We start from the raw sequence: 72,089 nt of genomic DNA, 5'->3' as shown, positions 1-72,089 counted from the left end.
CTGTCTGATATAAACCAGACGCACAGTCACTGACACCAATCTTCCCCTGTCTGATAAAAAAAAGCCCCATAGTCCCGGACACCAATCTCCCCCTGTCTGATAGAAACCAGTCCAACAGTCACTGACACCAATCTCCCCCTGTCTGATAGAAACCAGACCCACAGTCACTGACACCAATCTCCCCCTGTCTGATATAATCCAGCCCAACAGACCCTGACACCAATCTGCCCCTGTCTGATACAAACCAGACTCTCAGACCCTGACGCACATCTCCCCCGTCTAATATAATACAGCCCCACAGACATTGACCGCAATCTCCTCCTGTCTGATATAATCCAGCCCCACAATCACTGACGTCAATCTCCCCCTGTCTGATATAAACCAGCCCCACAGTTACTGATGCCAATCTCCCCCTGTCTGATATAAACCAGGCCAACAGTCCCTGACACCAATCTCCCCCTGTCAGATATAATCCAGGCCCACAATTCCTGACAACAATCTCCACCTGTCTGATATAAACCAGCCCCACAGTCACTGACACCAATCTCCCCCGGTTTGATATAAATCACATCCACAATCACTGACAGCAATTCTCCCGTCTGATATAAACCAGACCCACAGTCACTGACACCAATCTCTCCCTGTCTGATATAAAACAGACCCACAGTCACTGACACCCATCTCCCCCTGTCTGATATGAACCAGCCCCACAGTCACTGATGCCAATCTCCCCCTGTCTCATTTAAACCAGGCCCACAGTCACTGACACCAATCTCCCCTTGTCTGATATAAACCAACCCTCGAGTCACTGACACCAATCTCTTCCTGTCTGATATAAACCAACCCCACAGTCACTGACACCAATCTCCCCCTGTCTGATATAATCCAACCCCACAGTCACTGACACCAATCTCCCCATGTCTGATGTAAACCGGACCCACAGTCACTGACACCAATCTCCCCCTGTCTGATATAAACCAACCCCACAGTCCCTGACACCAATCTCCCCCTGTCTAATATAAACCAGACCCACAGTCCCTGACATCAATCTTCCCCTCGTCTGACATAAACCAGGCCCACAGACACAGACACCAAACTCCTCCTGTCTGACTTAAACCAGCCCCACAGTCCCTGACACCAATCTCCCCCTGTCTGATATAAACCAGCTGCAAAGTCACTGATACCAATCTCCCCCTGTCTGATATAGTCCAGCCCCACAGACACTGACACCAAACTCGTCCTGTCTAATATGAACCAGTCCCACAGTGCCTGACACCAATCTCTCCCTGAATGATATACACCAGCTCCACAGTCAGTGACAAATATCTCCCCTTCTCTAATATAAACCAGACCCACAGTCACTGACCCCAATCTGCCCTGTCTGATATAAACCAGCACCACAGTCACTGACACCAACCTCACCCTGTCTGATATAAACCAGACCAACAGGCCCTGACACCAATCTCCCCCTGTCTGATATAAACCAGCCCCACAGACACTGACACCAATCTCCCCTTGTTTGATTTGAACCAGCCCCACAGTCCCTGACACCAATCTCCCCCTGTCTCATTTAAACCAGGCCCACAGTCACTGACACCAATCTCCCCTTGTCTGATATAAACCAACCCTCGAGTCACTGACACCAATCTCTTCCTGTCTGATATAAACCAGCACCACAGTCACTAACACCAATCTCCCCTTGTCTGATATAAACCAACCCTCGAGTCACTGACACCAATCTCTTCCTGTCTAATATAAACCAGACCCACAGTCACTGACACCAATCTCCTCTTGTCTGATATAAACAAGACCGACAGTCACTGATGCCAATCTCCCCCTGTCTGATATAAACCAGGCCCACAGGCCCTGACACCAATCTCCCCCTGTCTGACATTAACCAGTGCCACAGTCACTGACACCAATCTCCCCCTGTCTGATGTAAACCAGCCCCACAGTCACTGACACCAATCTTCCCCTGTCTGATATAATCCAGCCCCATAGTCCCTGACACCAATCTCCCCCTGTCTGATATAAACCACCTCCACTGTCACTAATACCTAATCTCACCCTGTCTAATATAAACGAGACACACAGTCACTGATTTATATCAGACAGGAGGAGACTGGCATCAGTGACTGTGGAGTTAGTTTATATCAACGCTACCTGTGCTTTTCCAGCAGCACTCTAATCTAGACTGTGGTTTCCAGCATCTGCAGTCCTTGTTTTTATCTAGTTGGTTTATATCAGACAGGCAGACATTGGTGTCACTGACTCTGGGTTTGGTTTATATCAGACAGGGGGAGATTGGGGTCAGTGACTGTGGGTCTGGTTTATATCAGACAGGGGGAGATTGGTGTCAGTGACTGTGGAGTTAGTTGATATCAACGCTACCTGTGCTTTTCCAGCAGCACTCTAATCTAGACTCTGGTTTCCAGCATCTGCAGTCCTTGTTTCTACCTAGTTGGTTTATATCAGACAGGCAGAGATTGGTGTCAGTGTGTGTGGGGCTGGATTATATCAGACAGGAAGAGATTGGTGTCACTGACTCTGGGTCTGGTTTATATCAGACAGGGGGAGATTGGTGTCAGTGATTGTGCAGGTGGTTTTTCTCAGACGGGGAGATTGGTGTCAGTGACTGTGGGGCTGGTTTATATCCGACAAGGGGAGATTGGTGTCAGGGACTGTGGGACTGGTTTATATCAGACAGGGGGAGATTGGTGTCAGTGACTGTGGGGCTGTTTTATATCAGACAGGGGAGAATTGGTGTCAGTGATTGTGGAGGTGGTGTATATCATACGGGGAGATTGGTGTCAGTGACTGTGGGTCTGGTTTATATCAGACAGGGGGAGATTGGTTTCAGGGACTTTGGGCCTGGTTTATATCAGACAGGGGGAGATTGGTGTCAGTGTGTGTGGGACTGGATTATATCAGACAGGAAGAGATTGGTGTCACTGACTCTAGGGTTGGTTTATATCAGACAAGGGGAGATTGCGGTCACCAATCTCCCCCTATCTGATATAAACCAGTCCCACAGTCCCTGACACCAATCTCTGCCTGTCTGATATAAACCAGTCCCACAGTCCCTGACACCAATCTCTGCCTGTTTGATTTAATCCAGCCCCACAGTCCCTGACACCAATCGCCTCAGGTCTGACATAAACTTTGATTCCCATTCTTCCTGGTAGGAAAGTATGGCCATGTGTGGAATGTTCAAGTCAGTAAGAATCGTCAGCAAGGATTCAGTAAGAATTGTCAGCAAGGATTCAGTAAGATTTGTCAGGAAGGATTCAGTCAGAATTGTCAGGAAGGATTCAGTAAGAATTGTCAGCAAGGATTCAGTAAGATTTGTCAGGAAGGATTCAGTAAGAATTGTCAGCAAGGATTCAGTAAGAATTGTCAGGAAGGATTCAGTACGAATTGTCAGGAAGGATTCAGTAAGAATTGTCAGCAAGGATTCATCAACACTGGAGATTTTAATGCCGGGAACCTTTCAGATATCAAATTTCAGTTCTTATCACAGGGAGCAAGTTCCATTTGAAGCAGAAATTCAATATTAGTTGCACACTAATTGCTTGTGAAATTTTCTGAATTTTACAGAATAATCACAGAGAGCTGGTTTTAAAGGGTCACTATACCCCGATGAACGCTGTCAGCTACAATGACAAGAATCTCCAACTCTACTCTCGTGATAAGGAAGTAACTTCAGCAGAAACAAACCCTAACTGTCAGGACATACCTGATTCAGTGCTGGATGTCACGAGCAACAGGAGTAATGGAATATTCCAACCTCTGCAGTCACATGCAGACTTGCTGGTGTATGCGCTGACTAAATCCACTTGCACTGGTTGAACAGGTCACTCCCAGGTGTGAATCTGCTGATGTGTCAGAAGTTGGATGAAGTTGTGAATCCTTTCTCTCACACAGAGGCAGGAGAATGGCCTTGACACAGTGTGAACTCACTGATGGGTCAGAAGGTTAGATGGATTCGGGAACCCTTTCTCCCACACGGCAGATGAATATTCTTTCCGCAGTTTGAACATGCTGATGGATCAGTCGCTGTGACAGTTGAGTCAATCCCTCTCTCAAATGGAGCAGGGGAATGAATAGCTTCTCCCCAGTATGAACCTGATCTACCAGTCACTCTGAGTGAATCCTTTCTCACAGAGACAACAGTTGAATGGTCTCTCACTTGTGTGAATTAGCTGGTGTGTCAGCAGAGCTGTTGACTGAGTGAATCTTTTCCCAAACTGAGTGCAGAAGAATGGCTTCTCTCCAGTGTGATTGTGCGGATGAATTCCCAACAGGAATGAGTATTTGAATGCCTTTCCACAATCCCCATGTTTACATTGTTTCCCTGTGGTACTGGTGTTATTGCTTGTCTCCAGGTTGGGTGATCAGTTCAAGCCTTGCCCACACACAAGCAGGGCGGTGGGAAATGGGAACTTACTGTCTGTAAGGGTGACAGAAGGAGAAAATCTCCAAATATTGAAGATGCTTTTATGAAGTTGAAGGTGTCTACTGTAACTTTAAGGGAGAGTGAAGGCTGTTTTGGAAGTGAGAGCAACTGCTGTGTGACTGACTAGCAGTCTCAGAGTGTTCTGGAAAATTGAAAATATGCAACATTTGGTTGTAAATTAGATACCTCAGTATTTTGACCACAATTTGAATTCAGCCAATCTGTTTAAATTATGCCCCAGTATACTAAAACCCAAAGAGAGAGAGAGAGAGAGACTGCCATCCAAAACACTCTTGATCAACAGTACTTTTTTTACCCTTGCAGCAGAAGTCCAAAGACGACCCAGGGAGATCTACAATCAGGTCTCCTCTCTTCCCCCTTCTCTCCAGAGAGAAAAGTCTGAGCTTCGTCAATCTCTCTTCATAAGGCAAGCCCTTCAGTCCAGGCAGCATCCCAGCAAACCTTCTTTCCACCCTCCCCAAAGCCTCTGTATCTTTCCTACAGTAGGGCAACCAGAACTGGACACAATATTCCAAGTGTGGTCTCACCAGGGACTTGTAGAGTTGTAGCAAAACCTCACGGCTCTTAAACTTGATCCCCCTGTTAATGAAAGCCAAAACACCATATGCTTTCTTAATAACCCTATCCACTTGGATGGAAAATCTGCGGGAACTATGTACTTGAACACCAAGATCCCTCTGCTCCTCCACATTGCCAATAATCCTGTCTTTAATCCTATATTCAGCATTCGAGTTCGACCTTTCAAATTGCATCATTTCGCATTTATCCAGGTTGAATTCCATCTGCCATTTCACAGCCCAGCTCTGCACCCTGCCTATGTTGCGCTGCAGCCTGTAATAGCTCTCGATACTATCAACGGTACCTCCAACCTTTGTGTCATCTTCAAATTTACTAACCCACCCCTCATCCAAGTCATTTATAAAAACTACAAAGAGCAGAGACCCAAGAACAGAGCCCTGTGGGACACCACTTAAGACTGATCTCCAGGCAGAACTTTCCATCTCGCCTTCTGTCAGCTAACCAATTCTGAATCCAAATAGCCAAATCTCCCTGTAACCCATACCTCCTGACTTTATGGATGAGACCACCTTATCAAATGCCTTGATGAAGTCCTCATACACCACATCCTCTTCATCAATCTGTCCTGTCACCTCCTCAAAGAACTCAATAAGATTTATGAGGCATGACCTTCCCCTCACAAAGCCATGCTGACTGCCTTTAATCACGCTATGCTTTATCAAATAGTCATAAATCCTATCCCTCAGAATTCTTTCCAAAACCTTGCTGACCACAAACATAAGACTGACTGGTCTGTAATTGCCAGGGATTTCCCTATTACCCTTCTTGAAATGGGGAACAACATTGGCCTCCTCGCAATCCTTCTGTATGACTCCCGTGGAGAGTGAGGATGCAAAAATCTTCACCAGCGGCTTTGCAACCTCCTTTCTTGCTTCCCGGAGTAGCCTAGGATAAATCTGGTCTGGTCCTGGGGACTTATCGATCTTAATGTTTGCCAAAATTTCCAGCACATCAAACTTATCAATCTTGATCGGTTCCAGCCTGTATCCCAGCTCCTCAAAGTTCTCATTCACAACAACGTTCCTTTCCTTCGTGAAAACAAAAGCAAAAAAACTCATTTAGGGCTTCCCCTATCTGCTCAGATTCCAAGCACAAGTTCCCTACGCTATCCCTGATTGGCCCTACCTTCTCCCTGATCATTCTCTATTCCTCATGTAGGAGTAAAATGCCTTTGGATTCTCCCTAATCCTTCTTGCCAAGCCTTTTTCGTGCCCCCTCCTGGCTCTCCTCAGTCCATTTACTGAGCTCCTTTCTAACAAGCCTGTAATCCTCTAAAGCTGTGCTATATCCTTGCTTCCTCCCCCTAACGTAAGCTGCCCTCTACCTTTTGCCGAGACGTTCCTCTGTTCTCGTCATCCAAGGTTCCTTAATCTTACCCCTTCGTACCTGTCTCACAGGAACAACTTCGTGCATCACTTGCAACAACTGCTCCTTAAATAGCCTCCACATGTCTGCTGTGCCCTATCTGTGGAACAATTGCTCTCAATTTGTACTTCCCAACTCCTGTCTGATCGCATCATAATTTCATTTTCCCCAATTAAAACGTTCATTTAAATGTTCATTTTTGTTTAATGTTTCATATTCACTTTTAGGGCTAAAGAATGAAATTGATAATTTTCTTTAAATAGTGGAATTTGGGAGTCCTCTGTCACTCATACTTTAACATATTACGAGGCAAGGTGAGTTTTTCTGTGTTTGGTTTAAATTGCAGAAGGGCTCAAGGATCTTATTCTGTTCTGTAGATCTCTGTAACTCTATGCTGTCCAGGTCCTGTCTGCTGCGAATGGTGCAAAGCTTTTTCTAGTGCTGAGCATCTGTTTGTAACACTCCTGCTTTCAAGTTCAAAGACCGATAGCATTCAGTTCCTGATTAATTGTGTTGTATCAGATTTTGACTGTTTTTGGTTTGGTTTGAGTTTCCTTTCTCTAGCTCTCTCCTGATGCCTGTAAAAGAAGTTTTTAAAGTGATCACTGTCAATACAGGAGAGAAGTTCAGACCATTCCAGTATTGGTGAATTATTTGTTCCTGTCCTGTTCCCCCACCCCCAGAGCTGTGAATGCGTATCACCCCCCTCCACCAGAGCTGTGAATGCCTGTCCCCCCACCCCCCGAGCTGTGAATGCCTGTTCCCCCCCAACCCCAGAGCTGTGAATGCCTGTCACCCCCCCCAGAGCTGTGAATGCCTGTTCCCCCCTCCCCCAGAGCTGTGAATGCCTGTTCCCCCCTCCCCCAGAGCTGTGAATGCCTGTTCCCCCCCAGATTTGTGAATGCCTGTCCCCCCCAGAGCTGTGAATGCCTGTCCCCCCCTCCCCCAGATGTGAATGCCTGTCCCCGCCCCTCCCCCAGAGCTGTGAATGCCTGTCCGCCCCCCCCAGAGCTGTGAATGCCTGTCCCACCTCCCCCAGATTTGTGAATGCCTCTCCCCCCCAGATCTGTGAATGCCTGTCCCCACCTCCCCCAGAGCTGTGAATGCCTGTCCCCCAACCCCTCCCCCAGATCTGTGAATGCCTGTCCCCCACCCCCTCACCCAGATCTGTGAATGCCTGTCTCCCACCCCTCCCCCACATCTGTGAATGCCTGTCCCCCCATCCCCCAAAGCTGTGAATGCCTGTCCCCCACCCCCTCACCCAGATCTGTGAATGCCTGTCCCCCACCCCCAGATCTGTGAATGCCTGTCCCCCCTCCCCCACAGCTGTGAATGCCTGTCCCCCACCCCCTCCCCCAGATCTGTGAATGCCTGTCCCCCCCACCCCAGGCTCTCCCTCCTCCCTGGGTCAGTCCCACAGGCCCCTCCCCGTCTCCATTGTCTCCATTGTCTCCGTCACTGGGCCTGTAGGCCCCGCCCACCCCCTTGCGTCACCAATATAACCGCGCATGCGCCTCGCCCCAAACAAAATGGTGGCCACGGCACAGGTCGCGCGCCCTCTTCAGGAATGTTCTAGAACTTCATCCTGCAGCCAGGTCTCAGGGATGACCATTCAGTCAGATTGTGGCCTTCTCACTCACTTTCCTTCTCTTTAATTAGCTTCATAGATTATGTGAAGGGGACACTCTGTGGTCAGGAAACAGAACCAGGTATCATATTAGAATTGGAAAGATTGATTTTTATTTTATGTTTGGAATATTGTTCAATTCTGAATTTGGAAGGAGAAAACACCAAGTGAGGAGAAACTGTGCACTTGTCCTGTGTGTGGATGAAATCATCTGAACTCTCGAGATATAATCACAGTCAAGCTGGGGAGAAAGTATGGAAATATGAGGACAGTGAAGGAGGATTCAAATCCCCACCTCAACTGGAAATTCAGCAATGCACTCACACTGAGGAAAGGCCATTCATCTGCTCCAAGTGTGGGAAGGGATTCACTCAGTCTTCTCAACTGCAGGCAGACCATAGAGTACACCCAGATAAAAGACCTTTTTAAATCACAAGACTGTGGAAAATGCCATAGAAATTCTGGGCAACTGATGTGCCATTGATGTATTCGAACAGAGGAGAGACCATTCAGGAGTTCTCACTGCGGCATTAAGTTCAGACAATTATTTCAACTCATTACACACTAGCGAGATCACACTGGGTAGAGGCTGAGAACCTGCTCTGACTGTAGCAAGGAGTTCATTCAGTCATCCAGCTGCAGATATATCGGCAAACTCAGACTGAGCCGAATGAGAAGGCATCGTGTACCATATCCTATGTGCAAAAACACTGGTGAGTTCACACAAGCGTGAGACCATTTCATTGCGACGTGTTTAGGGAGGGATTTACTCACTCTTCTGCCCTACTGGGAGGCCAGTGAGTTCACACTGAGACTAGGCCTTTTAAATGTCCAGACTGTGGGAAGTGCTTTAAAGGTTCCAGGAAACTGATGTTCCATCAACATGTTTACAATGATGAGAAACCTTTCTGGGGCTCTCACTGCAGGACCAGGTTCAGTCAATCATCTGACATCAAACATCAGTGAGTTCACACCAGGGAGAGGCCATTCACCTGCTCTGTGTGTAAGAAGGGTTTGCTCGCTCATTCAACCTGCTGAGACACCGATGTGTTCATAAGGAACTGCAGCAATGAGATTGTGCTGTTAACCACATCCAGGCCCAAACCATGTTCACTGAGTCTGTTTATGCTCAGGTTAATTAACCTGTGTGAGACAGGTTAAATATTTTGGATAAAAGTCAAATAAATTAGTTTTGCATTAGCTATATTGAGCCATTTTAGCATCTCTGACACAAGTTAGTTCATTTTTGAAGGCATCACCCCCACTGTGGTATTTCACCATTGGCCCTATTGAAGGTTGAAGGTTCATGGATTAAGAACTCCAGAAATGGACTGGAGGACAGCCAAGTTTCAGTATCTTAAGGAATAGCTGGTGAGAAACAAGAGAAAACCTGACTGAAGTCTGGGCTTTCCTTGTCAGTGTAAGTCTGGGGTGAATGATGCCTAACTCCCTGATCTGTCTGACATTCAACCAGTTTGGTACAAGATGAGCTCAGTTTCTACGAGAATAGGGACAAATATTCTTCACAACTGAAGGCAATAAATATAGCCATTAGAGAAGTGGAAAGGACTTTAAAAAGAAGATAGTGAATTATTGTAATAGAACTGAACAAAACCAAAATGTTGCGAAAAGAAAAACAAAATTGATCATTTCTGCCCTACACTGGTCAGGATTAGAAGACAAGTAAGCAAACTGAAACAGGGAGAACCAATTAATGAGTGATAAGGATTGACATGGAGATGGAGCAAAAGCTATCAGGATTTGGGTAATCCAAGATGGAGGATGGGAAAAGTTTTGGCTGTAAGAACTGCTCGCTTTTGGAGTATTTTACGTGTTGGAAGTGAGTTCCTCGAATTCCACAAGCAGTAATTACTGTTTTTAAGCTGTTGCATTGTTTTGGAAGTTTGGGAGAAAAGATCAAAACAATGGCTCTTTAAAAAGGAGGAAGTGAAGAAAGGTAGTGACCACATGGTCAGGGAGAGAAACAGAGAGGGAGAGAGACAGAGACAGAGACAGAGAGAAAGAAACTTACACTGCTAACTGACTCAGCAGTGAATCTGCACAGTTACTGCCTTTGCTGTTTGAGTTCAAGTGTTTCCGGATATTGGAGTGTGTTGAAGAAAAATTGACAAACAGCGAAATTCACAGCTGACATTTGAGGAACCTATGTTGGAGAGCACACAGCACAGGAGCAGATAAGTACATGGTTTTTAAGTGTAATATTGCTGTCATTTTTAATGGTCAGTGTTTTTTTTGAGATCTGTCCTTTGATTAAAATTTAAAAATATGAAACATAGATACTAAGTTAGACTGGATTACTTTTTTTTTAGTGCATATGACTATGCTATTTTCTGTAGGTTGTTAAGGTACAAAGATGGCCTTGAGTAGAGTGATGTGCTCTTCCTGTCAGCTGTTGGAGATTAGGGACAGTTTCCTTAATACTGATGATTATGTCAGCAGTAAGTGTGTTTGGTTCTGAATCCTATCAGATCGCATCGATCAGTTGGAGCGGCAGTTTGAGGCAAGGAGGAATTTACAGGAACTAGGGGCATCTGACGGATGGTAGTTTTAAGAAAGGGAGAAAAACCAGGAAAAGTAGGAGAGGGAGGCAGGTAGTGCAGGATCTCCTGTGGTTAACCTCATCTCAAACAAGTATGTTGTTTTGGAAAATGTAGGGGGTGATTGCCTTTCAGGAGAACGCAACATGAACAGCCAAGTTTCTGGGACCGAGACAGGCTGTAATGTAACAAGGGGTATGTCAGGTACCAAGCGATCGATTGTGAGAGGGGACTCTCTAGTCAGAGGCACAGACAGATGTTTCTGCGGTCGACAGTGAGAAATCAGAATGGTGTGTTGTCTCCCTGTTTCCAGGATCAAGGCAGAATATTCTCAAAGGGCAGTGGGACCAGCAGCAGGTCACTGTGCACACTGGAACGAATGACACAGGAAGGAAAAAGGATGAAATGCTGAAGAGAGGAGATAGAAAGTTAGGCAGGAATTTTAAAAGGAGGTCCTCGAGGGTAGTAATATCTGGATTACTCCCGATGCTGTGAGCTGGTGAGGCTCGGAATAGGAGGATCAAGCAGATGAACGTCTAGGAAAAAGTGAAGACCGCAGATGTTGGAGATCAGAGTCGAGAACGTGGTGCTGGAAAAGCACAACAGGTCAGGCAGCATTTGAGCAGCAGGAGAATCGACATTTTAGGAAAAGGCCCTTCATCAGGAATGAGGCTGTGAGCCAAGGGGGTGGAGAGATAACTGAGAGGAGGGGGTGGGCCTGGGGAAAGGTAGATGAGAGTGCATTAGATGGATGGATTTGGGGGTAAAGGTGAAAGGTCGGGGGGAGGGTGGCGTGGATAGGTGGGAAGGAAGATTGACAGATAGGATAGGTCATGATGGTGGTGCTGATTTGGAAGGTTGGGGCTGGGATTGGGGGGATGGTGAGGGGGAGGAGAAAAGAGGAAACTGGTGAAATCCACATTGATAGTGTATGGTTGCTATGTCCCAAGTTAGAATGTGAGGCATTCTTTCTCCACGAGACGAATGGTTAGGGTTTAGTGATAGAGGAGGACCAGGAACTGCATGTCCTCAGCGGAGTGGGAGGGGTGGGGGGTGTTGAGAGGTTTTCAGCCACAGTGGTGGGGTTGGTTGGTGCGGGTGTCCTGGAGATGTTCTCTGAAGCACTCAGCAAGTAGGCGACCTGTATCCCCAATGTAAAGGAGACTGCATCGGGAGCATCGGATACAGTAAATGACGTGTGTGGAAGTGCAGCAAAAGCTCTGTTGACGTGGAAGGCTGCTTTGGGGCATTTGAGAAGTGAGAGGGAGATCGGGGCACAGGTCTTACAATTCCTGTGGTGACAGAGGAAGGTGCCAGGAGGGGAGGGTGGGTCGGTGGGGTGTGGGGTGTGGACTTGACAAGGGAGTGGCGGAGGGAATGGTCTTTTCAAAACGCAAATAAGTGTGTGGAGGGAAATATATCTGTGGTGCTGGGGTCCATTTGTAGGTGGCGGAGGATGATGAAATGTATCCGGAAATTGGTGGGGTGGAACGTGAAGATCGGGGGATTCTGTCCTTGTTTAGCTGTGGGAGCCGGTGGGTTTGTAGAAGATCTTGTGTTGAGTTGGACACTGTTGATGGAGATGGAGCGGTCTAGGAAGGAGAGGGAAGGTGGTGTCAGAGATTAATATGTAGCCAAGGAGCTTGTGTGTGGGAGAAAGATTCACATTTTAGATCATTGGAAGCTCTTCTAGGGCTGAAGTGACCCATATAAGAGGGATGAATTGCACCTGAATTCGAAAGGGACTAATATACTGGCAGGGAGATTGCTGCAACTGCTTGGGAGGAATTAAATGAATAAGGTGGGCAAGGGGATGGGACCCAGGGCGATAGTGAGGAAAGAGATCAATCTGACACTGGTACAGTTGGGAAAAGGAGCAAGTCAAACAGTCAGGGCAGGCAGGAACAAAGCAGAGAACAACGTAGGACTGATAAATCAAAGTGCATTTTCATCAATGCAAGCGACCTAGCAGGGAAGGCAGATGAACTCAGGACATGGTTAGGAACATGGGTCTGGGATATCAGAGCAATTGCAGAAACGTCGCTCAAGGATGGGCAGGCCTGGCAGCTTCATGTTCCAAGATACAAATGCTACAGGAAGGAGAGAAAGGGAGGCAGGTGAGGAGGAGGAGTGTCATTTTTGATAAGGGATAACATTATGACTGTAATTAGGGAGGATATTCCTGGGAATACATCCGGGAATTCATTTGGGTGGAAGTGAGAAATAAGAAAGGGACTATTACCTTTTTGGGATTGTACTATAGAGCTCCACATAATCAGTGGGGAATTGAGTAACAAATTTGTAAGGAGATCGCAGTTATCTATAAGAATAATAGTGTGTTATGGTAAGGATTTTTAACATTCTAAATGTAGACTGGAACTGGCATAGTGCTCAGGGTTTAGATTCGATTAGATAAAGTTAGATTAGATTTGATTAGATTACTTACACTGTGGAATACAGGACATTCGGCCCAACGAGTCCACACCGATCCTCCGAAGACCAACCCACCCAGACCCATTCCCTTACATTTACCCCTTCACCTAACACTACAGGCAACTTTGCTTTGCCAATTCACCTAACCTGCATACTTTTGGACTGTGGGAGGAAACCGGAGCACCCAAGGAGCGGAATTTGTTAAGTGTGTACAAGAAGATTTTCTGATTCAGTATGTGGATGTACCTACTAGAGAAGGTGCAAAGCTTGACCTACCCTTGGGAAATAAGGCAGAGCAGGTGTCAGTGGGGGAGCACTTTGGTGCCAGTGACCATAATTCGATTAGTTTTAAAATAGTACTGGCAAAGGATAGACAGGATCTAACTGTTAAATTTCGAAATTGGATAAAGGACAATTTTGGCAGTATGAGGGAAGAACTTTGAAAATGTGATTATATGCGGATTTTTGCAGGTAAAGGGATGGTTGGAAAATTAGTAGCCTTCGAAAATGAGATAATGAGACAGTATGTTCCTATTGGGGTGAAAGGCAAGGGTGGGAGGTGTGGGGAATGCTGGATGACTCGAGAACTTGAAGGTTTGCGCAAGAAAGAGAAGGAAGCATACGTCAGGTATAGACAGTAGAGATTGAGTGAATTCTTCAAGTATAAGGGCAGTAGGAGTATACTTAAGAGGGGAAATCAGGAGGGCAAAAAGGGGGCATGAGATACATTTGGCAAACTGGGTTAAGGAGAATCCAAAATGATTCTACGAAAAAAGCATTAAGGACAAAAGGGTAACTCGGGAGAGGATCGGGCACTTCAAAGATCAGCAAAGCAGCCATTTGTATCAAACTGCAAGAGATGGGAGGGGGATATTAAAGGAGTATTTGCGTCAGTGCTTACTGTGGAGAAGGGCATGGAAGAAATAGAATGTGGGGAAATAAACAGTGACATCTTGAAAAATGTCCACATACAGAGGAGAAGGTGCTGGATGTCTTAAAACACAAATGTGGGTAAATCCCCAGGACCTGATCAGGTGTACGCTTGAACTCTGTGGGAAGCTCGAAGTGATTGCTGGACCCATTGCTGAGATATTTTTATCATCGAGAGTTACGATGAGGTGCTGGAAGGCAGCAGGTTGGCTAACATGGTGCCACTATTAAGGAAAGGTGGTATGGAAAGCCAGGGAGCTATAGCCCAGTGAGCCTGATATCATTGGGGGCGGGGTGCATTGCAGTTGAAGGGAATCCTGAAGGACAGAATGTATTTGGAAAGGCAAAGACTGATTAGGGATAGTCAACATGGCTTTGTGCATGGGAAATCATGTCTCTCAAACTTGATTGAGTTTTTTGAATAAGGAGCAAAGAGATTTGATGAGGGCAGAGCAGTAGACGTGATTTATATGCACCTCAGTAAGGCGTATGACAAGGTTCTCCATGGGAGACTGGTTAGCAAGGTTAGATCTCATGGAATACAGGGAGAACTAGCCACTTGGATACAGAACTGGGTTGAAGGTAGAAGACAGAGGATGGTGGTAGATGTTTGATTTTCAGACTGGAGGCCTGTGACCTGTGATGTGCCACAAGGATCAATGCTGGATCCACTGCTTTTCATCACTTACATTTAAGATTTGGATGTGAACATAGAAGGTATATGTAGTAAGTTTGCAGATGACACCAACATTGTACGTGTAATGGACAGCGAAGAAGGTTACCTCAAAGTATAACGGGATCTTGATCAGATGGGCCAATAGAGCAAAGGTTGGTAGATGGAGTTTAATTTAGATAAACGCAAGGTGCTGCATTTTGGAAAGGCAAGTCAGGGCTGGGCTTACACACTTAATGGTAATGTCCTGGGGAGTGTTGGTGATCAAAGAAACCTTGGAGTTCCTAGTTCCGTGGAAGTGGATTCCCAGGAAGACAGCATAGTGAAGAAGGCATTGAGTATGCTTCCCTTTGTTGGTCAGAACATTGAGTATAGGAGTTGGGAGGTCATGTTGCGGCTATACAGGGCAATGGTTAGGCCACTGTTAGAATATTACGTGCAATTTCCCTCATAAAGGAAGGGTGCTGTGAAACTTGAAAGGGTTCAGAAAAGATATACAAGGATGTTTCCAGGGTTGGAGGGTTTGAGCGACAAGGAAAGGCTGAAGAAGCTGCAGCTAATTTCCCTGGAGTGTCGGTGGCTGAGGCGTGACCATATAGAGGTTTGTAAAATCATTGAGGCATGGATAGGGTAAATAAGGTTTTCTTTGTTTAAAGGCAAATGTGACATTGATGTTCCAGATGTGATGCAACTGGTGAAACCACTCGGCATTAAGCCAAACAGAATTGACTTAAACACTACGGTTGAAACACAAACAAAAGAAAGTGGCATTAAACGATTGGAAAACATAACCGACTACTTGATACAGTAACTCACTAATTTCCTGATCCAATGTTGTAACATCTCATAAACACACCCCTTGGCAAAAAGGTAAATTCAAACTCGTATTCGAACAGGCAGGAGGGAACAACATCCAGAGAAATGTCCACGTGCTCAGTTAGGAATCATTTACTGAAGCTTGCAACCTTCTGTAACTCAAAACATCTTGGGAATGCTGCAGCGAGACCAAAACTTGAAGAACTTGAACTGGCCACTCCTTTTCCATTGTTAAACATTTTTAAAGAAAAAGCTACAAACACTCTGGATTCTTCAGCACCTCTGCCCTTCCAATCTCTCTTCAAAAAACACAGGACAAAAATAACCTTTTTAAGATAACAGTATCCTCACATCACCACACCCTCACTCCCCCTGCCCCCGACAAACAAACACACGCACACACACACACACACACACACACACACACACACACACACACACACAGAGTCTTTTGCTATCTCTCTCTCACGCACACACACAGAGGCATGGTCTCTCTCTCTCTCTCGCTCTCTCTGACTCACTCGCTTACACACACACGCTCAGGCACAGTGTTTTTCTCTCTCTCTTACACAGATTCCACATTGTCGAAGCTAATGTCCTAAAAAGAGATGAACAAAAATACGTGACCAGGAATTGAGATATTTTTGCTCAAATATTGATCTTGGTTTGCTGCTAATTAGCCTTGTCGACTTTCAATGAGTTGCTTCGTAAAATCTGGGACCGCCAGCAGAAGGTGAGGAGCGAGAACATTTGTGGAATTGCTTACTCAGTAAATGAACATAGATACATTTTGTTGAGATTTTCACAGTAGATGCAATGACAGTGCTTCTCCAGCAGTTGGAAGTGAGGGCTGATAGTAGATCCTTCACCCAACACCTTTACTCATAAAAAGTTAAGGCACACAAAAGATTGACTGATGTTAGTTTAACATCATTGATTGAAAAAAAAATGGTGGAGTCTTTAAAAAAGGATGTTCTCGCAGAAAACTGAGAATGGCTTTACAAAATGGAAATCTTGCCTGAGAAAAGTATTGGAATTCTTGGAGAAAATGGAGGAAACCATGATTGTAATATGTTTTGATTTTCTGAAGGTGTTTGATAGCACCCATGCATAAGATTACTGAATAAGATAGGAGCCTTGGCTTTGGAGGTACTGTATTAACATGGAGAGAGGATTTTTGAAATCCCAATCAGAAAAGTTTGACTAAGGGTTTTATTTTACAGGATGTGAATCTGTGGAGTACCACATAAATCTGTTCTGGGGACAAAAAAAATTACAAAGTATTTTGATGACTTCGATGAGGAAAGTGAATATATTGTAGGCAAGTTTGCGAATGACTCAAAAATTGGAGCAGAGACAAGTGGTGAATATGACACAAAAAGAAGTTTGCGGAGGCATACAGATAGGACAAGAGAGTGAACAAGGAGCTTTGCATAATAATGTAATGTGGATGAAATAAATGAGAACAGACATAAACCGTGAATTTATGCATTTTAACAGGCAAGATAGAGATTGAATTCAAAAATCTACAGGGAGTCTGCATCTCCGAACCACAAAAAGTTAGCTTTTCATTTCAACTGACAATAAGAATGGCAAATGTCATGTTGGGGTTAGTTTAAAAACTAATGGAATATTGAGATTAGGAACAATCAGATAGAGCAGCTAATGTGTAGCTGAGGAGCTGGTGCAGGGGTTAGGATTCCCATTTTTCAATCATTGGGATCTCTTCAGGGATAGAAATGACCTGTATAAGAGGGATCTGAATTGGAAGGGGACAGATATTCTTGTGGGGAAATTTGCTACCAGTATGCTGAAGGTTTTAAACTAGTAAGGGGGATGGTGGGAACTAACAAGATAGTGAGAAAAGAGAAATGTTTGAGGTGAGATGCGGTGAGCAATTCTAGGGGTCAAGGCAGATAACAGTTTGGCAAGAGCGAGGGAAGACTGCTAAACTGCATTTACTTTGATGCAATAGGCCTGACATGTGAGACAGATGAAAGTAGGGCATAGATGGGAATGTGGGACAAGGATATCATTACCATTACAGAAATGTGGCTCAGGGATGAACAGGACTGGCAGCTTAATGTTCCAGGATATAGATGCTATAGAATGTATAGACAGAGGAGCAAGAGAGGAGATGGAGTGGTGTTTTTGGTTAGAAAGAACATTACAGCTGGATGTAGAGAGGTATTTTCTTGGAGACTGCCCAGTGAAGTTATATGGATGAAACATAAAAATAAGAAAGAGGTGATGAACTTGCTGGGATTGTAAAATGGGCCTCCTAATAGCTAGTGGGAAATTTACAAGCGATTACGCTATCTGTAAGAAAAAAACGGATAATGATAGTGAATTTTAACTTTCGAAACAGAGTTTGGGGTAGTGTTAAGATCTTGGAATGTGGAGAAATTGGTTAAGTGTGCACAAGAAAATGTTGTTATTCAATATGTAGATGCACCTACAAGACAGTTCGCAATACTTGACCTTCTGTTGGGAACCAAGGCAGGGCAAGTGACTGAGGTGTCCATAGGGGCACGCTTCAGGGAAAGTGATCATAATTCTATTGGTTTAATAATAATGATGAGAAAGGATAGAATTGATTTAAAAATGAAAGTTTCAAATTAGAGTGTGGCCAGTTTTGATGGTATTAGACTTTGAGAAGTCGGTTGGGGGAGGTTATTCACAGGTAAAGGGACGGCTGACAAGTGGGAGGTCTTTAAGAATGAGACAATGAGAGTTCAGTGATGGTATGTTTCTGTTTGTGTGAAGGGCAAGGCATGGGAAAAGCACATTGATGAGGGAAATTGTAACTCCTGTCCAGAAAAAGAAGGGGGCATTCATCCGATATAGACAGCTGGGATTGAGTGAATCCTGAGAAGGGTATAAGGGCAGTCGGAGTATACTTAAACAGGAAATCATGAGGGAAAAAAGAGGACATAAAATAGAATTAAGGAGAATCCGAAAAGATTCCAAAATTATTTGAAGGTTAAAAGAATAACTAAGGAGAGAATACAGCCCTTAAAGATCAACATGGCTTTCCATGCATGGAACCACAGGGGATGGCAGAGACACTAAGCAAATATTTTGCATCAATATTTACAGTAGACAGGAGCATGGAAGCGAAGAAACTTGGGAAATAAATAATGTGATCTAAAAATGAGTTCATTTTACAGAAAAGGAGATGTTGGAGGTCTAAAGTAGAAAAATGGAAATAAATCCTGGAGACCTGATTAGGTATTTCCCAGAACTTTGTGGGAAGCTAGGGAAGAGATTCCTGGACCCCTTGCTGAGATATTTGTATCGTTGATAATCATAGATGAGATGCCAGAAGACTGGAGAGTGACTAATGTGGCAGCATTATTGAAGAAAGTTGGATGGAAAAGCCAGGGAACCATAAACTGGTGAGCCTTTCACCCCAGAGATGCTGCCAGACCTTCTGAGCATTTCCAGCAGTTTCTGCTTTTGTTTCTGATACACAGCATCCACAGTTCTTTCAGTTTTTATTTAGTAGTCAGAGAGCATTACTTTTTGAATTGGAGGCCTGTTAGAACATAACAACATCCGAACATAAGAAATACAATCAGGAGGAGGCCATCTGACTCCATGAGTCAGCTCTGCTTTTCAATAATATCGTGGATCATCTTTCAATGGACTGAGACTCCACTTACCCACCCCTCACGATAACCCTTCATTCCTTTACTGTTCACAAATCTATCTTCACCTTTAAAACATTCAACAGGTTAACCTCAGCTGCTTCACTAGGCAGGGGATTCCAGAGATTCACAACCCTTTGGGTGAAGACTTTGGCTTGACCAGCTATCCTTAGTAGCCACACATGCAGATGACAAGCACCATGAGTTCGACTGGGACAACACGACTATTATAGGACAAGCTAAACAGAGAACAGCCAGGGAATTCCTAGAGGCATGGCACTCATCCACAGATTCTATCAACAAACACATCGACCTGGACCCAATATAGCGACCACTGCAACGAAAAGCTGGAACTGACCACCGGAAGCGGCAGATACCAATCAATATAAATACCGGAGGAAACGTCACAGAAGCGCTTCACAGGAGGCTCCCAAGCACTGAGGATGTCACCAAGACAGGCGATGAAATGTTTGCAACACAAATTCCCAGCTCGGCAAACACAACCACAACGAGCACCCGAGCTTCAAATCTTCTCCCAAACTTCGAGCCTCCCTGCTTCTGTCTTATCTATCCCATTTATAATTTTACAAACCCGGTCCCCCATTCTTCTGAATTCCAATGAGTATAATCCCAGTCTGATCAATCTCTCCTCGTAAGCCCACCCCCTCATATCCAGAATCAACACAGTCAACCTCCTCAGCAAACCCCACCCCCAGTGCCATCTCATGTAAGGCGATGAAGAGTGTACAGAGTACTCCAGGTGTGGCCACACCAGCGCCCTATACAGCTGCAGCTCCTAATTTTAAACTCTATCCACTGGCAATGAAGGACATTATTCCTTTTTTCTTCCTAATTAGCTGCTGTACTCGCAAACCATGCTTTTGTGTTTCATGCACAAGAACACCCAGGTCCCCCTGCACAGCAGCATTCTGTAATTTTTCACCATTTTAAAGTAGTCCACTTTGTTATTGTTCCTACCAAAATGGATGACCTCACATTTACTAACATTGTACTCCATCTGCCAGACCCTTGCCCACTCACTTAGCCTGTCGAAATCCTTCTGCACACTTTGCCCTATCACTCATTTAAGTGGCTTCTGTGAATTACAACACTCTACACTTGGTTCTCTAACTTGAAGCAATCTATCTGAATTGTAAACAATTGCAGTCCCAACAATTGTAAATAATTGCTGTCTCAACACTGATCCCTGAGACACATCACTAGCCACTGATTGTCAACCAGAAAAACACCCATTGATCCCCAATATTTGCATTCTGTTAGTTAACCATTCTTCTGTCCATGCTAATGCATTGCCCGTAACACTATGCATCTTTATCTTATGCAGCAGCCTTTTGTGCAGCACCTTGCTGAATGCCTTTTGGAAATCCAGATACACCACGTTCACCAGTTCCCCATTGTCTACCACGCTCGTTATAACCTTAAAGAATTCCAATAAATCAGTTCAAGATGACTTGCCTTTCATGAACCCATGCTTCATTAAATAAATGTAGGTGTTGCGTTTTTGTAAGGCAAACCAGGGCAGGACTTACACAATTAATGGCTGGGCCTTGGGGAGTGTTGCTGAGCAAAGAAACCAAAGCGTGCAGATGCATCATTCCTTGAAAGTGGAGTTGCAGGGAGACAGAGTGGGGAAGATGGTGTTTGGCATGCTTTCCTTCATCGGTCATAACATTAAGTGGAGGAGTCGAGATATCATGTCTCAGCTCTACAGAACGTTTGTGAGGCCACATTTAGAATTATTACAGACAAATCTGGCTGACCATTCCTATGAAGGATTTTGTGAAACTTGAGAGGGTGTAGAAAAGATTTCCAAGAATGATGCTGGAACTGGAGTGTTTAAGGTATAAGGTGAGGCTGAATAGGTTGGGACTTTTCTTTTCCCTGCAGTGAGAGGAAAGGAGGCTGAGGAGTGGCCTGAACAAGACCTATAAAATCATGGGGGGCATTGATATGGTGAATAGCCAAGGCCTTTTTCCTCGAGTGGGAGAGTCCAAAACTAGAGGACAGCGGATTAAGGTGAGAGGAGAAACGTTTGAAAAGAACCTGAGGGGTAACCTTTTCATGGTTGTCTGTATGGTTAAAGCTGCCAGTGGTAGTGGTGGAGGCGGGTTCAATTACTGCATTTAAAAGGCAGCTGGATGGGTGTATGAACAGGTAACATTTAGAGGAAGATGGGCCAAATGTTTGGCAAATGGTACTCAGTCAGATTGGGATATCTGGTCAGTGCAGTTGGTCCGAAGGGTCTGTTTCTTTGCTGGATGTCTGTATGATTATAATCTTTGTTAAAACTGAAAAAAACCTCTATTCTTACCACAGCTGGAATACTGTGAATTGTTCTTTGGATTCATATCACAAAGGAAATGTACACTGGAATGTGAGACAATCCACACGAGGTTTAGTCGACTGATCCTGAGGATGCAGGGACTGTCTTGAGAGTAGAGATTGAGTCATTTGGGAACATAGAAGATTCAGTACTGACTTTCTGAAACATCTATTATTTTCAGGAAACTTGATGGTGTAAATGCAGAAATGTTGTTTCTCCTTGTGGGAGAGTTTCGGACCAGGGAGTAGAATCTCTGAATTAGAGGTCACAAATTTCAGGCAGAAGAGAATTTGTCTTCCAGAATGTAGTGAATCTGTGGAATTCATTTCCACCGAAGACTGTCGAGGTTGGGTCATTCAGTATTTCGAAGGCTGAAATGGACAGAATTTGATTTGGTAATTGAATCAATGCTTACAGTTAAAACGCTGGAAATTGGAGGTGAGGATTATCAGTTCAGCCCTGATGTCATTGTTTGGAAGACCAAACTCCATTGGCTGAACAAGCTGCTTCTGGTTCCCTATCATTGACCTTTGCTCTAAGTTACTCTTTTCAGAATTATATAGGCCTCATTTAAATTTCATGTTTGAAGCCCAGCTGCTTCAATCTCTCCTCATCATGAAAAAAGACAGGGATCATCTTTCTCCCTGTTTGATGGCATTGCATTCTTCCTCGAATGCAGTGACTGCATTTATAGTCATAGAGTCCTCCAGTTCTGTTGGATATTTGTCAAACACAACCACGACTGTCAAAGAAAAGGTTAAAGACAAATCAAAACTACATTTAAACTACCATATCAAGCACACTGTCGGCATATGTTGCATGGAATAGACACGTATTGCATATTAAAGCTCTCTCAGCACTCATCCATTAAACACTGCAAGGGTTGTTCATAGATGATTTGCGTATGTGCCTGTAGATGATAATCTGCACGTATAACAACGTTTCGGTGCATAGTGTTGTTCCCTTTTTATTCTGGTATCAAGCATTTCAAAACCAGAAAGACAGTGGGTAGGAGTCCAAGCCCCTTTACACGGCTACATCAAATGTTTTCTGTGATTGTACAGCTCATGTAATGTGCTGGGTAAATCTCCCTCTATATTGTGCTGTCCAATGCAATCATGTCAAATATATTTTAGTTTAGACATAGAGTAGAGCTGCATCCAGGGTTCCCTAAAAAAAAACCCTCCCAGAGAAGGTACAACACAGAGTTGATACAGAATAAATCGACCTCTACAATATTAAACATTCCATGAGATGTGCAGTAAAGGTTAATTATAGTCTAAATAAGCATTGCCCTGAACCATTAAACATTCCTCAGCCAAGAATAATACTGCTGAGATACAATGAAAACGCTATCACAGTCTTGCAGCCTCATTCCTATCAAGTATTTCCAGATCACTCAATACTCAGACAGATTTTTGAGAAAATCTTGACTCAAATCCCTCTAATGAAATGGATGAATTTGGCTGAGAGGATATGTTGGTGAGGTGTTGGCTTCAGGTTATTAAGGAAAACATCTTCCGATTGTGGAGAGGCAAAACACGGCATCAGATATAAAGAAAAAAGGGGAGAAGGCAGGAGGGGAAGAGAGAAAAATAGAGACAGAAATATTAGCTGTGCCAATGTATCTCTGAATTATAGACTTTTGACGAAACATGACAACTGATACCTCTGTCATTCAACAGTCATACAACTTATGTGTTAAAAAGTCCTAACATCAATTAGTATTGGAATCCATTGAGTTATTTGCATTTTTTCCACAATTCGTGTGCTGTGCTTGTGGGGAAATATAAATTAGGGTTTTGTGGTTCTGTAATCTATTCTGAGAATTCTATTTCTGTGTTTATTTACATAAATGCTTAATTGGCTTCAAAGAAGTGATGATGACAGCAAAACCAGATGAACAAAGTGATTTGTTGGTAAGATTCAAATCGAAACAAGTATGTTTTAAGAATATTGACCATTTGTAGAAGTGAATACAAATTTATGAAGACGAATTGCAACAGATTTTATTGATTGAAAACTTTTATTTAGGTTAAAAATTCAGTGCTGAAAATTCTGCAATTAAACTTAAATGTTAAACTGATCTACTCTGAATGACCAATGATTTATATTGTAGTCCGTTTAGACGGTGCAGCATCACTCAAACTGTGTGTTAGAACATTCACATGAAATACTTGAAATGACATCAGGAACTGCCGCAACAATTGCATTTAATTGATATAGTTGTTGTGAGGTTTTGTTACACGTACTACTTTCTGGTTAGGGTCAGCGATGAGTCCCTATCCCCAATTGTCCATTGAATAACTTGCTAAAGCCACTTCAGAACACAGTCGGTTACTTCCCAGTGGGTCTGGAATCTCATGTCGGCCAGACCATGGAAAGGTGACAGATGCCTTGGCATTCGTGCAGCAGCTGTTTTTGTATTTTTCCATTGACTCGGGCTACATGGTCTCCATTTGGCTTTCTTTCCGATTCCAGGATTTCTTTAAATTTAAATTTCACCCTGGGCAAACGATGGTATTCCAAACCCTGGCCATTCAACATCAAACTGGAGTTCGAGAATCCTGGTCTCATGATATCACCACTGTGATCCTAATGTGGGAAATGCACAGAAAGCACAGAAATGCAATAAATCTGACACTTTACTTCATGAACAATTATTGGAGTGCAATACTGGCAAGAACTCTCTTGCTGTTCACAGCAACACCACAGGAGACTTTGCATCCAATCATCAATCTTAAATGTGTACCGGACTCTGAACAGCCTGACTCACCATAATTTGCATTTTTGAATTCTGCACTGACTTATGAAAAAGTTAGTCACATATCCCAAGAAGGTGGTCATCAGCTACCTTTTTGAAGGACTGCCAACTTGCTTGGCTAATTATGGTTGATCTTTCTTAAGCTTTATTACAACCAAATGGCTTCTCAGTCGAGACTGTAGTGCTGGAAAAGTACAGCAGGTCAGGCAGCATCCGGAACAGGAGAATCGGCGTTTCGGGCATGAGGTCTTCATTAAGATACCTGATGAAGTTGTTATGCCTGGAACGTTGATTCTCCTGCTCCTTGGATGCTGCCTGACCTGCCGTGCTTTTCCAGCACTACACTCTCAACTCTGATCTCCAGCACCTGCAGTCCTCACTTTCTTAGTCAGGTTCGTCGCAGGAAAGGAACCATCGCCTTCTTGTTGAACAGGTAGGAAAGTCACACATCCTCCTCTGAAGGACAATACTGAACCATGTAACGTGTTTCAAAACTTTAGTAGGTCTGTGATTATCATTCATTACCCCAGCATTTTCATTTCATACTCTTTCATTAATTGAAGCTACCATGGTAGAGATTGATTCTGGAACTTTGCTCCAAACCTTTTGATTGCTTATTACATACCCATAATGCCTCCTCAACCACTTTCTCAAACTGTCATGTTAGCTTGAATGATTTTTTTTATTGACTCATGGAACACGGTGGTTGCTTTCAGTTGTCTGTAGGTGTCCTTCAGAAGATGGCAGTAAGCTGCCTTTCTGAAATAACATGTTCCAAAATTGCCTGAGGAAGGGAGTTCCAGATTTTGACCCAATTACAGTAAAGGATCGATGATATATTTCCATGTCAGGAGTGGATTAGAGAGGACCTTACAGTGATGCTGTTCCCATGTATCTGCTGTTCTTGTCCATCGAGATGCAAGTGGTAGTGGGAAGGTACTTTCTAAGGAAGTGGCTAAGTTTCTGCAGTGCAGTATTTTAGATCGTGCATATGGCAGGTATGCCTGAAGAAGGGCTTATGCCTGAAACGTTGATTTTCCTGCTCCTTGGATGCTGCCTAACCTGCTGCACTTTTCCAGCAACTCATTTTTCAGCATACGGCTGGTACTAAGCGTCAGATATGGAGGCAATGGACGCTTGTGGATGTGCTGCTGATCAAGTGGGATGCTTTGTCCTGGACAATGCCTAACTTCTTGAGTGCAGTTGAAGGTGCTCCTATCCAGCCAAGGGGCGAGCTGTGCTATTACTCTCCTGACTTCTGTCTCTTAAATAGTCAATTGATTTTGCAAGTCAGAAGGGTGAGTTACTCGCTGCAGTATTCCTCACCTCTGTCCTGTTGTAACAACCATTGTATTTATATGGAGTGTCCAGCTCAATTTCTAATGAACAATAAAACCCAGGATGTCGATAGTGAGGGATTCACTGATGGTAACAATATTGAATGTCAAGGGGTTTTGGTTAGATTCACTCCTATTGTCAATGGTCTTCGTCTCGCAGTTTTGTGGTGTGAATGCTATTTGTCAGTTGTCAGCTGAAGTCTGGATATTGTCCAGATTTTGTTGCGTTTGAATGTGGACTGAGGAGTCACAGAAAAAGTGCTAGATAAATGCAGATTTCACTTCTGACCTTCTGATGGAGGGAAGGTCATTGCTGAAGCAGCGGAACATGATTGGGCCAAGAACACTTTCTTTAGGAACTCCAACAGAGATTTGCTTTGGCTGAGACGACTGACCTCTAACCAGCAGAGCCATCTTCCAATGTGGGAGGTCTGACTGCAGGCAGCAGGGAGGTTGTCAACTGATACCCATTGAATTTGGTTTTGCTAGGACTCCATAATATCACACTCTGTCGAATGTGACCTTAATGTGAAGGGCTGTCACTCTCCCCTCATTTCTAGAATTCAGTTCTTTGACCATGTTTAAATCAAGTCTGTAATTCAGTCATGAGCTGAATAGGCCTTGCATGACCCACATTTACGCAGGTTATTGCTGAGATAGTGCTGCTTGATAGCACTGTGGAAAGCACTTTCCTACACCTAACTCATGATTGAGCATGGACTGATGTGGCAATAATTCACCAGGGTGGTTTGACCTGTTTTCTGTGCCCAGGACATGCCTGGCCTATTTTCCACATTGTCCATGCCAGTGTTGTAGCTGTACCGGGAGTGCTTGGCTAGCACAAGTCATCAGTATTATTGCCAGAATTTTGTCAGGCTCCATAGCATTTACAGTAACCAGTGCCACTCGCCCAACAGTGTCTTGATTTCACGTGGAGCGAAGGGAATTCTCTGCTGACAGGTATCTGTAATATTGGTGATCTATGGAAGATGCTGAGATGGATCAGACAGTTGGCACATCTGGCTGAAGGTTGCTGTGAATGCTTCAGCCTTAACTTTTGCGCTGATGTGTTGTTCTTTCCAAAGCAGAGCAAGGGAATATCTGTGGAGCTTATTCCTTCAATGAGTTGTTTAATTATCAACCTTAATTCATGACTCAATGTGGCAGCACTGTGGGCTCAGACCCCAGCTTCCTGAATTAATGGTCTAGCCACAATATCGAGGAGAAAGTGAGGACTGCAGATGCTGGAGATCAGAGCTGAAAATGTGTTGCTGGAAAAGTGCAGCAGGTCAGGCAGCATCCAAGGAGCAGGAGAATCGACGTTTCGGGCATGAGCCCTTCTTCAGGATTCCTGAAGATCGCTTATCGTTTGTATTTTGTAGATTCCAACAATACATCATATATTCGCTTAACTTGTTAGTCTCGAAAATGCTTTACTTCACAGACTTTAGGATATAATGTTCTGTTTTCAATTCTTCTCTCCGACAGGCGAGGTCATTGATGTCACACTCGCTTTCCTCCTCACTAATTGCAAAACCAAACGTTTTTCACCTCATCTTTTAACTTACTAATCACATTTGCTCCATTCTTGACTAAACTATTCATATATGCTGCAAACAGCAAAGGATCCAGCACCAAGTCATATAGTAAGCTACTGGACACAAGATGTCTTCACAATGACTACCTTCGACCATTACCTTCTGCCAACAAATAAACCTTCGATGCATTTGCCAAACTGCACCAGATCCCATGAACCCTTACCTTATTGAAGATGCAAGATCTGGTCAAAAACCTGATTGAAGTCAAGAAGCATTACATCCACTTTTTACACCCGATGTCACATCTCATTGCCTCTCCGAAAAACAGAATCAACCACTTCCGATATGATATCACTTCCACAGTGTCAAGAACAAACGGACAGATTGCTGTAGGTCTCAACATTGTATTTAATTCCATTCCCATTTCCCAGAATGAAACAGAAGAGACACAAGATTATTTCAGCTAGAGTAAATTATCTGTCAGAGAGATAAGAAGAGTTACCATGCTGAATTTTATTGTTTAAACTTTACTTTTCCAACTTTTAATGAATGCTGTCTCTTAGATTTATTTATTAACTTCACCCAAGCTTTCTACATTTAAACACAGGTTTATGAGCGAAACTACATATTGTCATTTAGCTCCTTTCACCCGATGGTAACTCTTCTTATCTCTCTGACAGATAGATAATTTACTCTAGCTGAAATAATCTTGTGTCTCTTCTGTTTCATTCTGGGAAATGGGAATGGAATTGATTACAATGCTGAGACCTACAGCAATCTGTCCGTTTGTTCTTGACCCTGTCAGTGGGTGTTCACCCTCAGAGGTAGGAAGACTGTTTGTGCTGATAATACGGAAAGTAGCGCCTGATGTATCATTCTCAGCTGGCGCACAACTTCCTGTTTCTATGTGCCAGCAGCAAGCCACACATCTCACTTCTGATCAGAAAATAAACCCAGGGGATGCAATCTGGCGGAAACATCTGCCAATGTAGGCAATATCAGGACACAGAGTGTGAAGTGATCACATCGAAGTGACATTTGCAAATCGACATTTCGATCTCTGTTTCATGGTTTAGATTAGATTAGATTACTTACAGTGTGGAAACAGGCCCTTCGGCCCAACAATTCCACACCGCCCCGCCAAAGCGCAACCCACCCATATCCCTACATTTACCCCTTACCTAACACTAGGGGCAATTTAGCATGGCCAATTCACCTAACCTGCACATCTTTGGACTGTGGAGGAAACCGGAGCACCCGGAGGAAACCCACGCAGACACGGGGAGAATGTGCACAGTCAGTCGCCTGTGGCGGGAATTGAACGCGGATCTCAGGCGCTGTGAGGCAACAGTGCTAACCACTGTGCCACCGTGTGGTCTGAGTCCAGGCCGTCATTGGACGAGTCTCTCGACCATCGAACAAGCTCATTCGAAACACTAGCGTCTGGAACATATCGACATGCACCTTGTCATGTCTTTGATCTTGTACTCCTTGTTACTCTCTCTTCAGATTTAATGTTCCCAGTTTTTGATTCTGTCTTCTGTATCCATCACCTTCCCAGCTGAATACATTCTGTTTGATCTGTTTCCTAAATTTTAATCAACTAAACAAATAATACAGTTTTGTACAGACAGGTATGTCGGTGTGTCAGATTAACAGAATCAATATATGGAGAGATCACCTTGGCTGTATCTAACTCTGACCGACATTGAATTCAAATAAACCACAGCACTGTATGGTTTCAAACTTTGCAAATCCTCTCTCTTTGAAAGAGCTTGTTCTAACGGTTAATTATTTTCTTGATTATTTCAGAAACTATGACTAAAAATCCCTATTTTTAACAAAGTTTCAAATATTATTAAAAGTTGCAGTTCTGGCATTTCCTACAGCGAGCTTTGTGGTGTTTAAATGTTCTGGTCAAAATTTGCTTCATGCAGAAGACCTAATCATTGGTTTCTCCGAGTTCCCAGCCATTGCACTTGCAGTTCCATAATAACTGCAAACAATTGATAAGCCCCAGAATGAACAGAATGTCCAGGCCGTGTACACATCCAAACGCCATGATGTAGGCCTTCTTCCTGTCACCCCAACCCAAGCAGTACATGCTCAACCTCAACTACATTTCCTTTCAATCCTCCCACTTCCTCCAAACCAAAGGGGTAGCCATGGACCCCTATATGGACCCCAAGTATGCCTGCCTCTTCGTCAGATATGTGGAACAGTCAATCTTCCACAGCTACACTAGTACCATTGCCCACCTTTACCACCGCTACATTGATGACTGTATCAATGCCACCTCATGCTACCACTAGGAGGTTGAACAGTTCATCAACTTTAATAAGACCTTCCACCCTGACCTAAACTTCAGAGGGACCATCTCGGACACCTCCCTCCCTTTCCTAGACCTCTCCACCTCTATCTCCAGTGACCAACTAAACATTTACTACAAGCCTTCTGACTCCCACAGCTACCTGGACGACACTCCTCCCACCCGACCTCCTGTAAAAATGCCATCCCTTTATTGTCAATTTCTCTGCCTCCACCGCACCTGCTCCCAGGAGGAGCAGTTCCACCATAAAATATCCCAGATAACCTCCTTTTTCAAAAATTGCAATTTCCCCTCCCACGTGGTGGATGATGCCCTTGAACCCCATTCCTGCAATCTCAACAGGGAGCCCTCCTGGTCCTCAACTTCCAATGCACCGACCTTGCATACATCATATCATCCTCCGCTGCTTCCACCGCCTGTAAACAGACCCCATAACTCGGGTACATTTCGCTCCCTACCCCTATCTGCATTCCGGTGGCACCATTCCCTCCGCGACTCCCTCGTCAGGTCCATGCCCCTCCACCAGCCCACTCCCCACACCTATCACCTTCCCTTGCCACCACAGGAAGTGCAAACTCTGCGCCCACACCTCCCCCTCACCTCCGAAAAGGCCCCAAATGATCCAGAGAAATTTATCTATACTTCCACAAATGTCATCTGCTGTGTCTGTTCCACCTGATGTGGTCTCCTCTACATCAGGGAGACAGGACACTAACTTGCTGATCATTTCAGAGAACATCTCTGGGACACCCATGCCAAGCAACCCCACGGCCCAGTGGCTGAACACTTTAACTCCCTCTCCCACTCCACCAAGAACAGATCAGTCATATTCTGTTCATTTCCAGTGAATAAATACAAAATAACCGAGCCTGAATTTGGGATGATATTAACAGGATTCCTTTCGAACTAAGCATGAACAGATTATTTTGACGTAACAGGTGGAGAGATTCACTTCCTGAAAAAGCAGCTCAAGTGATATAAGCTGGCACCAAACCGAGTTTGGTCAATACTGAGGCAAGAATACAGCATACAGTCTTGAGTGAAGTAAATAAAGAAACTATCTTAACACCGGAACAAGATAGAGTTTATTAAATATGAACGAAGACGCAAGTATTTTAGGATATAATAGAAAAGCGATCTATAGTATATTGAAATGCAAACAGAGATGTGAATTTGTGTCTCTACATCTATCCTAGCTAAATTAATCATTTCAGAAATGCCTTTGTTAAATTTCATGAATCATTCGTTGGTCCATTCACGAACCTTGTTAGGTCCTTGTTAAATTCTGAACCATCACCTTCCAGGTTCACAGTGTTTGCGAATTTCATGTTACAGCAAATTGTGAAGTTGTGCACTGTATGCCAATGTCTTAGTTAAAAATATAAGCAATCACAGCTCCAAACATTTACAAAATATCACTATGGATCTTCCTTGAATCCAAAAAAAATTGTCCCTTTGATCAATGATTTCTAAAATTTACTCACATATCTGTTATGAAGGACGTTTTCAAATAACTTGAAGTGCAAATGGTTCACATCAGTCGGAATACAGTAACATTTCATGTGTTACCCCAGACAAAAAGAAATCAAGTAATATTTCACGAGTTGCTCTAAGCAAGTCTATGATGGACTGTTTTATCAAACAAAATCATTCCCAATGTTGTGAGGGCTTGTCTATCTTCTGTACAATGGTCTGAATTTTTTGTCTGACTGCAGATGACACTGGCTGATCTGGGTATAAGTACAGTTTGTGCCTTTCACATTTTTAATGTATATTGCTGACTTTAGTTGAATAAAGTGATGTTGTCCCAGGCATCGTCTGGCACCATTAATTTGACCATTAATTTCTACATCACGAGCCAGACTATCAGGTGGAGTGTATTGATCTCATTGAAACGAATGCTTGGAATATTTCTGGTATGAAGAGCCTCTGAACGAGACAAAGTAGGAAAGATAAATTTAGAGTAGTAGAAAATTTTTCACGACAGAGAGATCACTTCGCCCATCACACCTGTATCACGTGAAGACAGAGGCTTCCAGCCAACACCCAATTTATAGCATGTTGTCCATAACCCTGCAGGTGATAGCACTGTAAACATTCGGGAACATTGTGTAGGGTCTAATCCATTATAAACATAGATATGATCTCCAATGCTGTAAATCCTGGCTTATGGGGAAAAAGTAGGGGCAGAACTGTATCAATATTCAAACAGTTGGTACAGCCCTGAGTAGCTAATAGGCCCATTTCTAAACGTTGTTTCTCAGAACATTTTGACAATTCTTGACTTAATATCATTGTAAACTGACATGAAAAAAATGCAGACATGATCCCCAGAAATGCTGACAGCAACATACCTTTACTCAGCCAAGATCAGCAACATGAATTAAGAAAGTTTAAAAAAAAACTTTCTTTTAACTGATTATCGACAACACGGATTTCACAAAGTGCAAAGTCCAGAGGGGAATGGTGGACGGTTGGGTGTGGGCGATGTTCATTGTTCCCTGATGTCTGGTTGCATTTGTGAGCAACAGATGAACCTGCGAACCAGATTCAGGATGGTATGGCAGCTATTTCAGCAGATATTGTGTACACGGCATTCTCCCATAAATCAGCAATGATACAAACATTTATTTTTGATGGTGTTTGAAGCCAAAGAAAATTGAAAAATATGGTGGGACAAGTTCCTTTCATTTCTTTGAATTAGTATCAAGGGACACTGTCTGTGGACCTGGGGTGGCCGGAGGATCTTAAATAGCAGAATGTGAGGGAACAGAACCACCGTTGGAAATCCAGATAGACTGGAACCTTTATCACTGGAGGGTGAGAGTGCGGGGGGGCGACCTCATATAAGTTTATCAAGCCATGAGTGGAAAGGTGAATGGCTCTAATTGACATGATTCTTACTGGAAATGTACGAAGCTTTCGTTTCAAAAATATCACATATCAATAAACTCCACCTGATAATCTGGCTAGTGATGTGGAAATTAATGGTCTAATTAATGGTGCCAGACGATGCCTGGGACAACACCTCTTTATTCAACTAAAGTCAGCAATATACATCAACAATGTGAAAGGCACAAACTATACTTATACCCAGATCAGTCAGTTCCATCTGCAGTCAGACACAACTTAAAATTCAGACCATTGCACAGAAGACAGACGAGCGCTCACAACAGTGGAAATGATTTTGTTTGATAAAAGAATCCATCGTAGACTTCGTCAGAGCAAATCATGTTAACAAAGTAGTTCTTTTTTTGTGTGTGGGGTAGTGCACGAAATGTTACTTTAATCCGATTGATGTGAACCATTTGCATTTAAGAAGTTATTTGAAAACATCTATCACAGCAGATACACGAGTAAATTTTACAAATCATTGATCAAAGGGGACAATCTTTTTTGGACTCGAGGAAGATCCATAGTGATATTTTGTAAATGTTTGGAGTTGGGATTGTTTTCAATTTTTGACTAAGACATTGGCGAATTTTCCCTATGGTGGGGGATTTCAACAATAGGGAACATGTTTTTACAATGAGAGGAGAAAAATAAAAAAAACATATCAGAGACAACTTTTTACACAGAGAATGGTTTTTGTGTGGGATGATCTTACAACCTTTAGAAGACATTTGGATAAGTAAATGAATATCAAATGTTTGGAAGTATATGGGCCAAGTACACACAGGTGGGATTAGTTTAGTTTGGGATTATGACTGGCATGGACTGGTTGGACCGAAGGGTCTGTAACCATGCTGTATCACCACATGACCCTCTGACTATTTATCAATTTTTCTCAATATCAAACAGTGCTGTAGTGATCCTCGAATGAACTGTTGATGTTAAGGTTGTGTCTGAGACGCTGCGAACATTTCCTTCAATGAGAGGAGTGACTAGTTCTCCAAGTTACATAACTGAAAAATAAACTTTCCTCCAGCATTGTTGCTGAGTCGATTTGTTTCTGAGGAGGCGGTGGTTATGGTTTGCAGTTTGCTTTCCACCAACTGGTCAACAGTGAGACAAAATATCTTTGATCCACTGCAGAAACTCCACCTGCTTCCAGTAAATGAAACTGGGAACTCAAGGACCTTTTCTGCAGTCAGTTTAATTGCTGCCAACTATTGTATCTGGCCTATTAAAGGGAAAATGAATCAACTAAAGTAAAATCCTAACAGACAAACGATATTTTCCCATTTACTCACAATGGATACATTTCACTTGGCATTTCTTCTTTAAAAAGGAAAGTCACTAAATACAGCATTCACTGTGTGACTGTCAGAAAACAGGACATTGAATGCAATGACGTTCTGGTTAGTTCAGCCTGTTTATTGAGTATCTTTAAAGCTCCTGAATATGAAGTTAATGGATCCAAAATCCCACATTGCAGTAACATTTGTTATCATCTCAAAGTAAATTAACAAACTTGAATTGGTTCAAACTCACATCACTTGTTACACCATTCTCGGATTCATACATCTCATTCAAACTGAGTGGGCCCTTTGTACATGATTAACACTGGTGTCGTGTAACAGCAAATTTTTACTGATTGTTATGAGTTATCTGCCCCTGTCAGAGCTATCAGTGAGCAGAGACATGTACTGTTTATAACCTACATCCGTGGTAATGATTATTGTAATACTCTCTAATTTAACCAAACATTCCTGTTGTACCCAGACTGTTAGATATGGATGTATGGACTGTGCTGTTCTAGTTCATTAGATGCTCTTTCAAAAGTTTACCTAGGTGTTCTGTATCCCTGCCAACTCACTTTTTATTTCTCAGGCACACAGCTTTCCTTTACTATGCATTTTAGGGTCGGAGCAATTTGAAAAAAAAGGTGCAGGGAGAGACATTCTGCAATGTAAGGAGCTGCTTCTAATCTCCGAGTCCAAACTGTTTAGTGACACACACTCACATTCTGAACATAATCACTTTAGACATGCTCCATATTAGGTTGCCTAAACTGAATTTAGAAACGCAGATTAGAAATGGTATGTTATTTTGTAAAGTGAGAGAGACTTTGAGTGACAGCAAAAATAAAGTCACTAATTTTGTTGGTTAATAATATTATTGAAGTTCTTTTTAGCTTTATCTGCTTGTGGTGGAATGTAGGATTAAAGGGAGTTAACTTCTAATTGAATATTCTAAATATAATCACTTTGGACAAGCTCTATGTTCAGTTGTCTAAATTGAATTTTGAAATGTTTAGTATGAATTACATGTTATTTTGTATTGGGACAGAGACTGTCAGTGTCCTGGGAAGACAAGCTCAATTGTTTTACTAGCTGGTAATATGTTTGAACTTTGATTTTAGTTTTATCTGCTTGTGAATGAATGTAGAAATAAAGGGAGCTAACATCCGAATGAATTTGTTTTTTTTAAACAAAATACTTGCAACTATCATGTGAAACAGACCTGAAGCTACTCAATTTTACTTCCACCATTTAAATAAAAACACTCCCAAAGAAGCTATTCAGCAAAATAAATATCCCAAGGTGTGTATATGTCCATGTTTCAGCGTAACCTCGTAAATACATGATCCCATGTGTTCGGGCTGTACAAGCTGAGACCAGGATCCAGTCTCAGCCTCCAGCATGAAACCAACAGGCGGAAGCTGTAAGCCTGCCCTTTCCGATGGCCATATAAATCCTGGGCACTAGACCGTAATTCAACACTCCTGGGTCGGCTCTGTTTAGAAAGAACCGCTTCCCACAAGTTATCAGAATGATTGTGTCGACAATTTTTCTCAGTTTATTCCTTACTTTCTTATCATGTGAGTGTTTTTTGTTCAAGTCTGTCTTTGTCACTGTCTCAATGTTAGTCTACCGCAGGAATGCAAAAGACTCAGCCATGATTTCATCTGTATTAATGCTCATGGTTTATTTGTTTTCTTTTTTAAAGGTGTCCAGTCGGAGGTTGTTTTGACTCAGCCAGAGGCAGAGACTGGCCGTCCCGGAGGCAGCCTGAAACTGACCTGTAAAACCAGCGGCTTCGATCTTAGCAGCTACTACATGAGCTGGTTCCGACAGGTTCCCGGACAGGGTCTGGAGTGGCTGCTGTACTACTATAGTTCATCCGACAGTAACTATGCACCAGCGATTAAGAATCGATTTACTGCGTCCAAAGACAATTCAAACAACATTTTCGCGTTGGACATGGGGAACCTGAAGATCAAAGACACCGCCATCTATTACTGTGCAAGATACTACAACTGGGGTGACACTGCAATTATGATCAATACAAAAACCTATTCAGCCTCCACTGTTTGAAACTAGTCAGTGATTACTTCTACAAACTGCCTTAACTTGCAGTGCAGTATTAGTTCTGTGCGGTTTAATGCCAGTATCATTATTTAATTTGTAAAAGTGTTGGGTAATTATCAATACACCGTTGGGAATTTTGAGAATCAGCTCATGTGTTCCTCTGTGAAGGATAAAACAGTATTAAAGTTTATCAAGAATGATCAGAATTCACTAGCGCAATTATGTGATGATGATTTATCGTGACTTTATTTTGCCTGTGGTTCTGAAAATTTAAAATGATGTTAGACTTTTGATTTGTTTTATGCAGAGCTAGTTATTGTGTGACCCAGTCCAGAGAATGTAACACTGTAACTATCTTGATTACTGGGGCCAAGGGACCATGGTGACAGTGACTTCAGGTAAGAACTTTGAACTTTCTTAGTGACTTTTTAAAAACTTTCTATTCATGTGACTAATTTCTGAATTAAATGAAACTCAGATTCTGTGCTGAGTTTGGTTTAGTTCGGATTGATTTTTGTTCAGACTGATTATAGACTTCAGTTAAGGCTCAGCAAATAGTTAAAATGGTGATGATAGAGTCAGTTGCTCAGTGTATCTCTTTTTTGTTTGATCAGATGGGCATTCTGTGTGGCTGGGTTACTTGAAACACCTAATGTCTCTTAATCTGTCAGCTATAAATAATGTTTAATGTTAGTGACACCCTGACTGTGTGTTTTATTATCAACAACAAACGCTAAGAATTCAAAGATGTTCAAGATATTACCAAACATGATTAAAATATGCAAAAATATCATTATTCATTTCTTGAATATATGTTCTTATCATGATTATATTTTCTCATTTATTTTGTTATGTTTGTTGGTGACAAGCAGGTCAGAAACTCATACAATTTTCTTGCAGTGCTATATTGCATGAGATTGAGTTTGTTTTACTCGATTCTGTTGAATTGAGTTGATTGGAGTTTGGCTTTGCTTTAGTTGATTCAGTTTGAACTGTGTTAATTGGATTCTGAATTTTGATTTTACTCGGTTTTGTTGAATTGTGTTGATTGGCTTTTGAAATTGTTTTATTTGATTCTGTTGAATTGAATTGGTTGGATTCTGGTTATCTTTCATTTAAATCTGATGTTTTGAGTTGATTGGATTCTGATTTTATTTTCCTTGATTCTGTTGAATTGAGTTAATTGAATTCTTATTCAGTTTGTGAAATTGATCAGCGTTTTCATGCTTTCTGTAATTGGTGTTTTCTTTCTGGTGAGGAGAATGACTCTCTGAATTACTGTTGATTACCAATATTTGTGAAGTAATTTTGGTTTTCATTAATCATTTCTGCATTTGTTAAACTTATATGACACATTTTCTCTGCTTGATTGAAAACATTACATCCATTTGTAACTGAAAACTAACTTAAGGAAGAAAGAAGTGTGAGAAATGAAAACAACGAGTTTTTAATGTATTGACTTTTTAAAAAAAAAACTCAGTTCTAATTGTAAACTAGCTGAATTTTGTTTTGAGTAGCCTCATTCAAAATAAATTTTGGGACTAAAATCTGAAACTGCAGAATTGATCAGATTATGTAATTGAAACTAACTTAAAATTATAATGTGGTAATATTTGTCCATTCAGTAATTTTGTTTTGACCATGAAGTGATTAATCAATATATGCCTTCAACCGCTCAACTGTGTGCTGCACAGGATTGTCATGATCAAGAAGGGTGTGCAGGTTGGAAATAAATTGAACTGTTGCCAGAAACATTACAGCTTTAAGTGTTAAGTCCCCTCACAAACAAGGTTGTTGTTATGACTTGTTATTTCCATCCAATTTAATCATTAGTTTGCTGGATTCTGAGCAGCTTTGTTCGATTTCAATTTGTTTTTTTTGTGAGGTTACATCATGTTCTTGGTTCTGTTGAAAATGTTTGCAGAGCCAGTTCTGCTGCAAACACACCATGTTGTGATCTGGTGATCGTTCATCTGTTGAGGAAGGACTGTGCTTGGGTGACATTAAATGTGTTATATTTGGGAAACCGTTTCTGGTTTCGACATTGTTTTGCAATGTTAACACGGTTGGTGACAGTGAACCGCTCCAGGTCCCTCATTCAATGCAATCAGCATGCGAGTTGAAATTTCATAAAGCCTATTATTAAGTGAAAGGCAAATCGCAAAGGTTTTAGAAATGAAGGGAAAACAGATACCTTCGGGCGCCATTTTTACTTAAATGTAATAATTAAGGATTAATCTAATCCATGCCTTCCAATCCAAATTCAGAACTCCACTGTCTAGTTCAATCACAAGGTCTGTCTTTAAAGAGTTTACAAGTCATAGAGAAATATAAATAGCATTTCAAAAGTCTAATGTTCTCATAGTTCTTGCTCTTGAGCAAAAATGCCATGACTGTGTTATAATTGATCAAGAAACACCTTTCAATTCCGCTGTACACTACATACATATTTTTCTGACTAGAAAAGATAATTGACAAAGACCATTTGGAAATTCTGCACAATTCTATGAAGAACAGATCAGTTTCACTGCTTTGATCAGTTTCATACGTAACTTGAGTTAATTCATTGTTATGTCCCTGATTAAACTGGATTTGCAGGATAAAAATAAACCATTAACTGAATTATTTAATCTGCACAGTGCTTTATGTGTTCCCAATCTGTGCATTTTAATTAAATAGTTACATTGTACAAAAAAATCAACTGAAGAGTCATTCTTTCGGAAACATCTGCTGTCGTGAATTATGTGACCAAGGACAAATTTTGAATTAATTAAAATAATTCACTCATCAATTCGCAGGGCAGCATGGTGGCTCAGTGGTTGGCACTGCTACCTCACAGCGCCAGGATTCCAAATTCGATTCCACCCTCTGGTGGCTGCCTCTGTAGAGTTTGCACATTCTCCCTGTGTCTGCGTGGGTTTCCTTCGGGCGCTCTGGTTTCCTACCACAGTCCAAAAGATGCGCAGGTCAGGTGATTTGTGCAATTTAGCACAGCCATAGTGTTCAGGAATGTCTAGGTTAGAGTGCATTAGTCAGGGGTAAATATAAATTATGGGGAATGGGTCTGGTTGGGCTACTTACTGTTCAGAGGGTCAGTGTAGAATTGTTGGGCCAAATGGCCTGTTTCCATACTGTTGGAACTCTACTCTCAAAACCATGGGAGTACTTGCTGCAAACGCAGAGAATTCATTTTACATCGATGTGTTCAAACGTATGCAGAGTTCACAAATTTGCAGAAGACATGAACTAGAGGATAACGGAGCACATTGTTTATTCAGACACTGAAAATAGAGTAATATTTATTAAAATTAATATACTTGACCGATTTATTGCAATGTAGCGATCCGAAGGAATCTGCTCACATTTGTTAAGTGTGACAATCGTTTAGATTAGATTTCCTGCAGTATGTATCGGGCCATTTGGCCCAACAATCCACACCGACCGTCTGAAGAGTAACCCACCCAGACCCATTCCCCTACCCTATATTTACCCCTGACTAACGCACCTAACACTATGGACAATATAGCATGACCAGTTCACTTGACATGCACATCTTTGGATTGTGGGAGGAAATCCACACAGACACAGGGAAGATTGTGTAAACTCCACATAGGCAGTCACCCAAGGCTGGAACCGAGCCTGGGTACCTGGATCTGTGAGGCAGCAGTGGCCACATTTACTTAGACATCTGTTAAAGCGGGCAACTCCAGACAGAAGCATGTTTTCAATTCATACCTTTTTAAACATTTTCGTTCATTAAAAGCAGTAAACAAGAAAATGACCTTGCCCTGATTCCTTCAACAGAAATGCTTTCCACACTGGAATGCAGTATTGACTTTATGCAGTGCATGCAAAATCTCCCCAGTTCAAGGAACGTTTTAAGAATATGTAAAAATAATTTAGAGAATAATCCATTGCCTCCAGATCTGTGCTTTAATTGGCGATATTTCCCACCTCAATCATTTTATTAAATACAATGACTTATTAAGTTTATTAACTCAGTGGTTATTTATGTTCAAGGTGAACACATTCTCGTTCACATTAATCCACTGGTTAGTTCCTCTGATGAATGTTCAAGTACAGTAAATATATTTGACGTGAGGTGCTGAGAAATGTATCCTCTAGGATTAAGTCTGTTGTACAGTTTGTTTCAGTGCTATCTCTGACTAACTTGTCAACGGTCCTGACCATTTGTAAATTGTCCAGTTCGGATCCCTGAATCTCAGACAGTTCAATTTCATCTCGCGCTTCAAAACCATTTTTATCGGCCAGAAATACAATATTCGATTAGGTGCCTCAGAATTGAGAGCCCTGACCATGTTGTTCCAATCAGAACGAACGTTTCAGGAACAAAAGGCAGATAGCAAGAGTTTTGAAATTGGTTGTTGGCAACAAGAGATATTTGATTGAGTGAGGCAGATGGAAATATGCTGTATATTTTCTTTGTGCCTCAGTTATGCAGGACATGTTTCATGGCACAATGTAGAATCAGAATTTTTTTGCATCTTATTATTTGAAAACCTATTATCAGCTTTTAATGTCACTGGCAACGGTCATATTACACTTTAAAACATTTTAATCTTTTTCAGACTAAGTAGACCATCTGGTGCAGCAACATTCACAGGGGAAAGAGGAAGGGAATTGATGGCAATACAATTCCTAGTTTTATTCCTCTGTAGTTCCCATAGAATTTGAACAATTCGGAGCTGCTATCAAAGTATTCTTGGATAAATGTTGAAATGTTACTTTCATTGTACAAACATTCTGGAAAAATTCCTGAATGTTGGAAGGTGTTAATAACGAACATGGTTTATGTACTGTCAAAACAGGTGGGCTGTGTTCTCTGTGATAGTGTCGAGCTCATTGTGTTCAGGTCTGTTGTGATGTTGTGGTAGTGTCCCTGATTCTGTGCCAGGTGGCCTGTGTTCACTTACAACCTGTAAGAGAGGTATGTAACACCATCTCTTATCAGGTTACTTCAGCGCAAGAAAGAAGATTGAGATGTTTGGATGTTTGTTGGAATTCCACTCACAGAGGCCAGTGAAATCTATTCAATCGCTGTCCTGACTTGTGTCTCTTAGATATTAAACAGAATTTTGGCAGTTAGCAGCTTTTTCCAGATCAATATTTGTTCACAAGCGTTTGGGCATCGCTAGATGGTGTTAATGGAGTAAGTGCTCAAAGAAATCCCAGCTTTTGACTTGCTGTTCTCACAATATAATTTATAACTAATCCAGATTGAATCATTTTCGAAGCATATTTGATTAGATTATGCTTAGGCTGTTTTACTTTATATTTAAACCAGTGCTGTAGCTGAATTTGATTGTCCAGTCCGGTGGGAGTTCTGCTGAATCCAACACTTGCAGCAGATGGAGATAGCTTTTCAGTTGGTCTTCAATTGCTATCTCCGACCATCCAGTACCTCTGCTAAGAATCCTTTCTCCAGCAGGAGTCAAGCCAACGTCATCACTGTTTATCTCAACAGGTGTGAGCTCTTGTGTCAAAAACATGAAAACAATTTGGTGAAGAGGGGGGTCTCTGGATGCGAAAGGTTAACCTTGCCTTCTCTCCACAGGAGCTGCTAGACCTGCTGAGTTTCTTCAGAAATTTCTGTCTTTTCTTTTGGTTTTCTAGCATTTAAAGTTTGTTGTTTCATTGAAAAAAGTTCTGTTCGATTAAACACGTTCTTCAGAGAAAAGATGCATTTGAACAAATTGCAAATGTTCAGAGATATTAAATATCAGAGAATCATTGAATTTGAGCGCCCTGATCTCGAGCTGGAGTTTCACAAGAAACTATTATGAAGTAACAACCCACTCCAGAGTGCAGTGGCTGCTGTAATTGGGTGGAAGTTATTTTGATCACTCAAATAGAGAATGTCAATGATCTCGTTCCAAATAATCAACAGAATTTTTTTAAAAGCATGTGTGAAACAATTAATTTGTTGAAATATTTTAATAAAAAGTGTTCACCGCCAGTGCTAGCTTAATGAATGACACAATGATAGGAACGTAGGAGCAAGAGGAGGGCACTCAGCCCCTCGAGCTGTTCCATCACTTACTTAGATCATGGAGCATCTGTGAGCTAAATCCGCAGGTCTCCCTTTGGCTAAAACTCTTTAACACCTTTGATTAACAAGCAAAAACTATCCCAGATTTACTGATTCAGTAAACAAAGGGAGACACCATTTCTGAAAGACATTCCTGTGAGTACTGTGAAACAATGGGGCTGGAATTAATTGCTCATGAAAGTAAACTTTAAATCTCTGACTATTTCCAATTGAAACATCCCAATCATCATATTTCATTAATTTAACACTATACTTCCCTGGAATAAAGAAATATAATGTGTGATTGCCTTGCTAAAAATGAGGGATGCTTGATTCCTATTATATGATTAAGAAATAGCTCTGTTCCTTTAGTGAAAACACAGTCAAATCACACAAACGGAAACCATGTCATCTTGTGTAGACACACAAGTGCCTCAAATAATTTACAATTTTTCCAGTGGTTGTTTGAATCTCTAGACCGGTGAGGAAGTGTCAGACTTTTTATATTGCCTTGAGAAACCAGTTGTCATCAGTCTATTTGAATTGCTGAAGTTGGTGTGGTATTAGCACATTCACAGCGCTGGTAGGAAGTGAGTCCCATGTCTATGATTGAGGAAGAGGAAACGGGCAGGGAAATAGTTGAGAGTCAAGTTGAAGTCAGATTTGGAGGAAAGCTTTCAGGAGAAGCATTTACATACATGTGCGCCCTTATCCTCAAGGGTCACAATTTTGGAACATGCTGCCGAAGGGACATGACAACATGCAAAATGGAAGCTGAAGAAGGCACCTTGGCCCCTCTAGAAGGCTATTCATGGGATCATCATTAATCTTGCTGCTCACCAATCTTCCCAACACTCGATAACATTGAACCTGATTGTTTACTATTCAGCAAAAGAATGGTGAACCTTTGGAATTCTCCACCACAGAAATTGATTGAGGACAAAACATTAAATGATTTCAATAAGGAGATAGATTCCTTCAATCCTTAAAAAAATGCTACACATATGTGGGAGAAAGGAAAACAGGCTACAATATTGGTTGAAAGCCATGAAAAATTTGAATGGGACATGGTTTGTAAGTTTGCATGTAATGCCAACATTGGTGGTATAATTGGCAGTGAAAGTTATCTAAACGTACAATGAGATCTTGATCAGCTGGGCCAATGGACTGAGGAGTGGCAGAAGGAGTTTAATTTAAATGAATACGACGTGTTGCATTTTGAGAAGATAAATCAGGTCACAACTTACAGAGTTAATGGTAGGGCATTGGATAGTGATGTTTAAACACAGGGCCTTGAGGTTCCAGACTCATAGAGTCTTACAGAGTTAATGGTAGGGCACTGGATAGTGATGTTGAACACTGAGGAACCTGAGGGTTCAGACTCATAGATTCTTGAAAGCGTTGTCTCAAGTACCTAGTGTGTTGAAGGTGTTTTGCACATGTACCTTCATTGGTCAGAGCACTGAGTGCAGGAGGTAGGCTTCATGTTGTAACTGTCCAAAACATTGGAATGAACTGCCAGAGGAAGTGGTAAATGCAGAGATAGGTCCAACATTTAGAAGACATTTGAACAGCTACAGGAACAGGATAGGTCTGGATGGATATGGGCCAAAGGCAGGCAAGTGGAATTAGTTTAATTTGGGAACTCTGGTCAGCATGGATGAGCTGGACCAAAGGAACTGTTTCTGTGCTGTACGACTTTATGACTCTCTGACTTTATGTTGGAGTAGGCTCAAAGTTGGAAGGTGGTGAGCAAGTGAGGGGCTAGATTGGGCATGTGGGAGAATTTGGGCTGGTAGGCTGTGAGGTGTTGGCTGGCTGCTGGGTAAGCTTGCATGCACTCTGTCTGGCAAGGTGGCATCAAGGTAAGTGGTAATGGTCACAGGATAATTTGTTCGAATTGTGCTTGGTAGGTGAGGGGTAGTTTGAACTGAAATGCAGGAGGTCTGTCTTTGCCAGACAGGTTTATGGAGAGGTGGGCAGGATGCCAGGCTTGTTAGTGTAGCGGTGGGCATAGTGCCAGGATGTTTCAGGGTGGAAGGTCACTGTAATGAAGTGACAGGTGGACGTGTTGTCAAAATGCAAAGCTCCGAGTCTGGCAAAATAGTAGGTTGTAAAGCACAGATGCGAAAGTAGCGAGGATGCAATGTGCACAGGTTGACTTGGGTAAGATGTAAGGTCAGTGATCAAGGGCTGAGGTCATGTCTTGGGTAGTGGGCTTTTGTCAGAGGTTGTGAAAATGATGGTGCCAGGTCCAGTCAGGGCCAGATTCACCATGGGCCAGGTGCAGGGCGGCAGGAGTGTAAATGAGTGAAAGGAATTGAGATCATATGTCCATCTGGAATATAGAATATAGAACATTACAGTGCAGTACAGGCCCTTCAGCCCTCAATGTTGCGCTGACCTGTGGAACCAATCTGAAGCCTATCTGTCCTACACTATTCCATTTTCAACCATATATTTATCCAATGACCTTTAAATGCCCTTAAAGTTGGCGAGTGTACTATTGTTGCAGGCAGTGCGCTCCATGCCCCAACTCCTCTCTGAGTCAAGAAACAACCTCTGACATCTATCATCTATGTCCTCTCCTGCGAGCCATCACTATTCAAGGAAAAAGACTTTCACTGTCCACCCTCTGTTTATCTTTTATGTCTCAATTAAGTCACCTCTCAACCTTCTTCTCTCAAACAAAAACAGTCTCAAGACCCTCATCCTTTCCTCATTAAACCTTCCTGTCATACCAAACAACATCCTGGTAAACCTCCTCTGATCTCTTCCAAAGCTTCCACATTCTCTCTATAATGTGGTGACCAGAACAGTGCACAATACTCCCAAGTGCGGCCACACCAGAGTTTTGTACAGCTGCAGCCTAACCTCGTGGTTCTGAAACTCAGTCCCTCTATTGATGAAAGCCAACAGAAAGTATGCCTTCTAAATAATTCTTATCAAACTGGCTGGCAACTTTTAGGGATCTATGTACATGGGCACCGAGATCTCTCTTCTCAGCTATACTACCAATATGGATTGCCTTGGATGTGTTTTGTGTGATAGGGGTTGTGTGTTCCGGGCATGAATGGGTTGGGTTTGTCAATGTGAGGTTTGGTGGTGAACTGCGTGTCAATTTGATAGTTATTAAAGTTAAACATTACCAGTTCATTTCTCAAATCATATTTACGTAAATACTCAGCTGTAACACTCCAAAGCCTCTGAACCTTAATGGTCCTCCATTTTTCAGAGGCCTCCAGAATTCAGATAATTGTAAATTAGATGTTTCAACTTCCAGACAATTGGCATGAGTTCAGCCGTGACAGCCCTCCTCCCAGTCCCAGTGCTCAGCTCCTGCCTGTGCTGCTGCTGCAGTGACCTTCCTCCCAGAGAGAACATTCTGCCTTGCATTGATAAGTGAGGAAGGCTCACTAGACCTGATTTCCAAGTATGGGGACAGCAAACACGAGGGGACACAACTTTAAAGTGAGTGGAGATAGGGAAAAGACAGATGTCAGAGGTAGTTTCTTTTGTCATTGAGTAGTAAGGGAATGGAATGCTTTTGCCTGCAACGGTAGTAGATTCGCCAAGATTAAGTCATCATTGGACAGTCTTGGATACTGCCTGAACTGCTGTGCTCTTCCAGCACCACTAATCCAGAATCGGATTTCCATCATCTGTAGTCATTGTTTTTACCTAGGCATACAGACGTACATGGAATGGTGTAGGTGGGATGGGCTTCAGATTAGTATGACAGGGTGGTACAATATCGAGGGCCGAAGGGCCTGTATTGCACTGTTCTATGTTCTATGATTCACTCTGATTTCTCTCCGGGGGTACTGCCAGCGGTTGGGTATTTCCAGCAGCACAGTACCTAGTGGGACAGCACGCTGGTTCCGTGGTTAGCGCTGCTGCCTCACAGTGCTAGGGACTCCGGTTCCATTCCAGCCTCGGGTGACTGTCTGTGTGGAGTTGGCACTTTCTCCCCATGTCTGTGTGCATTTCCTCCCACAGTCCAAAGATGTGCAAGCTGGGGGAATTGAAAATGTTGTGTTCAGTGATTGGGAGGTTGGGTGCATTAGTCAGGGTTAACTGTAGCATAATAGGGGAGGGGAATAGGTCTGGATGGGTTACTTTTCAGAGGGTGGGTGTGGACCTGTTGGGCCAAATGGCCTGTTTGCACACAGTGTAGAATTTTGATGAATCTGCATTTCCTTGGTTTGTATTTTGTGAAACTTCTTTGCTCTTCACAGCAATCCAGTGAAAGTGTCAGTTGGTGAGATCTTCAAAGTTACTGGGGTGGGATCAGGATGTTCTTCTTCCTAAATTATATGGCAATGGTCAAGGTCCAGGCCATGTTTCTAAAGAAGGAACCAATGATCATGATCAGCAACTGGTAGGAAACAAAAATAAACTCCAGTTATGCTGTAGACTCAGTGGGAGCATACTGGCAAACGTTTACAGCTGAGGATACATTTGAGTAACTGATAAGGTCAAATGAACAGAAACTAACTTGCTCAATTGGTCATTCTATTGTAGAGACACAGTCTCCCCCCACGCTTTATGGCCTGGTCTCCTCCTGTCAGGAGCACGACACCGGTTCTGCGACCTTTGGTTGTTTGGCGATGTACTATTCCCCTGACGTCACCAAGGTAACCTGGAAGAAAGATGGGGAGTTAATCACGACTGGATTTAAGACTTACCCATCAGTGAGAAACAAGAAGGGAACCTACACCCTGAGCAGCCAGTTAACCCTGCCCGATTCAGCGGCAGATTGCCCCAGCAAAATCTACTGTGAGGTTCAACACAGCGGGTCACACAAGAGCAAAGAAATGCCATGTCCAGGTATGTGTTGTGGGAACTGAGATAAACAGAGCATCTGGGATTAATATGAAGAAGGCATTATTTATAACCGTTTTCACAGAATCACCTTATACAGCACAGGAACAAGGCCCTTTGATCCATTCAGTTCATGGCTATCAATAACAGCCACCTAACTATTCCAGTCTCATGTGCCAGCACCTGATCCATTGCCTTGTGTGATTTGCCCTTGCAAGGATGCATCGCAATACTTCATACCTACTATGAGGGGCTCAGTCTCTACATGACTTAGAGGTGCTGAGCTCCAGGCAAACACCACCCTCTGTTTGATTTTGTTTTCCCCTGAGATCCACTTGGAAGCTCCTGGCCTTACCTTCTCTCTCCATCAAGGGGAAAGGTTTCATCCAGTTTACCCTGTCTATGCCTAAAATAAATCTAGACATTATGATAATCTTCTCCCTAATTCTCCTCTGCTCCAAGGAAAACCCCTGTCTATCTAAACTAGTTTCATAACTAAAACCCTCCAACCCAGGCAAGATCCTGGCAAATCTCATCAATACTGCCTTCAGTGTAATCACATTCCTTCGATAACATGCATACAACGCTTCAGTATGGCCTAACCAGTGTTCTATTAAGTTCCAGTATCATCTCCCTACTCTTCATTGTCAATGTCTCGGCTCAGAAAAGCAAATATCCTCTCACCTTCTTAGCCTCTTTATCCAGACGACACAGTACTATAGGGGATCGGTGGGTACATGCACCAAAGATCCTCAGGTCTTTCCAGGGTTTCAACATTCAAAACGTCATACCTCACAGATTCTTCTGCCGAATTACATCACCTTACATTTATGCAGAATAATTTCCATTTGCAACTTCACTTCACATACAACCAACCCTTTTATATCCTCCTGCAATCGAAAGCCATTATGCTCATGACTTACCAGCATGACAGTTTTCATTTCATCTGTGAATTCACTGGTTAATACTCCTAAATTTGAGTCTTAATCATTAGTATGTAAGAGAGATAACAAGGAAATCAAACCAATCCCTACAGAGCACCAGGAGACATAGATTTCCAGTCACGCAGACACCCGATGACTATTATCCCCTGCTCCCACCACTCAGCCAGTTCTCGATCCAATCTGTCAAATTAACTCCGATCCCATTGGCTCTGATTATTTCTATCATCTGGACATCGAGTTATCTCTCTGAAAACTACGATCAAATTCTTACACATGACTTCCTCTCAATAAAACCGTGATGAAAATTGTTGATTTATCTTCCAAATGAAGACTAACTTCACTTCTCAATAGTTTCCCTACCACTGAGATGAGCTTGACAGATCTGTGTTTTCATTATTTATACCTTCCTTCGTCCTGCATGACAGTGCAACTTTGGCTGATCTACACTCACTTGGCACAAGTGCTGTGGCCAGACAGGAATTCTAAATTATTGTCAGCGACCCAACTATTTCATTCTTTGCATCACTCAACAGCTCGGTATACTTTTCATCTGCCCTGGAAATATAACCACTTTTCATTCAGCAAGACAACACAGAACATCACGTCATGTGTCCTAATTTCTGAAAACTACATCACAACACCCCTCCATGTTTTCTGTCCCCACATTGTCCCTCTTACTAGTGAACACTGACAGAACACGTTCGTTTTGACCACAATCTAATCCTTCGGTTCCACTCCAATAATACACTTAATGAGCATTACTGTTTCCCGAATAATTATTTTATTTTGAATGAGCGTGTAACTTTTAAAAATATTTTCCTTTATTTTGACTGCTATTATTTTCTCATGGTCTCTTTTGCTCTTCTAATTCCTCTGTCTTTCAAACTCCCCCTTGCACATTCTGTACTCCATACTAATTCCTATTGTTTTGAGATTTCAGTTTAGACCGGAAGCCTCCCTTGTTTCTCTTTATCTCACCCTCCATGCCCTTTGGTGTCCAGAGCCCACTGCATTCTTGGTCCCACTCAGTGGCTTCCTGGGAAATGTCCTCCCTGTGATTTTCTTATCTCTCTCTTAAATGTGTCACACTGCTCTGACTCAGATTTACCAATAAGTGTCAGCTTCCAGTCCACTCTGGTCAAGTCATTACCTGATCTTACTAAAATTGTCCTTCCCTTTTTCAAAACTTTGGGCCAATTTCTATTCCTTTGCAGTACAATCTGAAATCCAACTGATTTACGATCACTGTCTGCAAAGTGCTCCACCATTGAGGTTTTACCCACTGGGTCGACTTCATTCCCTAAAGTTAAGTCCAGGTTCACCCCTCTCTTGCAAGGTCTGGATTAAAATTCTCAGTATTAAACACATACTTTGTTAAAATATTCTCCTGGGGGCATTTTCAGAATTCTGCTCCCTCTAAATTTTTGACAAAATGAATATCCAAGCCTATGCTGAGGAAGTTAAAAACCTCTTTTCTCATTCCCCTATTTAATTTACATTTCTCTGAAATTTGCCCATGTATGTTCACTTTCTCTTTTGGACCTATAGTAAGGTCTATCATGCTCTCCCAGTAGTTATGTTTGCTGTATTTTGGTTTTGAAGTACTGTCCATTTGCCTTTGTTCGAGGAGGGATCCATGGTTTCATTTCTCTTTAAAGCCTAAAATACTCTTGTCAGAATTGCGACAGAAGCAACATTCTGCACTGTACACCCCAGCCCTCATCCTTTTCCATCTTTCCCTGTCTCGCCTGAAGGCACTAAATCCTGGAATGTTGAATAGCCACTCCTGCCTGGCTCTCAATATGTCTCTGTGATAGCAACCGCATCATTTCCTCATTTATGCCAGTAATTTGTCTGCCTTGTTCATCAGACTCTGTCATTAAAACGAATACCATCCAACATTGCTATCTCCCTTTTGATGTTACCGGCCTATAGTTTCTATGCCTCCTTGACTCCCTTGCTGTGTCCTATAATTTTAGCTTTTCACATTGTCCTGCTGATCTTTCTGTGTGGATCCCAGCTTCTGCAGCACTCTGCATAATTATGATTCTTGTATCCATTAACCACAAGAAACCTTGATATATGAGAACTGATTGTATTTGTTCTGAAATTCATCAGATAATTTATGCGATGTGTTTCCTAATGATCTAGGTATTCTCCCACCAACTCTTCTCCTAACCGTGAGCTCCAGTGAAGAAATCGCAAGCAGCAAGTTTGCAACCGTCGTCTGTTCAATCATCGATTTCCATCCGAAGTCAACCTCCGTGAGTTGGTTGAAAAATGGCCGACCCTTGGATTCTGGCTTCTTCACGTCTCCTGTGTGTGAGGCAAACGGGAACTTCTCGGTGATGAGTCGGCTGATGGTCCCTTATGGTGAATGGTTCAACAGCGCAGTCTATACCTGCCAGGTCAATCATGGAGAGAACATTCAAAGTAAAAACATCACCGCACTCCAGGGTAAGAGACACACACTGAGAGAGCTACAAATACTTCTAAACTCTGATGTGAATCAAACACGCTCATTTATCAGGCGTAGTAAACAGTACGGTACAGCTTCTCGTTTCCCAACATGCAACATATCGCATTTCACTTTGAGTGTGACATTAGCATCGCTCATGACTCAACATTTTGGCAAGTCAGAAAAGCATGTTTCCTCTCTGTTGAAGATAGATATATAGACAGTGAGCTTTGTTAAATAGTTTATTGCCTGACCATGCTGGGAGAGGCGTTCAGAGGGCCCCTTCAAGGATAGGTTTGGGGGTGGAGGGGGGATATTGGAGAGATATCTGATTGAAACATAGAAAATACTGAGAGACTGAGGTCGAGTGAACGTGGAATAGATGTTTTGACTGGTCGGCCAGACTAGGACCCCAAGGGCACAGTCTCAAGGTCAAAGGGGCACCGTTTAGAACTGAGATGTGGGGAGAAATGTCTTCAGCCAGAGGGTGATGAGGCTGTGGAACTTGTTGCTGCAGAGGGCTGTGGAGGCCAGGCCATTGTGTGTATTCAAGCCAGAGATAGATCGGCTCTTGTTTAGAGATGACAGTAGAATGGCTGTAGCCCGAAACGTCGATGTTCCTGCTCGTCGGATGCTGCCTGACCTGCTGTGCTTTTCCAGCATCATTCTGATCTAAACTCTGGATTGGCCGTACAGCCTTATTCTGATCCTCTATCTTATGATGTTGTGGTCTCAAAATGACGTGGTTAAAATATGCAGTGACCCTTACTTGAAAATAAATTAAAATGCGTTCAGTGCATCATCCCCTGCTCAGGAATGACCTGTTGGCCTTGGACATTTTACGACATCGATTTTTATCTGGTACTGAGCTCTTTAACTTCATTTATGGGATCAGACTCCAGACCAAGTGGGTATCACATCAACTGGGATAAACGTGATCTCAATGAGCTTCTTTAAGATGGTCTCTGTAATTAGTGGATGAGGCAGGAGAATAAATTCTGGTAAGAACGGTCCAATAGGGATGAATGAACTAGGAACTCGAGACAGGCTGATTTAGCCTGGTTTGGGGTAGCGATGTTTACACAGTGAGTAGTGGATGTCTATAAAATTAGTGCACATTTCCATCGCGTTTGTAGATTGATTTAAGACGCTTTTGTTTGTTTTTTGCTCCCCTGCTCTATGAAGAAATTAAAAAACGCACCTTAGTAAATAAAGTGAAAGTACAGACCAGTTACGAACAAACTGAATGGAGGGAAAGACTTAAGGAGATGGGTGTCCTTCTCGATATCCAATGCTGTACTCAATGTCTTGTTTTCTGATCTACTCCAAACACAGCTCACGAGGAACAATGACATAAATTAGAGAATGACATCACACCAATAACGCAAAGTATTTTTGATCACGTTAAATATAATGAACAGAATTTCCATGGCTGTTCACCGCTCCTGTAACACTTTAGAACTCTGCAAAGAGAATAATTATTATTTATTATAATTTGTCTAAAATGTAGGATGTGATTTGGCAGTCAGAATGACCAGCAGCATTTGCAACAAAGGGTTATGAACATGGAAATGAACTCATTATATTGAGATTACTCTTGTCACAAGTATCAATAGATGGTGTTAAGTGAGAGACAGACTCTGAAAGAAAGGTAATTCCATGGGTTACATGATGGTATCTTCGATTATTTTATTTTTTTTCAGGTTTCACTTGTTACAAAGCCAGTGTTCTTTAGGAGTAATTACACAGGGTATGTTATACGTAATCACAAATGCTTTCACAAATCAAAATACATCAACAACATGAAGCATCGTTTCAGCAATAGTTGGAGTTGCCATTTTGAAGGTGGTGTCTTCACCCTGTGAAGAAGTAATCTGAAGATTGGCTGTTTTTATCATAAAGGGGCATTTTTCATTGACTTTGATTTTTCTTTCATAGAAGATACCGAGTGCCACCCTAACACCGTTAAAATCCTCCCACCGCCAGTGGAACAAGTCTTACTGGAGGCGACGGTGACGTTAACCTGCGTTGTGTCCAATTTTCCTTCTGGAGTCAACGTGACCTGGAAACAAGAAAAGAAGCCTCTGAAAACAGAGATTGCTGACCAGCCTGGACAGAATCCCGACAGCGTGATCAGCAAATTAGACATTTCTACTGAAGCCTGGCTGAGTGGCGTTACTTTTGAATGTGTGGTGTACCATCAGAATCTACCGACTCCGCGGAGAGACTCCATCCACAAGGAGAAAGGTGAGCGGTGAGATTAAAACACAAAGGATCCCATGTGTAATCCAGATGCAGTTACATCAATGTCAGGGTTTGATTGGTATGAACAAACACCATTGGGAGTATTAATGGTGCATCTGAAGGCAGGATAGCTGGGTAGCTGATTAAGATAAAGATGGACCAAAGGATATTGTATTCTGATTCAGTCAGATAAAGTGGGAAGAAGCCTGGGTTGTGACGTCACCATCAGCAATGACAGTTGGACAGAATGTCCTTGTTGTGGGCTGGAAACATGGAGGCAACTTTCACATTAAACTCGACTTTTTTTACTGAACAGAATGTGTACCATTCTGCTCCTTTAGTAAACGGAAGTGAATAAATCCCAAATTAAAAGTGGCATAGTTTAATATTTAGTGAAATTGTGATATTGGTTCAGGATTTTTTGGTTGATTTATATTTGTCTCACATATTCTGCAGTGATTAATCCGCTGGAGCCATCAGTGTCGGTCCTCCTGCCACCAACAGAAGAAATCTCCGCTCAGAGGTTTCTCTCCCTCACCTGTTTAGTGAGAGGTTTCTCCCCCCGAGAGATCTTCGTCAAGTGGACAAACAATGACAAGCCGGTGAATCCCAGTAACTACAAGAACACTGAGGTGATGGCGGAGAGTGACAACATCTCCTTCTTCATGTACAGCCTGTTATCCATTACAGCGGAGGAGTGGGCCAGCGGTGCTTCTTACTCCTGTGTGGTGGAACATGAAGCGATTCCACTGAAGATAATCAACAGAACAGTCGATAAATCCAGCGGTAAACCAAGTTTTGTAAACATTTCGCTTGCACTGATGGACACTGTTAATTCATGTCAATAAAAATTTCAAAGTTGAATTTAATAATTCAACAGAAGTAATAGAAGTGTTTTTTTCCCTCCAGTTGTGAGTTAAATACTGAATTAATTGTTTCCCACCCTGACTTCCATTCCATCTGTGTAGTTAAAGTGGATTATCAACAGGTCTAGGACGAGTGTCTTGTGCAGTTAATGTTCTCTGCTCAGATACACCCTGGGTCAGAGACAGAGTAAAGTTCACTCATTGCAGGATTCCGCCAAATACCTTATCCATCCTAAATCCCTCTGTGACAAAATCTGACAATGTCCATTTTATGTCAAGGGTAGAGCACGAGTTATGAACTTGGTGTTCTTGATTCCCCCGACTGGACACTCTTACAAAATTCATGTCAGTTTTAAACTGCCACATTGCACCAATTGGAAATGTAAATTTAAGACACTTTAAAATTAAATTTGATTGGAACATACCAATCGTAAATAGTGCAGAAGAGTTTGAATGTAACCTTTGTTTCTGGGGAATTGCCAGGGATCTTGCACCAGTGCATGAGTTGACAGAACGTATCTTCACTTTCACACCAAAGAGAATCAACAGATAAGTTGTCGTGAAGCAGAGGGGAGGGGAACGATGAATGGTCTGTCCTCTTGCTCCCTGTGAAGAGTTTTCATGGAAGATGTCCTCTGTAATGTAACCCAGTTACTAACAGGAACAGTCAGCTTCTTGCTTACTGTCCAAAGATTTAACATTTCCATGCAAAATAATACCTTTGAAGCATGTTGGACATGCTTGGCTCTGTTAACAAATGATGAACATTGATTCCCATAATCCAAAACTGGTGTTTGCATCGTCCCGGTTTGTATTCCATAGGTTTGTCTCAGTTTTCTGGAGCACATGGGGTCAATTCTGGTATTCGAATACCTGATATCATTTTGTTTCACATACAGAACACAAGTGGACATTTTCTAATAAACATATTCAGAAATGTTATCTCTGGGGCAGTGGGGATTTGAACTCAAGACTTTTCTCTCAGAGACAGAAATTCTATCACTGCAACAGAAGTGTTGCTCATAAAACATTTATCTCTCCATGACGATGGGAAATGTTTCCTACAACACCAAGGTCAGATCTAATTATGGGCAATCCATTAAAATTCGAACAATAAATTACAGCAATAAAAATTGCAGTCTGGTATAAGAACAGATACAGAGAGATGATCACAAATACACTCGTAATGACACATATACGAGCTCTCACCTAAAGACACATATTTATGTGCACACTCAAATGTGCATATAGATAAGATGTCACACATGCATACTCACACAGAGCCACAGATGCAAGTGGCACTTGAACACTCTCTAAGCTCATACAAAAACTCACATACACTGAATGAAAATCATTTGCACAAATGAACAGGGGTACTCACACATAACCATGAGAAACAAAGACACACGGTAACACACAAATACATTTACATTCATACAGCACAATGCGTACAGACATACACGCATGAACACAGATTCAAATTCTGAAAAATGTCCTCCCACTTGTCAACTCACACAGGCACGTAAGTGCACAGAGATAAATATTAATATCATAATTTTCCCATTTTCAGAATCACAAACATACAATGACAGAGGCAGCTTAATTAGTTATTTTTAAACCACATTGATCAGCATGGATACAATATCACACGTACACACAAATTCAGAGTCTCACATGCAGACACACAAGTGCATAGATCAACAAATAGAGGGGTGTTTATTAAATAAGGATAATGGGCACAAGCATCAGCAAGCATCCACAAACAATAACACAAACAAGCTTCTCAGGAGATGGTTTGGGAAAGATTGTCACACAGCAAACATCATCATATAAATATAAACATCCATCAAAATATATCATTGCATGCTAACATTTATTAAGCATAAACATGAAAATAACCTAATGTAGGTAGGATCTGAAACAGACGCATAAGCACACATTTTAGATAGCACTAATGAAAAGTGAACACTCACAAAGAAATTACAAGATAAGCATAGGGGCAGCAACGAGGTGGCATATTAGCGTGATGATGCTTACACAATGTGAAAAGACCAAAATTTAGGTACACAAACACATGAGCACACCAGCAGTAAAGGAACAGGAATTTGTTTATTCACGCACAAACTCCAACATGGGCAAGAGTGAAGAAAGAGACTCTCATAACCACATACACAAACATTAAAGGAAAACCAAACACACCAAGCAGTAGATCAAATAAATTAAGGGACACATGTACAAACACTTATTCCTAAATGTACAGATCCGACAAACAAAAATATGAAGCAATGTCCTGACTGTGATGTCACTTATATTCATGATTTGCCAAGTAATTGGTCACCAATACATAAAGATGAGAACCACATTTGAACTTTTATTCAGTGATGGCCACAATTTTCAACTAAAGTGCTATCACAGCCTATATTTTAAATATAATGATTCAATTAAAATAATCATTAGTTATCAGCATTCCTCAAATAATAATATCCTTAAATAATAGATTAAAAGAAAAATAATTTAAAGCGTTCTGACATGGACAATGAAGAAAGTACATGTGCAGTTAGTATTTGTAATTTCTTGCTGAGAGTCAATGATGCACTAACAGATACAGATAAGAGTCACACTTGAGAAATACCTGACTGCTTTATGAAGATGTAATGGCCTCTAATTACATGACTTGGATGCAGATAGATCGATCTGGATCAATAAACAATCTAAATGCGTTCTCTCGGCTTTATATTCATAGATTCAATAGATCGCACTTGGATTGAAGACTATGATGATGATAACAGCAACATCTGGACAACTGCTTCCACGTTCATCACCTTGTTCTTCCTGAGTATTTTCTACAGCGCTGCCGTCACTCTGGTGAAGGTGAGAATAATCACATCTTTCTCACGCCAAGCAGCCCAATATGTTTTGTAAAATCTCTAAGTGTGCCATTGAATAAACATTAAGTCTGAAAGTCCCTGATCATAAATATCTGCGTCATTGCTTTTTGCCTCTTTTCCAGGTTAAGTGAATGAATTGTGGACCCCCTTGATTTTCGTGATCTGCTTATCAAGGTCTCTGAATTCCCAATCTACAATCTGTCCTGTTGCTGACTCTAACAGTGAGATTACTTCAGTTTATCAGCGTGTTACTGAGACAATTATTGATGGATTTTCCTTTTTACTTTGATATCTTTGAGATGGTTGTGGATGGAAGAATTTGTAGCTTCCCAGTTGTTTGAAGCCCCATTTGTTTTGCTTTTATTAGTTCCTTACTCAGAATGGTTACCTACCCTTTCTGATGAGCCTTTGTACTCCCTTTCTTGTGACTGTTACTGATGTAACCCTTTCTGATGGGCCTTTGTACTCCCTTTCTTGTGACTTTTACTGATGTAACCCTTTCTGATGGGCCTTTGTACTCCCTTTCTTGTGACTGTTACTGATGTAACCCTTTCTGATGAGCCTTAGTACTCCCTTTCGTGTGACTGTTACTGATGTAACCCTTTCTGATTAGCCTTAGTACTCCCTTTCTTGTGACTGTTACTGATGTAACCCTTTCTGAAGAGCCTTTGTATTCCCTTTCTTGTGACTGTTACTGATGTACAGAAAACTCCCAGCTCACAGCGCATGTGTTCTCATCTGAATGTGGCATCCAGCCATTATATTCACTTCTGTTAGCTTTTACATCAACTTTTTGGATAAAAATGCTTTCTGAAATGGTTAATAAATCTCGAATGAATATGCACTAACCTTGAGTTTACTTAATTCTTTCTTCAAGACCAGTCAGTAATAATAGATTTTCCCACATCCTACTCCTTTCCCAGCCAAATGCTTTCACTTGTTCTGTTTGGTTGTGTTTCATCCAGTCATTTAGTTTAATGCTGCGCTACCATGCAGCCCAATAATGTAAATACATCTATCACACGATATGCCTGATGGAACACTCCAGAGGCAGAATGATAAGAGAACATTTCCTCTTATGCACAAAGGGTCACGACTTTGGGTCATCTAATGATACAAATGAGGAGCTTTGCTCCACCAGAAGCCTATAAAAGGCAGGCAAAGGAGTTTGAAACTTTACTCTACACTGTCTAAACTAAAAGTACTCCCAATGTGGGGACAGCCTGGGTTAGTAATGCAGAAATCACCACCTAAAGCGCCCAACGAAACATTCATCAGCCAAAAATGTCAACGTTCAGTCAGGTATTCAGACACAACACGTGCACAATCCAAGGGCAGATTCTCAGGACTGGAGTTTTTCTCACACCTAAATCTCATGTATCACAATTCCTGGGGTCTATTTGACACACCGCATCTGTCAAATCCCAGGGAATGAGACTGAGATCTATCTGAGACAGGGATATTACTGAACAGCAACCCTCATAAATAATAAATCAGAGGTCGATGTTGATCAGGCAGAGCTCATGAGTACTTGAAATATTCAGCCATTGGGATCTATGTGACGCAAGACGGAATTGAGAACCAATCAGAGCAACTGTTCACAGAGTCTGGAAACTATCAGCAGAGGAGAACAGTCCCAACGTCTCAGGGTTGGTGAGGTGTATCATTCCGGGAATAGTGTTGTGAATCAGTCACGCACCCAATCTCATAACTTCGCATCTTTTCAAAAACGTGGCATCGGAAACAAGATGCAACATTCCAGGTGAGACAAGAGACTGTTTTATTTGAGTTTAATATAATTGCTTTGTGCTTGTTCTCTACAGCGTTATTGATGAAGTTGGGTTTATTTGCTCTTCTGTCCACGTGTCATGGTACATTCCCTGATTTGTGCACATACACACGGGGGATCCTCTGCTCCTTCACCCCTTTGGGTTTACTCCTTTACTATTGTATGTTCCTCTGAGTTCATCACAAAACAAAGAAGCACGCCACACCTCCCTGAGACTGAGATCTATCTGACACACCGATATTAATGAATAACAATCCTCAAAAATGATAAATCACAGGTTGATTTCGATCAGGGAAGGCAGAGATGAGAAGTTTTGGAAACCCTGCTGCTTTCCATGTCCTGTCCCACAACCCTCTGTCAAACTTGATGCTCTTAGCTGTTCTTCCAATATCCTAACATTTTACCTTAAATTGCTATTAATATTTTTCTGTAATTTTGCATTATATACCAAAGCACAGGGTGAACCAACAAGGACCCCAAACACTGAACTCTGAGAACGTACACAATAAGGTAACCTACATTCTGAAACGGCAAACCCCCGTTAACAAATAGTTGACAAGTACAAAACAGCGGCTGAGATTAACTTGAACTCATCAAAATAAAAGTCCTCTGGAGGTACAGCGGTGTAGGCAAGACCTGGGCAGACAGAATGGAGATCGGTTTGTAAAAATCTTGTTTATATCCAGAATTTTCCTTCCACACAATGTAACCTTTTATTTCCCATCACCCAAATCACCCATGGTATCTTTATTTTCAGCTACGAACCATCACCAGTAAACTGAATAATTTATGTTCAAAGCCCCTCCCACCATCAAAGGTACGGCAGAAATAGGAAGAGCTAGAAGGAGATTGGAGTCAATTTTTCTTGTGGTGAAATATAAGTGCTGTTCTAACACAAGGGATTTCTGAGGGATGGTCCAGTGAAGCTATGTGGATGGAACTCATAAATAAGAAGGGCGTGATTACTTTGATGCAATTGTAATAGTCCCCCCAGTAGTCAGAGTGAAATTGAGTAACAAATATGTTGAAAGATCTTATTTATATGTAAAAATAATAGGTTTGTAACAATCGCAAATTTTAAACTTCTAAACATACAGTGGGACAGCCATGGTCTTAAGAGCTTGGATGGTATGGAATTTGGTAAGTGCTAAAGTCAATGTTCTTCATTAATATGCAGATGTAACTACCTCAGAAGGAGCAAACCTGACCTACTCTTGAGATACAAGGCAGGGCAAGTGACTGAATGCTTAGTAGGGGAGCTTTTTGTGGCCGGGGTCATAATTCGATTAGTTGTAAAATATCTATGGAAAGGATTGGCATTATATATAAGTTAAAGTTCTTAATTGGACGAGGGCAAATTTTGATAGTATGAGACAAAAACTTTGAAGGGTTGATTGGAGTAGACTGCTTGCAGCTCAAGGGACGGCCGGCAAGAATGAAGCTTTCAGAAGTGAGATAACGTGAGTTCAGAGGCGTGATGTTCCTGTTAGTGTGAAGATAAGGCTGGTAAGAGGAGGGAACACTGGAGGAATAAAGATATTGAGGCTCTGGGTCAGATTAAGAATGAATCATATATTAGATATAGATAAATGAGATCAAGTGAACTCGAAGAGTCCAAGAGGTGCAGGGACATTCTAAAGAGGGAAATGAGGAGGGCAAGAAAGGAAAATGAGAAAGCCTTGGGAGATAATGTTAAAGATAATCCAAAGAGATTCGACTAGTACATTAAGAGCAAAGGGGTAGATCATAGAGTCATAGAGATTTACAACTTGGAAACAGGTCTTTCAGTCTCACTTGCCCATGCTGACCAGATATTCTAAACGAATCTAGTCCCATTTGCCAGTACTTGGCCCATTTCCCTCTAAACCCTTCCTATTCGTATACACACTCAGGTGTCTTTTATATGTTGAAATTGCACCAGCCTCCACCGCTTCCTCTGGCAGTTCATTCTATACACACCATCCTCTGCATGCACATGTTACTCCTTAGGTACTTTCAACTTTTCCCCCTCTCACTCTAAACCTATACTCACGAGTATAGGTTTAGGTGAGACTCCACCCGCCTCAGGGAAAAAAACCTTGTCTATTCACAATATCCATGCCTCTGATGATTTTATAAACATTTATAAAGTCACGCCTCAGTCTCCAATGCTCCAGAGAAATCAGCCCCAGCCTATTCTGCCTCTCCCTATATAACTCTACATGGCTGTGAATATGTATAAGCCTAGAGGGATGGCTTCATAAATCATGTTACATTTTATATAAATGCTGTTTTGTTTTAATTATCATTTAGCTTAAAATGGAGGATGGGTGCCTTTTCAATTTCATACCAGTAGCACAGAAAGACCTGAGGAAATAAACTGCAACAAAAAAATGGAGAAAAAGTTATTGCACTACGGATAATCTCACCATATCATTCGTGTAAAAAATAATTCCCTGTTTTGACCTTGCAGTTAATAGAGTCTATTAATTAGTCCTGTGTTTGTAATAATTTTCATCTATCTGTCATTCTACATTTAGTTGTTATAGTTACCGTGTGGATTACTGCACGTCTCTAAAAATTCAAAACAATATAAAGTAAAACTGCAAATTAAATATTGTATCTAATTAAGACAAAAAAAGTTAGCAATTCAATGATACCAAATTGGAAATAATTAGCAAATGAAGATCCACACAGATAAATGTAAGGTGTTACATCTTGGTAGGAATAATGTGCAGGTCATTTTTCAAAGATGCACATCTAAGGGAGGGAGACAAACAAAGGGATTTCAGACAATTACATCAGTCACTAACAATTTCACCACAGGTTCTAAAGGCCATAAAAATGCAAACAAAGCTCTAAGCTTTATCTCGAAAGGGATAGATTTGAAAGTAGGGTCCCTCTTAAATGTGGGTGGCTTGGTGGCACAGTGGTTTCCACTGCTGCCTCACAGCGCCAGAGACCTGGGTTCAATTCCTGCCTCAGGCGACTGACTGTGTGGATTTTGCACATTCTCCCCGTGTCTGCGTGGGTATGCTCCGGTTTTCTCCCACAGTCCAAAGATGTGCAGGTTAGGGTGGATTGGCCATGCTAAATTGCCCGTCGTGTCGGTTAAGGTTAGACGTATGGGTGGGTTGTGCGTCGGTGGGGCGGTGTGGACTTGTTGGGCTGAAGGGCTTGTTTCCATACTGTAAGTAATCTAATAATTTGGTTGACTATAATTAAGAGTATTGCCTGCAGTTCCAGTTGACATTTTATAGAATGTATGAGAAAGAGTGAAAAGAAGATTTATAAAAATGCTACACAAGTTTCTGGCTGTGCATGTCAAGGAAGAATTCTTCTCTCTTGAAAAGAAGGCTGACAGTTCTAAAATTATGAGAGGTTTTGAAGGAGAAGGTACAGAGAAAACATTTCACTTTGGGATAGAACATAACTAGAGGCTGTCAATATAAGGCGGTACCTCAAGAAATCCAAAAGGGAATTCAGAAGAAACCTCTTCACTGAAATAATGATGAGAACGGGGAATATGTGACCAGACGGAATAGTTGAAATCAATAGTTTAGATGTATTTCAAGGAAACTAGGCGAGCACTTGGAAAGGTTGGGAATAGAGAATTACAATGCGTGATTTCGATGAGGAAAGATGTGAAACACCTTGAATGGAACATAAGCACTGGCATGGACTGATTGTGCCAAATGGTCTGTTTTTCCTCTGTAATCCTATGTAGAAAATCACCATTGTATGAAATAAAAAGTGTGTTCAGAACAACTAGAAAAATTATAAAGTTTCTCACAAAAAAGTCTCGAGTATTCAGCAGTGAATGTAAATGATTTTATCACATGGCCACACTTCACTATTTGCGTAATAGCACTAAAAAGCATTAATCACAATACTCTTACTAGGAGTAGGAGTAACCCATTGTTCATGCACCAATTGGGGGATCTTAATGACTTATTAATGGCTTCAGTAGGACCTGCCAACCTGGTCCTGGGAATGTTGTGAACACTCTAGCCCTCACGGCTTCTTTCACTCACATACTCTGATTTCCAGTTCCCGTAATGATCGCTAACCTGGACAGGAGACTGTTCCAGTATGCAGATGGGATACCCTGTTGTGAGCCATGAGGTACTTCATTAGGAGGGACATCCTGCAGGCGTGTCTCTAGGATGCAGGAGGAGGTCTCCCACCCAATAGAGGACCCACCTACTGCTAATAAACTGCCAGCACTGGCGGGAACAGTCTCTACATTGACCACCTGAGTGGTCATCTTTTCCCTAATTTGGGATCAATAAAATACTACGGAGATGGAAATATGAGAGGCACTGAAACTCCTTCCTTCCCTTGTCATCTTCCACCGTATTATCCACCTAATGACCTTGCTGCCTGTCCCTTGAGGCCTGATAGACCCCAGTCCCATTCCAATATTCAAGAACATGAAGAGCTGGAAAACTTGTCCAAATTGATAAAGCTTAACACAAACAGTCTTGGCCTGACTGTCAAATTTTAAAGTGTAGCTTGAGATGAGTTCAATAAAAATGGCAGAAGTACAGAAACAACCGCTTCCATCCATCAGATACAAATTTCTCTGAATGGGAACGGGTGGTCCGCTATTTGGAATGGAGCAGTGTATTTGAAGAGTTAATGAGGAGCAGCAATGTTATGTGATGGATGTGCGCACAGTTTGAAGCTGTTTGCTGATTCAGTTTTGCTAAAGGTTTGGCAGATACATTCCAATTAAATCTACCAAAAGTGGACATTATTACTCACATTTATGATATGCTTTAACGGAGAACATAGAAAAGTACAGCGCAGAACAGGCCCTCAGACCCACGACAGTGTGCCGAGTTATAATCCTAATGTAAAATATAATAACAACCTACACATCCCTCAACTCCCTGCTAACCATGTGCATGTCCAGCAGTCACTTAAATGTCCCTAATGACTCTGCTTCCGCCACCACCGCTGGCAATGTATTCCATGCATTCACACCTCTCTGTGTCAAGAACCTACTCTAACGTCTCCTCAATACCTTTCTCCTAATATCTTAAAACTATGACCCCCTCGTACCTGTCAATCCTGCCCTGCAGAAAATTCTCTAGCTTTGATTTTATCTATTCCTCTCATTATTTTGGACACCTCAATCAGGTCTCCTCGCTTCCTCCTTCTCTCCCGAGAGAAAAGTCTAAGCTTATTCAACCTTTCTTCATAAGGCAAGCCCTCCAGTCCAAACAGCATTCTGGTAAGCCTTCTTTGCACCCTCTCCAAAGCCTGTAAATAATTCTTATAGCAGGGTGACCAGAACTGGACACAATATTCCAATCGTGGTCTCACCAGGGACATGTAGAGCTGTAGCAAAACCTCGTGGCTCTCAAACTCGATTTCCCTGTAAATGAAAGCCTAAACATCATATGCTTTCTTAACAACCCTATCCATTTGGGTGGCAACTTTGAGGGATCTATGTACTTGCACACCCAGATCCCTCTGTTCATCCACACTGCCAAGAATCCTGTCTTTAACCCTATATTCAGCATTTGAGTTCGACCTTCCAAACTGGAAAAGGATGCACCGAAAGCCAAACAGGAGAAGGTTGTTGACATGTATCAGTAGAGTTTGGACCAATGAGCAGAAACATGAAACTGCCTTTTAAGTAAGCTTTCAAAGAGAGAATGAGTAAAGAGGGCATCTGAGGAAGTTTATCAGTAAAGTACAGCTAATTAAGGGGACTTGACCATACTCGTGGACAAAAAGATATAAAGCAATCAGAGAACCAAAAGAACAGAGTGTGTATATAAAAAGTACAAGAGACAGCATGGATCAAGGCCTTGAAGAATTTACAGACAGACATAAGTTTAAACTCAATACATTAGATGATAATGAGCCAGTTAAGTTCTCTGTCTTTTCTCTATAAGCGCCAGTTTAAATTTACCAGTCTTGTCCAGGCCAGCAGTAAATGGGATGTTCATTTGCATTGTGCACATCTCCTGATTTCACAAGATATCTTAGTTTCGTAAATGCAATAGAATGTATTTTCCACCGGTTCAGCAATTCATTAAATTGAAGTTAACATAAATAAACAACTTTCCAAAGCTGCCTTTCAACAGCCAGACTGATACAATATTCAAAGTGGATCTGCATGTACAAAGTGGGCTTGTCAGGGGGTTAAATTAATTCAACTTCGAAAACTAGATTCCATTTTAATCATGGGAATCGACGTTTTGGCTTATGCCTGAAACGTCGATTCTCCTGTTCCTTGGATGCTGCCTAACCTGCTGCGCTTTTCCAGCAACACATTTCCAGCATCTGCAGTCCTCACTTTCTCCTCCATTTTAATCATATCAGCCGGATGTTGGATCCTCCATTTGCAAAAAGTTCCCATTTTCAAACAGTTGTTTGCAAATACAGAAATTGGGTATTGCTGTAAAATAGGACATACTTTTTTTTTGTCTTGCATGCATCATCATAGTAGCAAGGATTTTGATGTAAAGGGAAACAACAGTTTACACTGAACAGGAAAAGAGATCTGCAGCTTTGGAAAGTACACAACGATTGATGGAGATGTCACCAATGGAAATGGGCTTGTCAGATGGTGATGGACAGTTAACAGCTAAACTTTGTTGAGTTTTCAATTGGCAGGTTGCCTGAGTGGTCAAGGTATTGCCCTGACAAATGAATCAGAGAATGGCCATCACCAATTTAGTCGAATCACAACAAGCAATGGCAGTTAACTGCCAATCATCACCTGGTCCATTCTCCATGTCTTTACCAATCAGCACTCATTACCCAGACAGATTAAATGTCTTCTCCCTTCCCATTGGTATTCTTGATTGTGTCCTGATAAGTACAATACTAAAGATTTAAATTTAAAAAATCTTTATTTTCATCAATACTCAAATTTCCATGTTGTACCAGCTGGCAGAGGTGAAATTTAACTATAATGTATCAGGCCTACAATGAACTGGTAGAGTTCTGCACTGGCCTCAGAGGAAAACCAGCAACAATGTACTTCTGGAGAGAGAAGAATGGCTTTACTTTGCCTTTGATACTTTTTCAGTAAGAATTTCAAAGTCATTGAGGAACAGAAATAAATAGAAACAAACCACACACAGTACACTATTATTTAAAGTAATAGAGAGAAATTCTGCACAAGCAGAAAAACCAATTGTTATTCTGAATAGTGAATGTGGCACCAAAAGCACCCTTGTGATAATGACAGTTGGAAAATCTAGCCCACATTGGTTTGTAGCAGTTGTCGAGTTGGTCATTCTATTATGAGCCTTACTCAGTTCCGACACCAGTATGTGACCATAGATTCAGATTGTTTTTAAAGGCAGATATCAATATGAAGTTGCACAGTGGCAGGAACACGGCTCTCCTATAGACAGCACTAAAGAGATCTCACACACATTGGCTCTTTAATAAAGAAATGGGGCAAACCTCAGAGATAGGGAAATGTAAATAAATGAACCACTAACAAGATTTCATCCAATTCGATGGTAACTGATACCTGACCAACAAATTCAGCTGCCACTTGAAAGGATGCAGGAAGCCCCAAAAGGGGATACACCAAATTTCACTTGATTCTGTGTGACATTATTGCAGGAGAGCTTTGTAGTTGCGTCCTAGCAGACATTATTTGTTTCCACAAACCACATAGGTTTGACAGAGAAGCATTGGTTCTGATCAGAGATCAGACCCGAATAGTGCAGAACCACATCATAACCCATCTCGAGAAGCTGTGTCAATGGGTGCTTGGGTTTACAGTGCCTCTGTGTTCTGAGCTTCGGCCCCAGTCTCTCCCTGTTCCCTAGTTTTTCTGATAAGTTGCAGTTCCAGTCAGTTTGTATTTCATCATTGTCCCAGATTATAAAGGTTTCAGTCTCAGTGAGTTCACCAGTGTAGCGCCTGGGGTAAATCAGCAGTGGCCCCACTGAAAAGGCTTTTAAATCCTGAGGGGCATAGAACAGCACATAGTTATCCCTGTTAAATGACCTAATAACAGTTAACAACATTATATTTGATCTGCTATATTTTCCATTACTGATTGCAATGAATCGACCTCATGGGATACAGAAACTCACCAATGTGAGTAAAAACCTCTTAAACTTTGGGCAAAACCCAGGCTATTGACTTAAGAGAATAAACTCCACACAATAATGCAAAAAAGAAAAGCAGATTGAAGTCAAATGCAGCACAGGTTTGATGAAGAGCAAAACCCTCTCTACCCTCGCAGGAAGACAAGTAGAAAAGTTGTGCTTTTATATAACATCTTAATGCAATCTCAGAGTATCCTGTACATCTATTTCCAGACCTCTGAAACAAGTGCAGAACCCCTGGGGCCACTGTCAACTACATGTTATCAAACCCAGGGAGTCATAGATGGAAATATCAGCATGTGTCCATGTAACAGTTTAAAATGTGTGTTTAATACCTCCGCTCGAGTAACTAACATTATTGTTTCGAGGTATGAACAATGAACGAGGATAGGTCACTTGGCCCTTCGAGCCTGCTCCACCATTCAATAAGATCCTGACTGACCCGATTTGAACAGGCTTATAAAACATTCAGCCGACAATATCCCACTTCAGCTTCTCTCATTCTATCATTTTAGTATATTCCACTGCACATCTATTCTAACCTGGAGAATACTGTTCCCGCTGTTAATCACTGATCCACACTGTACTCCTTTCCTCATTCTCAAATTGAAGGAGCCCATAATGCGCTGTTCTTTTCCTCAGCCTATTCTTTAGACAAGATAAGTTAGATTGGAACAGACTCCACTGTTTGCTGGTACTTGACACAATGAGAACTATTGAAATATTTCAATACACTCCTTTGGTGAAATATATAATTTGTTTTAAACGTTTAAAACGGGTTCAATTCGTTTTATATTTGCATTGAAAGGTATATTAGTTTCATCCAGATGTTAGTACAAAGTGAAATATTATAGCACTGAGCTTTGTCTCATTCTCCTTTGGTGGAAGTTGGAAAGGAGTTTTTTTCTTACAGCATAGAGTGAAGAGAATAAAAAATGAACAGCAAAGTTGAGTAACAATACATCCAGGTTCTGACAAATCAATTTTCAATCAGAGATATTCTATACAACAACCGAAGTACTTTTGATCATGTAGTCACATGTCAGAAAAGTGATATTTAATTTGTGTGCCATGAGAAAACCAGGAAGGAGATGATGACTGGATCATCTGCTCATCGGGATTGAGCAATAAATATTGGCCGGGACACCAAGTATAATCTCCTCACGTTCGTTCAAAATAATAAGGGTGCCTTTAGCGGGCAGAGTGGCTTTGGTTTAATGCCTCATATACATCTGATGTGTAGGATTATCTCAGGACAGCACTGATGTGGCAGTATCAATTAGTCTATTTTAACCCCGAGGGTAGATCTTGAACCCTGAACGTTCCGACTTAAAGATCAGCACACTACTCAGTGACACCTGAGCAAAACACAACACTCTGACAAGTGGCTTATTACTTACATCCCCAGGGATTAATGAAGCAATTAAGGGCAATTGCATCGATTCTGTCTGGGATGCCAAACAGGCCTCTTATCGTCGAATGGTAGTCTCCCTACCCTCGATCAGTAGCTTAAGTTCCTAGGTTAGACTGAGTAGGCTTATCTTCCTGTCCCACCTACTCCAGAAGTGTATCATACATCGATGGGCATTTTAATTTTAAATAAAGGAAAACTTCTTCAACCAATGGGCTGTTGTCATTTGGAAAGTGCAACATGTGTAATTAGGAATCAGCACTTTGGGTCACCTTTGCTGATTCCCTGTGTGTTCTACGGGAGTCAGTAATTTCTATCACTGTCCACCATTACAACCAGAAAAAGTCCTCTAATATCTCTCCTGAATAGGTCATTCTTCCCTTTTGAATATGGGCAGTGAGCACTCAGTCCTATCTCTTCCTTAGCAACAAATGGCTACCTTGCTTCCAGCCTGCTATCAGCAAGAGGTTAACTTGCACTGTCAAAGTGTGGCAATACTGATAACAACCCTCCCCATATTGATCCAGGCTAAGATCACAAGATGTAGTACAAGTCAGTGTTTATGTCCAGAATTCGATAATCAGGAAGGATGTTCTCTACGGCTGGGGAGTCCAGAACCAGGGCTCACGGTCTAAGGATACTGGCTCGGGCATTTTGGACTGAGATGAGGAAAACTTTCTTCACCCTGACAGTGGTGACTCTTTGGAATTCACTGTCATAGAAATTGATTGAGTCCAAAACGTGATAGTTTTTCTTCAGGCTAAAGGGATCAAAGCTTACAGAAAGAATGATGGAACAGGGTACTGAGTTGAATAATCAGCCATCGTCATTTTGAACAGCAGTGCCTGCTTAAGGGGCTGAATGGCTTACTGCTCCACTTACTTCTGTGACCATTCTGTGGCTTGAAGAGATGTGGTTTGTTCAAAAGCTATTTTGATAAGAAAACAAAAGAGAATGTGGTACTGGCTACAACACAGAGTGACGAAATAATTTCAGATGATTGTGAATTGGTCTCCTCAAATTAAATTGAACAATGAAGAAGTTCTGGGAAACTGGGATAAACGGCTGAGTTTCCTTTCGGATGAAAATCGAAATGACCCAAAATAAATAGTATAATCACATGGGGAGATATGTGGGAATAACCTGGGAATTACTAATCTCACTACACATAATATTGATTGAGGAAATGCTGTTCCAATCAAATAACACCCTCCAGATTTAACCTTTGAAGGTTGGCACAGGTTCAGAAAGAGACTGAACACTTGCAGAAAGACAATATAATCAAAATCTGACGTAGTGAAAAGAGTTCACCTACATCAGTGGGACCAAAGCCAGATCATATCCAATGATTATGTGTGGACCTATGCATAATCCATGCAGTTACTAAATCTGATAAATGTCCTAAATCAAGTTTGGAAGACCATATTGAGAAGATGGGAGGAGCAATTTATATTTCTCTCTACGACTTACTCAAAGGACCCCTTCAGCTACTTCTATTCAAAAATGTGAAAACAATTTCGGCTTTCGTGACACCAAAATGCACTGTACAGTTTACAGCCATGTCATGTGGTATGAAGAATGTGCCAGCTACATTTTAAAGACTAACCAATGATGCAATTTCTTCGTTCCCCAATTGCGTGGTACACATTGATGACCTGGTTTTTTGTCACACACGGATGGAAAATTTGCAGAATTTCTCAAAATTATTCACTCAACTTTGAGAGGCAGGCTTGGTGATAAACCTGGCTGACAGCGAACTCAAGAAAACATAAATCACTCTCCTGGACCATGTTATTGAACATGGACAGGTGTCCTCATCGACCAAAAGAGCAGTACGACTACAAAACAATCTTGATTATCGACATTAGACGGGTGGGGATAACTAATTGTTCGGATAACTAATTGTTCAGATAATGCATTGCTCAGATAACTGATCAGATTGCAAACAAAGGACCTTGAGATCTTGTTCGGATAATCTGAAATTTGGATAATTGACGTTCATATAACAGAGGTTGTTCTGCATTTGGTAGTACTACAAGTGGGTTTTATCAGAAAGTTGTAGGGAGTCTTAGCAGTGTGGCTGCTTCACTCATTGAATTGCGTAGAAATGCAGGAAGTTTCAATGGATGGAAAACTGTCAGAAGGCATTTGTCAGCCTGAAAGTTGTGTTAACTACTGCCCCAATATTAGCGACAACTAATAACCCAAAGCTATTCAATGTAGTTATCGATGCAAGTGATAGACGTGTTGGTGCTATACTCCTACAGAAAGCATCAAGAAGATAAAAAGACTTATTAGTTGTTTCTCAGGAAGCTAAACATTCATCAACAGGAATATTTGACAGGTCAGGCAACATCCAAGGAGCAGGAGAGTCGACGTTTTGGACATAAGCCCCTCTCTTGTGATCATAGCATGGGTCATGTATGGGGAGGATTGTTCTCAGTATTGCCACACTTTGACAGTGCAAGTTAACCTCTTGTTGAGAGCAGGCTGGATCAACGTAGCGATTTGCTGCCAAAAAAAGATAGAGCTGAGTGCTCACTGCCCACATTCAAAGGGAAAGAATGACCCATTGAGGAGAGATATTAGAGGATTTTTTGTAGCTGTAACGGTGGACACTGATAGAAATTACTGACTATTGCTTATGCCCGAAACGTCGATTCCCTGCTCCTTGGATGCTGCCTGACCTGCTGTGCTTTTGCAGCAACACATTTTTTATCTCTGATCTCCAGACTCTGCCGTCCTCAATTTCTCCTAGGAACATTTAAAGTTGAGAAAGAGACCTTGAGTTTGGTATTGGCGTTACAACATTTGCCAGTAATGTATCTGAGACAACCATACATATTGATCATAATCCTTGAATGTTTTTTGGAAAAATTCAAGGACAAACAATGTAGACTGGTTTTCGGGGCATGTCTTCATGAGAAAGTCTCTACATTATTTTGCAGGATATTCTGACTCTACAGCAATTTCTCTCATGGTGTTAGATTCCACATTAAAAATACAATTTAGCCACGTGACAAATCAAACTTACTTTTTCGTCACTTTTTTTTCTGTAGAATTGAGTCTATAATTTTTTTGAATGCTCTGTCTGTTAAATTGCAATTGATCAATAACCACAAAATTAAAAGCAAACTAAAATGGTGTCTGGGTCTATAATTTATTGCCAGACATTAAAAAAGCAGAAGTCTCACAATGCTGCATTTCAAGCCTTGATCAAATAATTTAATGAAACAAGGTCATACTCCAATCAGCCATGATCATGATGAATGACAGGGCAGGCTCGAAGGATTGCATGGCCTGCTCCTGCCCTATTTTCTATGTTTCTAAACTGGATTAAATATCCAAGAAAACTGAAGATTCAGAATTATGAGCCTTCATCAGTTGATTTAGGTAAACAGGTTACATATTAGATTTTTAGTCAGCATATAAATTTAGTCCATATGATCTCCAAGTATTGTTGCTGGAGCTGTGATTACACTTCATTAGAAACTTTCCGACCACTAAGATGAATCTGGTTGCTGGATTTATCCAGACAATTTTGAACAAAAGTATTTTAAATGTTGTGATTCTCCTGTCTCTGATTCCATGCCTCTATTTGAACAGGATTCGGTTGTTGTGGATATTCCCACTGCAGCTTCAATGTTCCTTTCCTCTGTATCCTCAGGTATCTCCAATTTCGCTGTTATCAGTTACAACACTCAATGATGATCAGCCTTTCTCATTGAAAAAGAAAGAGCTGGATATACGCAATGGGTCACAGGACTCGAAAACTAAAACTCTGCTTTCCCGCCACAGATGCTGCCAGACCTGCTGAGATTCTCCAGCAGTTTCATTTTTGTTTCAGATTTCCAGCATCTACAATTTTGTTTTATTTTAGCCTTTCTAAAATTCTGTCAAACTTCATCTCATCCAAGTCTCAACTACATTTTGTTTCACCATGAACTGGACATCAACTTCCTCTTCATAATACCTCAGCCAGGCCCCTGCCCCTATGACGTTTAAACAGGAGATGAATGATAATTGGCCCCACTCATTCCGTTGCTACCCTTTCACTGTTTGTGACTAATGATGACTTTTGGATTCCCTTTTGAAGTTAGCTGCCAGTCTCCCTTACTCTTTATTTCCCCTCTGAACAGTCTATATTTAGCATGGTCCTCACTGGAGTTAACAATAATCCATATCCTTTGCAACATCATGCAGGGAATTAGAGTACTGTTTTTGCCACCATTTCCTGCTTGTGGAAATGTTAAGCTGTACTGTACAGCTGAAGCTGAACGTTGCCCAGATTTGTGCTCAAATGTCCTTGCACAAATGCCCTCTTGCCCCATTGCACTCAGCCCTCCGCCAACTCAGAATTATTCTGGATTGTTCTTTGTTCATTATATAAACAAGCTAAAATCTTTTGATACAATGATCAATGCTTTCTTAAATGATCCCGGTATAATATTTAATGCAGTTTATGCATATTGTGTGTATGCACACAAATTATGAAGTTGGCAGTGCAGATTGAAGATATCATTAGGATTCTGAACATTAGAAATAGGACCGTCGCATGCAAAATAAGGAAATTATGACAAATAGTTATAAACAGTCCTGCTTTTCCCACATGTTTAGTATTTACTTGCCAATTTGTTCCCTTTAGTTTCTGACAAACATAGGTTTCCACCTAATTCACAATGTGAGGTGTCAACATTTTCACAGCTGCAACTGGTTATAAATTACCAGTTAAATCATTTTAAATACGTGCATGATCACAAAATTAATGTTTGGCACTTCTTATTAACATCGGAAGTTTTGGTTGTGAGGGTAGGAGTTGGTGGGTGGGGAGTAAAGAGGTCAAATAAAGACTTGTCTGCACTTGAACAGA

The 72,089-nt window shown here is 41.7% G+C and overlaps 2 gene segments (V, D, J or C); both read left to right on the top strand.

Annotated features, from left to right (window-relative positions):
• The first annotated feature begins 30,514 nt into the window (after positions 1-30,514).
• On the top strand, positions 30,515-35,680 carry LOC140456877 (Ig heavy chain V region-like). The segment is given in 2 exon segments: positions 30,515-30,530; positions 35,313-35,680. Coding segments are annotated over 2 exon segments (384 nt in total).
• LOC140456953 (Ig heavy chain C region, membrane-bound form-like) lies at positions 35,095-56,416 on the top strand. The segment is given in 9 exon segments: positions 35,095-35,184; positions 35,313-35,627; positions 35,982-36,072; positions 46,248-46,553; positions 49,643-49,948; positions 51,888-52,196; positions 52,650-52,979; positions 55,803-55,930; positions 56,070-56,416. Coding segments are annotated over 7 exon segments (1,407 nt in total).
• Positions 56,417-72,089: the final 15,673 nt, after the last annotated feature.

The sequence above is a fragment of the Chiloscyllium punctatum genome, chromosome 31 (genome assembly GCF_047496795.1).
Source record: "Chiloscyllium punctatum isolate Juve2018m chromosome 31, sChiPun1.3, whole genome shotgun sequence".
NCBI lineage: Eukaryota > Metazoa > Chordata > Chondrichthyes > Orectolobiformes > Hemiscylliidae > Chiloscyllium > Chiloscyllium punctatum.
The sequence above is the reverse complement of the archived record's forward strand: the minus strand, read 5'-3'. Positions and strand labels throughout refer to the sequence as shown.